General features: G+C 38.7%; 3 protein-coding genes across 3 annotated transcripts; 1 reads left to right on the top strand and 2 right to left on the bottom strand.

Annotated features, from left to right (window-relative positions):
• Nucleotides 1–26,226: 26,226 nt before the first annotated feature.
• Nucleotides 26,227–26,601, bottom strand: LOC140821410 (uncharacterized). Its single transcript, XM_073181897.1, has one exon. The coding sequence runs from the start codon at nucleotides 26,599–26,601 to the stop codon at nucleotides 26,227–26,229; it is 375 nt and encodes a 124-aa protein (XP_073037998.1).
• A 4,763-nt stretch (nucleotides 26,602–31,364) lies between these two features.
• On the bottom strand, nucleotides 31,365–32,254 carry LOC140821416 (uncharacterized). Its single transcript, XM_073181903.1, has 2 exons — nucleotides 31,563–32,254; nucleotides 31,365–31,530 (listed from the first exon to the last, which is right to left on the bottom strand). The coding sequence occupies exon 1, from the start codon at nucleotides 32,167–32,169 to the stop codon at nucleotides 31,627–31,629; it is 543 nt and encodes a 180-aa protein (XP_073038004.1). The 5' UTR covers nucleotides 32,170–32,254; the 3' UTR covers nucleotides 31,365–31,530; nucleotides 31,563–31,626.
• A 17,223-nt stretch (nucleotides 32,255–49,477) lies between these two features.
• LOC140821409 (uncharacterized) lies at nucleotides 49,478–49,930 on the top strand. The gene has a single exon (XM_073181896.1). The coding sequence runs from the start codon at nucleotides 49,478–49,480 to the stop codon at nucleotides 49,928–49,930; it is 453 nt and encodes a 150-aa protein (XP_073037997.1).
• Nucleotides 49,931–72,089: the final 22,159 nt, after the last annotated feature.

Below are 72,089 nucleotides of genomic sequence, written 5' to 3'. Positions count from 1 at the left end.
ATTCTTGGACCTTACAACTCTTCCCCCCTTAACAAAATTTCGTCCTCGAAATTAGAACGTACCAAGTAACTCCGGGTAGCGACTCCTCATCTCGGTCTCTGTCTCCCACGTGGCCTCCTCCTCGGGGTGATTCAGCCACTTGACTTTGACCATCTGGATCACCTTATTCCGGAGTCTCTTTTCCTGTCTGTCCAGAATCTGCGTAGGTCTCTCCTCAAATGATAAGTGCGGTGTCAGCTGAAGTGGCTCATAATTAAGCACATGTGAAGGATTCGACATGTACTTTCGCAGCATGGAGACGTGGAACACGTTATGAACTCCCGCTAGATTCGGCGGTAATACAACTCTGTATGCGAGTGTCCCAACTCTCTCTAGGATCTCAAATGGTCCGATGAATCTAGTGCTGAGCTTGCCCTTCTTCCCGAACCTCATCACACCCTTCATAGGTGCGACCTTCACAAAAACATGATCCCCTACTGCGAACTCCAGATCCCGTCGTCTCTGATCAGCATAACTCTTCTGACGGCTCTGAGCAGTCCTCATCCTGTCCTTAATCCTGACCACTAGGTCTGCTGTCTGTCTGACAATATCTGGACCCAACTCTGCTCGCTCTCCTACCTCATCCCAGTATACTGGTGACCTACACTTCCTCCCGTAGAGTGCCTCGTATGGAGCCATACCTATCGATGCCTGATAACTGTTGTTATATGTGAACTCCACAAGAGGGATCTTCGGCTCCCAACTGCCCTGGAAATTTATCATACATGCTCGGAGTAGGTCCTCTAGAATCTGAATCACCCTCTCTGACTGACCGTCTGTCTGAGGGTGGAAAGCGGTACTAAACAGTAGCTTCGTACCCAAAGCCTGGTGAAGACTCTTCCAGAAAGCAGACGTGAACCTCGGATCCCTTTCTGACACTATGGACACTGGAATCCCGTGCAGTCTGACTATCTCCCTGATGTACAGCTCTGCGTACTGAGTCATGGTGAATGTCTTCCTGATCGGTAAGAAATGAGCTGACTTAGTGAGTCGATCAACAATCACCCAAATGGCATTGTATCCTCCAGTAGTCCTCGGAAGCCCTGTCACGAAATCCATAGTAATATTCTCCCACTTCCACTCGGGAATGGGGAGTGGTCTCAGCTTCCCTGCAGGTCTCTGATGCTCTGCCTTGACCTGCTGACATGTCAAACACTCGGAGACAAACCGCAGAATATCTCTCTTCATGCCCGGCCACCAATATAGAGTCTGCAAATCCTTATACATCTTCGTACTCCCTGGATGGATGGAGTACGGGGTGCTGTGGGCCTCACTCATGATATCTGCTCGAAGGGAATCACTGTCTGGAACCCATAGACGGTCTCTATATCTGACTATGCCGTCCACAACTGCGTACAGTCTATGGTCCTTAGTCTCGTCCCTCTGTCTCCACTTCTGTAGCTGCTCATCGGAAGTCTGCCCTGCTCGAATTCTGTCTCTCAGAGTTGGCTGTACTGTCAGAGTAGCAAGATTCGGGGCCTCGCCCCTGGCATAAACTGCAAGCTCAAATCTCTGAATCTCAACCTGCAACGGTCTCTGTAATGATAGATGAGCTAACACCACGTGCTTCCTACTCAGAGCGTCTGCAACTACATTAGCCTTGCCCGGATGGTAGCCAATGTCACAATCATAGTCTTTCACCAGCTCGAGCCATCTCCTCTGTCTCATGTTCAGTTCCTTCTGTGTGAAGAAGTACTTCAGGCTCTTATGATCTGTGAAAATCCTGCACTTCTCCCCATACAGATAGTGTCTCCAGATCTTCAGGGCAAATACCACTGCTGCTAGCTCAAGGTCATGAGTCGGATAATTCTTCTCATGAACCTTCAGCTGTCTGGACGCATATGCTATCACTCTGTCCTGCTGCATCAGAACTGCGCCCAAACCAAGCTTAGATGCATCTGTATAAACTACAAACTCTCCCTGCCCCGATGGCATCGCTAGCACTGGCGCTGTGGTCAAGGCCTGCTTCAGTCTGTCAAAACTCTCCTGACACTCAGATCCCCATATAAACTTGGCGTTCTTCTTTGTCAAAGCGGTCATAGGTACCGCAATAGAAGAGAAGCCCTGGATGAACTTCCTGTAATAACCTGCCAATCCCAAGAAACTGCGGATCTCTGTCACGCTATGTAGTAGCCCGAGTTCCAAATTGGGTAATTAACGGATTAATGGTGATTAAGAAGGTTTAATGTGTAATTTTGACCGTGGTCATGATCGGACGGACCGAAGATGGTTCGGTAGCACCGAAGAGTTCGGACGATCCGGAGTGGGTTCGGTGGATCCGATCATGAGGTGTCAAGAGCCGATGGACACGTGGGAGTTCGGACGATCCGAAGTGAGTTCGGTGGATCCGATCATGAGGTGTCAAGAGCCGATGGACACGTGGGAGTTCGGACGTTCCGAAGTGTAGGTTCGGTGGATCCGATCGTGAGGTGTCAAGAGCTGATGGACACGTAGGAGTTCGGACGTTCCGAAGTGGGTTCGTTGGATCCGAACATAGCCTATAAATAGTGCTCGGATTTCCTCATTTTGTATTGACAATCCTTGAGTTGTGTCTCATATTTGAGAGATTTGGAAGGTTTCTAGGGTTAGTTGCCGGTCGAGCGATAGCCAAGAGCTGCCAGGATTGGTAGTGTAGCGACGCCTGAGTTACGAGGCAATCGACATCAAAGGGCTGTCGACGGACGAAGGTAAACCCTAAACCTTTGGTAGTACTGGTTTTGCTAGTATAGCATGGTAGTATTGTTCATTGGGTGCTTTTGATGCATAGGCTTGTTCTAGACCTGATTAGCGGTGTTGCGTAAGGCTAGGCTTGCTGTGATAGAGGTACGAAAGTACTATCCGAGATATCCTGGTTGAGTATACATTCATATATGTGTTGCATGATTATTTGCTGCATTGTTATATGTCATATGATGCATGTTATTATGTCACGTTGTATGATGCATGTTGCATTTCATGTTGAGCCGTATCTCCTTCGAGATAGCCTTTACTGTTGAGCTGTATCTCTTTCGAGATAAGCTATATATCTTGTGGGGCCGCTCAGCCCTGTCTTGTCTTGTGGACGCATGGACACCGAGAGTACACAGTGGCCGACGGGTCGGGAGGGCTTCGGTGATCCGGGACATTTTAGGTCCACGTCTGTTCTTGCAGTGGATGCAGTGACCCAGAGGTAGGACCGCGCGGCACTATCCACTTGGCGCCTCTAGACTGAGCATTTTGAGATCCTTTGTTACTCCTGTTCCTTGACTACCCTGGTATCATATCATAGCATGTGCATTTCATATAGGTTTGTATACTCATGCTTTTGTACTGGGCGTTCTTATCGCTCACGTCCTCGGTTTTTGTTTATCTTGGACACCCCATTTCCACGGGGCAGGCCTCAGGTTGGACAGCTCGGGAAGAGCAGGAGGAGGACAGTGAGTATCTGGTTGGTTTAGTTTTCAGTACTATTCTATTTCGATTGGGTTGTATAACTATCATTTGTTGGTATTTTCCGCTGTTAACTCTGATTGTTATTAATTAAGTTAGTTGCATGCTTCGTTCTTGACTAGTAGGTGATTCTGGAACGGGTCACTACATTTATGGTATCAGAGCATGCTTACGATTTTGGGATATAGATTTCTGTTTTGGGATTTTCGTTGACCATTTTCCCTATTCTATCTTGTAGCGATGGCTGACCACTTTGGTGATGAGAGTAGTCAGGGGAGTGTAGGTCGTTGGGGTAATCAGGACGATCGTAGGCGTTACCGTGAACATCGTCATCGTCGGGATGGTCCTAGGCGTTTTGATTTGCATCGTTTTATTCAGATGGGGCCTAAGCCTTTAGTTGGTGGTGAGACTCCCGATGATGCTGAGGATTGGTTAGAGCGCATGGAGAGTTGTTTCCGTGCATTCCAGTGCACCGAGGAGCAGAAGATAGAGACCCTTAGCTTTCTTCTCGAGGGCCGTGCGCGCAAGTGGTGGCGATCGACTTCTGCGCCGATAGTCCAGTCCCAGGGTAGGGTGACTTGGGCCGATTTCCGTGCAGCTTTCATGCAGCTGTATTTTCCTCCAGCCCTTCGTCAGGCGAAGACGATTGAGCTCTTGAACCTTAAGCAGGGGAGTATGTCTGTTGATGAGTATCAGCAGAAATTCTTCGAGTTGTTACCCTTCGCTCCTCATATCAGTGGCAGTTCTGAGGCCAAGTATGACCATTTCCTCCAGGGTCTTAACCAGGAGATCTTTGATCGAGTCACTGTCTGTGATAATCCTACTTCTTACGATGGGTTAGTGAACCGGTGTCGCCAGGCAGAGATCAGTCTCCAGCGTGGTAGGGCTATTTTTTCTTCTAGACCTCCGAGTACTTTGAGCCCTAGGTCTCAGTCGTTCAAGAAATCTGGTTCTTCTTCTTCTGGATCTGGATCACGGTCTAGCGGTGTTTTCCGCTTTGGTGATAAGAAGGATGCTTGTGTGCATTGTGGAAAGAACCATCTCTCGGAGCAATGCCGATCAGTCGCGGGAGCTTGTTTTCAGTGCGGAGAGATGGGGCATATTAAGAAGTATTGTCCTCAGTTGCGAGGTGGAGCAGGATCTGGTTCCGGATCACAGACGACTGTTCAGCAGAGGAGGCAGGGTCAGGCAGTGGGTAGTTCGAATCTTCGACCTCGTGCCCAAGGTCAGGTATTTGCGCTGAACCAGGATCAGGCTGCAGATGACTGAGAGAGTCATAGCAGGTACTTTTCGTTTATGCGGTATTCCTGCTTTTATTCTTATTGATACCGGAGCATCGCATTCATTTATTTCTGCACGATTTGTTAAGCGTCATAAGTTACTGTATGTTTCTCTTGATGTCATTCTTTCCGTTTCTACTCCGATGGGTCATTCGGTTTTAGCCAAGCGTCTAGTGATGGGTTGTCCCTTAGATTTTGAGGGTAACGATGTTGTTATTTCGTTTTGTTCATCCTCTAAACTTGATTTCGAGGACGAAATCTTTTTAAGGGGGGGAGAATGTAGTAGCCCGAGTTCTAAATTGGGTAATTAACGGATTAATGGTGATTAAGAAGGTTTAATGTGTAATTTTGACCGTGGTCATGATCGGACGGCCCGAAGATGGTTCGGTAGCACCGAAGAGTTCGGACGATCCGGAGTGGGTTCGGTGGATCCGATCATGAGGTGTCAAGAGCCGATGGACACGTGGGAGTTCGGACGATCCGAAGTGAGTTCGGTGGATCCGATCATGAGGTGTCAAGAGCCGATGGACACGTGGGAGTTCGGACGTTCCGAAGTGTAGGTTCGGTGGATCCGATCGTGAGGTGTCAAGAGCTGATGGACACGTAGGAGTTCGGACGTTCCGAAGTGGGTTCGTTGGATCCGAACATAGCCTATAAATAGTGCTCGGATTTCCTCATTTTGTATTGACAATCCTTGAGTTGTGTCTCATATTTGAGAGATTTGGAAGGTTTCTAGGGTTAGTTGCCGGTCGAGCGATAGCCAAGAGCTGCCAGGATTGGTAGTGTAGCGACGCCTGAGTTACGAGGCAATCGACATCAAAGGGCTGTCGACGGACGAAGGTAAACCCTAAACCTTTGGTAGTACTGGTTTTGCTAGTATAGCATGGTAGTATTGTTCATTGGGTGCTTTTGATGCATAGGCTTGTTCTAGACCTGATTAGCGGTGTTGCGTAAGGCTAGGCTTGCTGTGATAGAGGTACGAAAGTACTATCCGAGATATCCTGGTTGAGTATACATTCATATATGTGTTGCATGATTATTTGCTGCATTGTTATATGTCATATGATGCATGTTATTATGTCACGTTGTATGATGCATGTTGCATTTCATGTTGAGCCGTATCTCCTTCGAGATAGCCTTTACTGTTGAGCTGTATCTCTTTCGAGATAAGCTATATATCTTGTGGGGCCGCTCAGCCCTGTCTTGTCTTGTGGACGCATGGACACCGAGAGTACACAGTGGCCGACGGGTCGGGAGGGCTTCGGTGATCCGGGACATTTTAGGTCCACGTCTGTTCTTGCAGTGGATGCAGTGACCCAGAGGTAGGACCGCGCGGCACTATCCACTTGGCGCCTCTAGACTGAGCATTTTGAGATCCTTTGTTACTCCTGTTCCTTGACTACCCTGGTATCATATCATAGCATGTGCATTTCATATAGGTTTGTATACTCATGCTTTTGTACTGGGCGTTCTTATCGCTCACGTCCTCGGTTTTTGTTTATCTTGGACACCCCATTTCCACGGGGCAGGCCTCAGGTTGGACAGCTCGGGAAGAGCAGGAGGAGGACAGTGAGTATCTGGTTGGTTTAGTTTTCAGTACTATTCTATTTCGATTGGGTTGTATAACTATCATTTGTTGGTATTTTCCGCTGTTATCTCTGATTGTTATTAATTAAGTTAGTTGCATGCTTCGTTCTTGACTAGTAGGTGATTCTGGAACGGGTCACTACACGCTATTCGGAGCTGGCCAATCTCTGACTGCCTCTACCTTGCTGGGGTCGACCTCTATGCCATCCTGAGATACAATGTGGCCCAAAAATGCCACCCTATCTAGCCAGAACTCACACTTGCTGAACTTGGCATACAGTCGTCTATCTTGTAGAGTCTGCAATACTATCCTCAAATGATGACTGTGCTCCTCCCTGCTCTTCGAATAGATCAGAATATCGTCAATGAAGACTATGACGAACTTATCCAAGAATGGCTGGAATACGCGATTCATGAGATCCATGAAGATCGCTGGCGCGTTCGTCAAACCGAAGGGCATCACCAAGAACTCGTAGTGCCCATAACGCGTCCGGAAGGCTGTCTTATGCACATCTGACTCTCTCACCTTCAGCTGATGGTATCCGGATCGAAGGTCTATCTTGGAGAACACGGAGGCTCCATGAAGCTGATCGAACAAGTCTTCGATCCTAGGCAATGGATACTTATTCTTCACTGTGACTCTATTCAGCTCTCTGTAGTCAATGCACAGTCGCATGCTGCCATCTTTCTTCTTAACAAATAGCACTGGCGCGCCCCACGGGGAGAAACTAGGGCGAATGAAACCCTTATCCAGAAGATCCTGAATCTGATCTTTGAGCTCCTTCATCTCAGCAGGTGCTAATCGGTAGGGCGCCTTAGATATCGGTACTGTTCCTGGCATGAGCTCAATAGAGAATTCTACCTCCCTGTCTGGTGGGATGCCTGAAACATCGTCAGGAAATACACTGGAGAACTCGCTGACCACATCTACATCCTCTAGCCTCTGACTGACTGGTACCGACACTGATACAACACTAGCTAAGAATGCCTGACAGCCTCTCTTAATAAGCTTTCTCGCACACATGCAAGAAATGACGAACGGGAACTGCTGATGTCTAGCTGCCTCAAAAACAAATGGTTTCCCACTGGGAGGTCGAACAGATACTGACCTCTGGCGGAAATCTATGACTGCTCCGTGAGAAAAGAGCCAGTCCATGCCAAAGATGATATCAAATTCTGGAAGCGGTAGTACTATTAGATCTGCCCATACTGCCTTTTGCTGCAATGTGAGCTCCAACCCTCTCACTATTCGGGAAGTGAACATCTGATCCCCGGATGGGATCGATACTCTGAAACCCAAATCCATCGCTACTGGTATGATACCTAGTCGCTTCACAAAAGATTCAGATATAAATGAGTGTGTAGCCCCTGAATCCAGCAATGCATGCGTGGCTACACCTGCAATATATATCCTCCCTGCGACAAAACATACCATCAAATCTAATATTGTTGAACTTAAAGAGTTCCTTATCCGCAGTTAACCCAAAATCCTCGAAAAACTACTGACATAACCCAAATATCGTTCCTCAAAATTTGAAATTCAATTTCAGAAAAGTTGAAAAGTTGCAGTTTAATCCCTTAACGTTTCGAAAATTACATTTTGGTCCTTATCTTATCTGTTGCTGCAATTGGGTCCCTAAAATTCTCCGATCAAATGCTTAGTTTCTTAATCCAAATAGGTAGAGCATGCATCCTAATTCTTTCTATGTTATCAATCCCAATAAGTAAATCGTCAAGAAAGCATTAAACCCAAGCAATCATGCGAAAATTAAAACCTTAAGCAAAATAGTTACCGGTAATCAGTATCGAGTCTGGTGCTGCCTCAGCCTCCTCGGCATGCATCACATATGCCCTGCCTGTAGTGGGGCCTTTGTTCTTAGGGCAGTCCGCTGCTTTGTGGCCCTCCTGTCCGCATACAAAGCACTTGAAGGTTCCCCACCTGCACTCACCGAAATGGAACCTGCTACACCGAGGGCACGGCTGTCCATCAACTGGCTGAGGCGCCCCTGGCGCCTGAGGAGGTCTCTGCTGTTGCTGCTGCGGCCTCCTACCCTGTCCCTGGGGCCTCTGCTGCCCCTGCTGCCTCGGCGGCCCCGAAAACTGCCTCTTCTGTGGCTGAGAACTGGACTGTGATTGCTGTCTCTTTCGGTGCATCTCGTAGTCAATGTCTCGCAACGCCTGCTCTGCCTGAAAAGCGCAGGCAGTGGCCTCATCATAACTCGCCGGCCTCATCAACATGACGTCCCGACGGAGAGTGGGTCTCAGTCCATCAAGAAAATGCCTCAGCTTCTGGGCGGCATCCCCTGCTATCATGGGCACAAAGTGGCAGCCCCTGTCAAACTTGCGGATGAAATCCGCCACTGATAAATCCCCTTGTCGGAGGCCCATGAACTCTCTCGTCAGGCGGCCCCTGACGTCAGCTGGGAAATATTTCCCGAAGAACAACTCCCGAAATTTGGCCCACGTGAGAGTAGCCACATCCACAGCATGTGCGGCTCCCTCCCACCACAGGGACGCATCATCCCTCAGCATATAAATGGCACACCTAGCCCGGTCGCCATCTCTCATCTGGAGATAATCAAAATGTAGCTCCAGTGATCTAATCCATCCCTCTGCGACGAATGGATCAGTGGTACCTCCGAACTCCTTCGGGTTGAGCCTACGGAACTGCTCAAAGATATCAGTCTGCTGTCTAGGAGCGTGCTGGACCTGCTCCAACAATCTAGCCATACCCTCAAGAACTCGGGTAGCTGGGTCCCCTGGCGGTGGTGGTGGAGGCCCTCTACCACCCTCAGGGATATCATCCACTCTAACCATCCTGGGCCCACGTCTGGGAGGCATATCTGAATACAGTCCAATTAAAACGTAACCCATCATGCAATTAATCTAGTTTTGAAATTAATGGACATTACATTGTAACAACAGTTAAACATAAGAAGTAAATCATCATAATGCGTAAATCATGAAATCATGCAGGTGATAACGATCAATCAATTAAAACATTTATATCGTAAAAGCTTACAGACTTGAGGCTTTGAAGACTGAGCGGCAGAAGCTGGCGGCGGCACAACCCTATACAGGACCCAGGCTCTGATACCAACTGTAACGTCTACTCGCTTTAAAAAGTGCGGAAATATTTTTTTTTTTTTTTTGAAAGTAACATTTAAAAGTTATCATAATTAATTACCAATAAAATATACGTGGTAAAAGAAGTGAGTAAAATCCTACATCCAACAGAAAAATATAAACAGCAGATAAAATCGTCGTATCCTCTCCAAAACATAAAACCATAATGTGCGGAAAAACCATAGGTCCTCGGGTCGTGTCGCCCACCAGGTCCGCTGACTCAGAGTCCAGCACCTCCAGTCTCCTCAACATCGAACTCACCTGCATCACACACGCCTAGTGAGTCTAAAGACTCAACACGCCTGCACCAGTAATAACAAGTACATATACGTAGCACACAGCAGTGAAAAATATCATACTCAACATAACTTTCATGAACTTAAAAGTGTAACGTAAACGTGTCGTATGAAATCATGTCATGTCGTATCATCATATACATGTCAAAAAGCTCATCGTGTCACCATGAACTCAAACATTTTATTTTTATTGAATTCAGTTCATTAGTTGTGACTTTCGTATCAGCTCTATCGTATCAGCTCTATCGATGGATCCATCTATAAAACCGTGGTACCCGGCGGCAGGGGACATCAGCGACAGCATTACCCGCCCACTGAGCCCGGGCCTCAGCTCATCATATCTCATGTCATCGTATACATATACATCGTCAGTCACAACCAAATCTCATCCTTCAAAATTAACATCATAATCATCACTTAATAAAATTGTGCATAAACGTAACTTTTTCCTTAAAACCAGGCATGCAACGTTTTTATCATAATTGCGTAAAAATCATAAACATGATGCATGAATATTTAAAATATCATGAATTTGTGCTCAGGGCGCTGCCAGGACAAATTCTCACCCCGGGTGCAAAATTTCCATTTTGCCCCTGGAAACCCAAAAATTATCATTTCACCCCTGGACCTCTAAAATTTACCCGAAGCTTACCAAAATCCTTAAAATATCTCAAAACATTTTTAAAAGTATTCCTAGACATAAACTCGAACCAAATATCACAACTTATCTAATTCGTGTTAAAACTCGGATCGAAGTTCCGATTTTTAATCCGAATCAATCCAAAATTTACTCAAATCTTCTACAACTATAACCATATTTTAAAACACTAACTAGGTCATAAAACAACATCATTAGGCTCCCCAAATACATGGCTAAAAAATTCTAGAACATGCCAAACTCTCGGTCCCCTCATAACCCACCACCTCATGCACACATTCTCCTCAAAAACTCACGCCTCAAGCCATGATTTTCGTTCCAGCCTTGAACCAGCCCATCTTAGACCACACTAAGACCCTATTGTACACGTTGAAACCACGGCTAACTCCCATGCAAACTTACACTAACAGAACCGCTAGCTAGCACTTGCCAAGACTCTACCCGAGCTTTCATCTCGATGGTGTGCGGCTGGGCTTCAGTTGGTTCCAGCGGTGGTTGGGCTTCCCTGAGTCGTGTCTCAGACCCACCGAGGTCTGGTCCAAGCCCCGGTTCAGCCCCTGCACCGATCGTTCCAACCCAACAAGCCACAGCCCCAACGAGCAACTTCCAAAAACTCTCGATGTAGCCTCTTCCAGCGTCTGTAATGCTCCCAAAAACTCTAAGTGAAACCCATATCAGAACCTTAATAGCTCGTACCAGCAACCCCTTGCACATATCATCAAACCGTGAATGGTTAAACAATAATAGAATAAATGACGAGTAAAAAAAGAAGGAAGAAACCGAACGAATTCCATGTTGTACGAACTAAAACACATAACAGTAATATTTAACATGCGGGATGCAGAAATAATGGAAACAAACGTGCCTGATGTTTGCTTAAGGAAAAAAACGATCGAGGATCCAACAACCAAATGAAGAAAATCTTTGTTTCAAGAGAAAATACTTCACCGAATTGTTGTAGCAGCAAATCAGGAGGATGAATGTGAGTGGAGGGGGTGGGCGGCTGTTGAAGAGTGGTTAGGTTAGTGGGGAGTTTAGAGAATTACTTAGGCGTTAATTATATAGATATAAATAGAGATTAAGTAAATGGGTTTTATTAATTGGTATATAAAAGTTTAAATATATATATATATATATGTATATATATGTATATATATATATAGACACACGTTAATTATATAGATATAAATAAAGATTAAGTAAATGAGATTAAGTAAATGGGATACGTTAATTATATAGATATAAATAAAGATTAAGTAAATGGGTCTTATTAATTGGTATATAAAAGTTTATATATATATATATATATATATATATATATATATATATATATATATATATATATATCCAAACACACTCCCGAAAAATATTTCGTGTTTGAAATACTTTGAAAATATTAGCCGAACCCACAAAAAGTCCCCCGATTCGATAAAATTTTCGTACCGTTAAAAATAAAATCATGCGTGTAAAAATACTCAATAAAATCTCATATTTGAAAAATACCCTTAAAACACCTTATATTAATTAATAAAAATAATTATTTTCCCGACAATTCCCCGGTATTCGTTCCTCGATCGAACGTAATACTATCATGCATGAATTATGCATAGAATGCATAAAAATAATTAAACACATAAATAAAAATAAGATCCTATATTGCATGCAGTCAGGTTACGTGAATCAAATTCTTGGACCTTACAGACACTCTCATGGATTTCTTTAATTCGGCCAATTTCCTCCTGGAGTTTGCCGTGCGTCTCCCGAACGGCCTTGGTTTGGGCATGAGCTCCCTTAGCCACCTTAGCCACCCGTTCATACCCATGTATTAACATCTGTAAGACCTGGAAATAAAAGAAGTCAGGAAAGTTTGTACCAAGGGAAAAGCCAAAATAATAAGACTTACAGAGAAAGTCTGGGATGCTCCTTCACTCGGAAGCGTGTTGGGTTGAACTCCCTGGAGGTGCGCTACCTCATCAGGGCGAAGGAGGCCTCGAATCATCCTTATTAAATCTGAACTGATAATATCCCCAAAAATATTGGGGAGAACCAAAAGCCTCTCAATAGAAGCACCTGTAGAAGAACCGGCGAAGGAAGGAGAATGAGTCATCTCCTCGGGCTCATCTTCCACCACTATTGTTTCCACTCCTGGCCCTGTCGTGGCTTTTCTCTTGCGATGATTCAGAGGGGTCGGATCTTCCTCCATACCCGAAGAAAGATGTCCCTCGCGGGAAGGAACAGCCTCCTCTTGGACCTTAAGCTCTGCTTCCCGAGCCTCAGCTGCCTCCCTGGCTCTGCGCTCTTCTGCTTCCTGGGCCTCAGCTGCCTCCCTGGCTCGACGTTCTTCCGCTTCCCCAGCCTCGGCTGCTTCCCTGGCTCGGCGTTTCTCCTGTTCTTGGGCCTCCCTAGCCTTTTTCTCCGCCCTAAGCCTCTTTTGCTCCGCCTTCCTCTTAGCGGCAGCCTCTTGGAAGCTCGCTCTGATCATATCTTCTTTGGCTACAACAGAGACAGAGTGAATCAAAAAAAAAAAATTAAATAGATTTATGGGAAAAATAAGAAGACCGAGAAAAGCAGTTTACCCGCCTGTGACCCGGATTGATCAAACTCATCAATAATCTGATCTACAGGGTCTTCAGGCCGGGACCCGATCCCATAATAAGCCAAATTATTCGACCCAATCAACACTGAGGATAAGAAGGACTGCTTTCCCAAAGCGTCCCAAGCATGGGTGAAAGGAGGGAGAAGCTTGAAATCTCGGGGAAATTCAGGTTGTCTTGGCATGGAAGGAAGAAATCCCAAAGCACAGGTTGGGAGAGTCGGAAATTGAAGGAAGAAAAATTTTGTTTTCCATCCCTTCAAAGAGGAAGGGATGTCGGTTAAAAACCGATAATGCATCCGGGCCATGAAAGAGAAAACCCCATCATTGAATCGGCAAGAATAGAAAGAATGGAAGATGGAGGAGTTAATGGGAATAAGCTTCATACGGAACAAGACGAAGGTAGATGCCATAATACGAAAGGCATTGGGATGAATATGATTAAGAGGGAGATTAAAAAATCGAGCAACTGCTTCAAAGAAGTGATGCACCGGGAAGCGGAGACCACTCTTAAGCTGCTCAATGAAGAAAGCCTGGTATCCAGGGGGAGGGGTGTCGGGGTGGTCGTTCGGTCCGGGAATTCTGATGTCATAAGAAGAGGGAATAGCTCCCAGAGACCGGATTTCTCCTAAACTACCCGGGCGAAGAGTAGAGGTCACCGTGGAAAACCAAAAGGGCCCTGTTATTTTATCTTTCCCCTTACTCGGAGAGCCTAGGGGTCGGGAGGAAGACGCTTTAGCAACCTTCTGGGGAAGGGGTCGAGAAGAAACAGTAGGAACACCCCTTGGAATTTGAACAGATTGCTCGGAAGGGGTAGGGGAATTATCCTCCGATCGACCTCTAACATTCTTACCGGAAGTAGAAGAGGTAGAGTTGGACATGATGGAAAAAAGTGTAAATAAAATGCGAGAAAAGAATAACTTACTGAAAAGAAGCAAAAATGGTGGTGGGTAGCCGGAGAGGTTGCCGGAAAGATCTACGTAACGAAGAGGCTTGAAAGAAGAATTCGACAGAGCTTCGCTGCGAAGTGAATTTGCAAATGATTTTTGGGAAACTGACGAACTGCTATATATAGGGGAAAATGAGATCTATACCGTCGATCCAAGATTGATTGGACGGGTTAGATTAGCTTTGGGAATCGAGCGGCATGATTAAGCGAGAAATTTGAAAAGACAGATGCGGGAATCGAGGCGTCATGATTATTTAAATAGCAGGGAATGTGTACAGGTTCTGACAGCATGTCAGTAGAGGATTGATCCTTACGACTGCACATCGATTACCCGGGGGGTACAAATCAGAAAAGAATCTCCAAGACCGGGGGATATGACGACCCGGCCTGAGAAAAATAGCTCTTGCCACCTTATCCGACGACTTGAGAAGATAAGGCCCCGGCATTCTACGGCAGGTTTTAAGCTAATGTGTCCAATTTTTTCGACTATTAATTATTATTAGATCCATTCGTGTTGATCCACTTGCAGAAAATCAAAAAGACACGAGAAGCAATAATTGAATATTTTATTAAGGAAATGGCCGACGTCGTGTTACAGATATTTCAGAAGCCACTCGGCCTTTCCATTCATCCATCCAGTCGGTAACCTCTTGGATGTGAAGATTGGCGAAGGAGTCGGTGTTCGAAATCTTATTTAGGTGACGCCATTCTTTCCACAACATGGCATGTAGCAGGTTCTGGTCAGTCAACAACTCTTCAATACGAGCTACCCCCAGCTCCCGTTTGTATTTCCTCATTACCAGCCTCTGAGAGCGGGTGAGGACCGTACCGTTCATGTGTAGAAGGCCGATGAACTGAAGTTTATGCCAAGTACATATGACCTTGGCTAGGATGTACTCGTCGACAGTCCTTTTAAAGTTCTCCACATATGGGCGCAACCCGGCTGGTATCTGATTTTGTGCACCAACGGAGGAGATGGCACTGCTACAGGTACTGGAATCGCTTGAGCTCAACATTGTCCTGCTAGTGACGATGCATCTTGTCCACATTCTTATTTATAGAAGAAAGAGGGGGAAGTCATTTAATACGAAAGAATTCAAAAGGCCTAGAGTTAATCAAAGCATATTGTCATTTATTTGGAGAGAGAATTTCTCAAATCCACTAAAATACATACACGCGGATGATCAATAAATGCCTCGGAAGTCGCATCGGGAAGGTAAAGGGGTGTGTGCAGTTATCGAAGCGTCTCAGAATATGAAAAGTTTTCAGCTAAGGATTAATGACCATTCGTGCATAACTATGACTGCCGTGACTCGAAAGATTAAAAGTCTGGACGTCTCGGAAGTGCGAAGACCCGGCGTGATGTTCTGGACCCGGGGTATTAGAGCTGGTCGTCAATCATTTCAGTTATTAATTAGGCATTTTACTCAATTTAGTAGTGTGCATGCCATAATGGACATTAGACCCGGGCTCCAAAAGTAAAGAATGGAGACGAAAAGTATAAATTTTATTTAAGAGTATTTCTGCGGATTACATTAAAGTATTCTTCCTCTACAAAGAGTGTCCACATGGTCCTCCATTTTCTTAACTCTCTGGTGGACATCTTGAGAAAGCTATCGGAGCCCGTGATGGTCGATAGGATCTTCCTCTCCTTGAACAGCATCAGTTGGTATACATAGTCGCCTTTGAAAATGTTCACCCTCTCGGTCACATTCAAGCGATCCCGGTACTTCTCCATCTTTACCACCAGTCTCGAAGCAGTAGCTTCCCCGGCTTCGTAAAGAAGTTGTAATTTCTGGAGTTTTTCCCAGTAGCAAATAATCTTCTGGAACACTTCGTCTTCTATCTCAGCTTTTCTCTTCTCAGAATATTCGTGCGAAACTTCCTCCGTGACAAGAGCCTTCGGGATGCTTGAACTCGCCATATTGATTCTTCTAGTAGTAGGCTAATTGATGGAATATAGTGGAAAGATGCTGTTATATACAGGAGTGGGGGGTTAGTCGCAACCGTTGATCTCTTAATACGTGGACGGTTAAAAGGAGTGTTGGAAGTTGTGCCCTACAGTTGAAAAGACGTGCACAGATATTGGAATATTACGATAAATCATCCTCGAGAACATAAAACGCTTTGGATAAGGTTGCAGTATAAGACATGTCTCAGCAGCGTACAAGTGTCAGTACAAGTACAGTCAGTATGATAAAATGACTTTCCTGACCAGGCGTATGGGACTAATCGGGACAGCGAGTAGACTCTAGCCCGACTATTTAAGGGGGGAGTGGTGATACCCCGATATTTCCCGAAACGTTGATAGGACCCGGGATCTCTCGGGTCATGTGGCAGGCCCATGAGCGGCGCCCGGGTCAGGGCAGAACATTGCCAAAGTTGAATGCAGGAGCAAACACTCGTATCCTGGGTCATGGGTCGCTCAGGGCGTAACGCCAGAGTTCTGACAAGACTACCCGGGAAGTTTTCTCCTCTGTCACCTCGATGCGGGGGGAGCATTTAATGGCGTTGACTTAATAAATTGCATATCCAGCCGACCTATCCCTGGTTAATATTAATGGTTGACAGGACAGACGAGATAGAACTAGCATGTGATTTGACATGTCAGAATAATAGGGTACAATCAGCCACCCTACTACATTTAATGCCCACACACAAAAAACGAGGTCATCATTACTTCTTCTACTATAAATACCAGGTTTTTATCCGCATTTAATACACTCACACTCATTGACATTTAATACTCCCATTTATTACACCAATCAACACAGCCCCCACTGGGCTACATTGGTTTTCTTGCTTAAGTACTCTGCTGACTTAAGCATCGGAGTGGTCACGCCGGACACCCCTCCGACGCCCATTCACGAGTTCCTTTCCTTGTCTACAGGTCACAGCGGAAGCCATATTGCAGAGATATATCTTCATCACAGATATAGTTCTCGCTCAGTTTCCTTCATTATAAATTTTTGATAGTTTACCCGGCAGAGTTCTCGACCCGACTCGACCATTTCGCCCGGGTGGCATCATCCACTGTTATGATCAAAGCGTCGTGCACCTCTCAAAACATCCAATATTGTTAGAAGTAGTAGCGCTTTTGTATGGAGTAGTAGCGCTTTTGTATTGGGATAGAGTTAATACATTGACCAACATAAATAGTAGGAGTTAGTTAGTCAAATGCAATTCAATTAATTTTCTGTTCTTGTACAGATACACAGCAGCTTTGAGTTCTGATTTATCAATCGATGAGCTTCCATTCTCTAATATGGTATCAGAGCATTATTTTGAGCTCCTTTCGATCTTCTATTTCTTAATCGATCTTCAATTCGTTGATCGATCTTCAATTCGCTTTGAATCATTCACTCCACATCTCGATCTGTTCATTTTTCTTTCGACGATGGTGAAAGGAGGTGGTCAAGCGATTAACAACAATACAAATTATGCTTCCGCGAATCGCATTCTTGCTGAGGATTCGAGCAATCCATATTTTCTGCAAAATGGAGATCATCCAGGTCTTGTGCTTGTATCTCATCCTTTATCAGGTTCGAATTACAACACCTAGAGCAGAGCTATGGCCATGGCCTTAACCGCTAAAAATAAACTTGGATTTGTGGATAATGTTGTGCTTCGCCCTTCGCCTGACGATCTCTTGTATGGTGCTTGGGTTCGTTGTAACAGCATGGTAACCTCGTGGATTTTGAATGTTGTTACTCGTGAAATCGCCGATAGTCTCATATACATGTCAACTTGTAATGAAGTTTGGCTTGATCTGCGTGATCGGTTCCAACAAAGTAATGCGCCGAGAATTTATCAGATTAAGAAATTGCTTAGTGCTCTTAGTCAAGGATCTCTGAGTGTTGGTTCCTATTATACAAAGTTGCGAACACTTTGGGATGAGTTAATGATTACTAGCCTATTTCAGTTTGCAGTTGTGGCTCAATGAAAGAATGGGTGAATTATCACAGCCAAGAATGTGTTATGCAATTTCTGATGGGGCTAAATGATTCTTATGCACAAGTACGAGCACAGATCTTATTAGTCGACCCTCTCCCTGGTATTGCCAAGGTGTTTTCTCTAGTGGCTCAGGAGGAGAGACAACGGTCTATAACATCTGGTAATGTCAAATTAGACATCGATGCTTCACCTATGTCCAATGCGTCCACTGCCGTAGGAACCGTGAAAAAGTTCATGAATTCCAAAGTATAAAATGATAAAGTTTGCACTTATTGCAACTACACCAATCACACAGTGGATAAGTGTTACAAGCTACATGGCTTTCCTCCTGGACATCCCAAAGAAAATCATCTTTCGGGAAAGCACAAGCATATACAAATTATGCTTCTTCTGCTTCCTCAGAGGTTGCTCCGACTGTATCTGTGGACTCTCTCACTCATGGTCAATGTAATCAGCTTATAGAGTTTTTAAGCTCCAAAATTCAAACAATGAGTAACCCCACAATGGAACACCAACAGCAAGAGTCATCAGTGTCCTGCTTCAATGGTATTTTCTCTTTATTCGATTCTTTCCCTGCCTTTCAACCCTTGGATTGGGTAAGAGACACAGGAGCCACACATCATATATGTTGTTCCATGTCTCTTTTTACTACATTTAGGCCAATCAATTCCAAAGTGATTCTTCCAAATAATTTTTCAATAAATGTTGCCTGCATTGGTTCGGTTCAGTTGACCAGTGACCTCACTCTTCATGATGTTTTATATGTGCCACAATTTAAATTCAATTTACTCTCAATTACTTCCCTCACTAAATCTCTTTCATGTTCAGTTAGTTTCTTCTCTGATGTTTGTAAAATCCAGGATATCAACCGAGTCAAGATGATTGGGAGGGTAAGCGTGTTGGAAATCTATATGTGCTGAGCAAGTTGGGAAATACTTCTTCTCCAGTTGTTTGTACTGCCTCTGTTGATCTTACACATATATGGCACTTTTGTATGGGACACCCTTCTTTTGTCAAACTTTCTAGCTTAAGTACACACTTGGGTTCTTCTTTTGTAAAGCAATCACATGCACCTTGTTCCATTTGCCATCTATCAAAGCAAAAACGTTTGCCTTTTGTTTCTCAGAATAACTTGTGTGATGTTCCTTTCAAGCTTTTACATATAGATGTTTGGGGCCCTTTTAGTCCTATTTCGGTTGAAGGTCATAAGTATTTCTTGACCATAGTGGATGAGCACACTTGTTTCACTTGGACATACATGTTGAAAGCAAAGTGTGACGTCCAAACGATATTTCCAATTTTTTATCAAATGATATATACTCAATTTGGTATCAAAATTAAAGGGGTCCGAAGTGATAATGCCCCAGAACTCAACTTCACAGATTTCTTTCATCAAAAGGGCATTGTTCGTTCCACTCTTGTGTTGAAAGACCACAACAAAATTCTGTGGTTGAGCGCAAACACCAACATATCTTGAATGTGGCTCGTGCCCTTCTTTTCCAATCTCATGTTCCAAAAGCTTATTGGCCAGATTGTGTCCTTACCGCTGTCTACTTGATTAATCGTACTCCATCGACTTTACTTGCCAATAAGTCACCATTCGAGCTGTTGCATCATAAATCTCCTTCTTATTCCCACCTGAAAGTTTTTGGATGTTTATGCTTTGCCTCCACTCTTCCATCCTCTCGAGATAAGTTTTCTTCTCGAGCTATCAAGTCTGTATTCCTGGGTTATCCACCGGGTTACAAAGGCTATAAACTCTTAAACATGGAGACTAATGAATTGTTTGTCTCACGGGATGTCATCTTTCATGAACTTTCCTTTCCTTTCAAAGACATTTCATCCTTTGCTGATCATTCTTTTATTTTTTCTGATGGTGTCATACCAGTTCATGATTCTATCACACCCATTCCTAATGACTTGCTCAAGCACACTAGGTCCAATCGTCCTATTCATCCTCCAAATCATCTTCGTGATTATCATTGTTTCACTATTGCATCCCAACCTTCTTCCACGACAGCACACCCTTTGGCTTCATATCTCAGTTCCAGCAGACTTTCATCTTCTTTTTCTGTTCTTGTCAACAATATATCCTCCATCATTGAACCAGAACACTACTCTCAAGCTGTTGCTATTCCTGCATGGAGACAAGCCATGGCAGATGAAATCAGTGCTTTAGAAGCCAACAACACCTGGTGAGTCATCACTTTACCCCCGAGCAAATCTGTTATTGGCTGCCGTTGTGTATATAAAGCCAAATTCTCTGCCGATGGTTCTCTGCAGCGATACAAGGCATGCTTAGTTGCCAAAGGATATACGCAACAAGAGGGTATTGACTACCTTGAAACATTCTCTCCGGTAGCTAAGCTTGTAACTGTTAAGATCTTGTTAGCTTTGGCTGCTGCCCAAGGTTGGTATTTAATCCAACTCGACGTTAACAATGCTTTCCTTCATGGCGATCTCTCGGAAGAGGTCTACATGTCTCTGCCCCAAGGGTATTGCAGAGAGGGGGAGACTCTACCACCAAATGCTCTGTGTAAACTCCACAAGTCGCTATATGGCTTGAAACAAGCATCGCGCCAATGGTTTGCTAAATTTTCTACTGCACTGTTAGATATTGGTTTCATACAGTCCCATGCTGATAATTCATTATTTCTTCAGACACGAGGAAATATCTTTGTTGCTTTATTAGTTTACGTTGACGATATTGTTGTTGCCACCAATTGCGAGAAAGAAGCAAATGAATTGAAAACATACCTTGACAGCAAGTTTCGGCTGAAAGACTTGGGAGAATTGAAATATTTTTTAGGAATAGAAGTGGCTAGATCAAAATGCGGCATTTCCATTTGCCAAAGAAACTATGCAGTGAAATTACTTACAGAAGCTGGTCTTCTTGTATGTAAGCCGAGGTCCACACCCATGGATGCTAACACCAAACTTTCTATTGATGATGGGAAGTTGCTTTCTGATCCTCTTGCATATAGGAGACTAATTGGACGTTTAATATATCTCACGATTACTTGTCCTGACTTGACTTATGTTGTGAACAAACTAAGTCAATACGTTTCTAAACCACGCTCCTCGCATATGGAAGCAGCATTGAATGTCTTGAGGTATATAAAAGGAACAATTGGGTAGGACCTGCTCTACAAGAATGTATCTGATCTGAAACTCAAGTTCTGTTCAGATACTGATTGGGGCTCATGCTTGGACACACGAAGATCAGTTACAGGTTTTTGTGTATTCCTTGGTGAGTCTATGATATCTTGGCGATCAAAGAAACAACCAACAGTCTCAAGATCATCTGCTGAAGCAGAATATAGAGCTATGGCAGCGGCTACTTGTGAGGTTATGTGGATCAGAACATTACTTAAAGATCTAGCAGTTGAAACCAATGAGCCATCAGTGTTGTTTTGTGATAGCCAAGCTGCTATACATATTGGATCAAATGCTGTCTTTCACGAGAGGACTAAGCACATCGACATTGATTGTCATATCGTACGTGAGCAAGTGCAAGCAAGGGTTATTAAACTGATGCACGTTTCTTCAGAATTGCAGCTGGCAGATTTGTTTACAAAGCCATTGCTCCCCTCGCGTTTTAAAGATCTCCTAGTCAAGATGGGAGTGCATAACATCCACTCACATCTTGAGGGGGAGTGTTAGAAGTAGTAGCGCTTTTGTATGGAGTAGTAGCGCTTTTGTATTGGGATAGAGTTAATACATTGACCAATATAAATAGTAGGAGTTAGTTAGTCAAATGCAATTCAATTCATTTTCTGTTCTTGTACAGATACACAGCAGCTTTGAGTTCTGCTTTATCAATCGATGAGCTTCCATTCTCTAATAAATATTTCATGAAAGATCCAAACAAAGACGCGAGAGTGCACTTTGTAAGAGATGTGGTACGTTAAATCTGAAGATGTGGCCATGGTACCAATTATCCATCTGACGTTTACAAAGGTGGTGTCAAGTTACAAGTTTTAACATTGTCTCGAGCTGGTAAATGTCACCAGTATAGAGAGAAATGACCGACGATTTCGATTGGAAATAAATTTAATAAGCGGAATAGGTCAAGTTATAGTGAATGGATGATGAGTTCAAGTATCGATCTATAAAGACTAATATTTAATTATTAGAATTTTTATTACTTAATTTAAGGCAACACAAAATAAATACAAAGATGATGTGTGAATTATTAATATAAGCAATTAAATAAAATAATTGTAATTAAAAACGACGAATTCAACGATCAATGATAGATTCAACTTCAAATAAAAAACTAAGATACTCAACGGTATCAAACTCTACTATGTTGACACGTGTTAAAATTCAATTAATTATTTAATTCTTGGCAATCACGGTGAAATCCTCAATTTTATTTATTAGACGATTCCTAGATTTAATAAAACTATTTAAATCTACAGTCTAATTATTTCTAATTGAATTTAATTAGATCTAAACGCATTAAATTTTCGTGGAATTTCAGTTTTCACCTAAAACCCCACACTGAAACCGAATCCTATTTCTATTCAGTTTAACCATGTGTTGATGACGTTTTTGTTGTTATATTTAATCAATCATCTTCCGATTCGTGATTAATGTAAATAGTTGATCAGTCTATTAACAAGAAATATTAAACTAACATCAATCAATAACTAAAATCAAGAAAAATAATATATTGAAAATAAACCAAATATCAAATAAAGTATTATTAGGTCCTATCGTGGTTCTAGTCTAAATAAAATTATTCAATGAATTCAAAGCAAAAGTGAAACTCAGATTTAATTTCATAGAAGAAAACAAAATAAGTGTGTTGAGAAATTCCTTATGTTTCTGCCTTTTGTTTTCCTCTCTTCAATTATGCTCTTCCGTCTTCTCTTCCTTCCTCTATTTTCACTTCTCCTCTCCTCTTTTCTTTATGTGACTAACCTCGCCTCCTCCTTTCCTTTCTCTGTACTCTCTAAGATGCCTCTCTCTTCCGCCCTTCTCCTTACGTCTATGCCTTCTTCTCTCCTCCTTCCCCCTTTATGTCCTATTTTTTTTTTCTCTTTTTGGCGCCTCTTTTGTAAGTTTCTTTCACGTCTCTTTTTATCTCCACTTCATGGGCCTAATCCTCCAACTCCTTGAAGCCTATGTCAAGTTCAAAAATTATAGATAAAATTGTAGATATTTTATTTATCAAGATCTACACATAATTTCTTTCAAAACTTCAATATTTTCAAGTTAATAAAATATAAAATATTTTATTTCCTTTTTTTGGTATTTTGTTTCCTTTGAAATTTTGTGCAATCATCTTACCTCCCAAATTAGGTTTTTTTTCCTCTTTTATTCAAATATACAAATATTATAACATTAATTCAGATAAACACATAACTAGATATAATAATTACAGATAATCACAAATATTATAAAATAAAATTCTTAAAATCTCTATAAGATTTGTGCTTATAAACCAGCCGTCAATGATAGCTGAACAACTAGAGATTGTGCTATGAGGAGGGGATTGATTTGTGGATTATGTGACATCTAGTCAAAGGTTGCAATTTCGGGATATCAAAGTATGACTGTAATCTTCTAGAAATGCATCGGAAAGGATGGTCAGGGCTTGAAGAATGAAGAGTTGGTCTCAGGAGTGGTCATCATTTTAATATTGTTGACTAGTCTTAGTTTATTCTAAATGTCTTTGTTTAATTATAAATTGGTTTTCATGTACGTAAATTTAAGAAGAACAACAACAAAATATAAAAGTGTGTTGTAGCTACTCTCAATTTCCGCCAATAAAGTTCATATTTTCTCATATTTTATACGCTTCCGCACCAACAAATTTGGTGCCAGAGACATGTTATAAGAATTCCAAGTTTCATATAAAATTATAGGCCGTTTTTTTGAGAGATCCCAGAAACATTTATGAAGGTTACGTGCAAGATTCTCCTCTTTCACAAAGGTAGAATGACTTCCAATTTATTTGCCTACTCTCCAAGTCAAGTTCTTATTTTTGAATGTGATAGATTATGAAGAACTCGAAGAACCAAGCAACGATGATAGAGGACACACAAAATTTCAAAAAGAAGCTTGGGAGATATTGAAGCAAGAATTGCAAAGCACAGAGAAGACAATTGCATTGAAGCTCCAATACTTGTGGAAGATTTTGATAATTTAAAAATGGAAGAACGAGAGACGGTGCAAGATTTTTCTTCATGAGTCTCGAATATTCAACCAAATAAAAAGTAGAGGAGGCAAGATTAAAGAAAATGGTTGTTGAAAAAATTCTTCGAAGTCTTCCTCCTAAATTCGATCATACCGCTGTCGCGATTGAAGAATCTAAAGTCTTGCCAAAAGTGACCATTTATGAATTGACAAGTTCATTTCTTTCACACGAGCAAAGAATTAACTGTTTGAATAATCCATCAATGGATCAAGCCTTCCAATTATTGTTTAAAATCAAAGTAACATCTCCAATAGCAGTTGCAGCAACCCTTGCTCTATTCCCTAATCTTATAAATATCTCGCCATCTCTAAATATCATGCTCCTTGTCATCACCTGTAAATCATTGCATAGATGAGAACCACATCCGGTGTCCAATACCTAAGAAGAGAAATTAATTGAGACATTTACTCCAATGTAAAACATATCATGGCCAGAACGCTTCTGGGCAAGAAACTTTGTGCAGTTACGCCTCCAATATCAAGGCTTATTTTAGTAGAAACAAATATGTTTTAACTTTTCGGGCTTTGTGGACCCCGGAATATGCTTCTTCCCTCTATTTTGAGCTCCCTTTTTCGTACCGGACAACGAGCTCACTAGAACAACATGCTTTTCCTTTTTTATTATGGCCTCATTGGTAGTAAGCATGTTGACCAACTCTTCAAGATTGGCCTCCAGCTTGTTCATATTAAAATTGACCACGAATCCATCGAACGAGGAGGGCAGTGGCAGCGAGAGAATATCAATCGAGAGCGCACTAGGAATAACCACGTCGATTCCCACCAACTTCTCAATGAGCCCAATCATCCTAACATCCATGCTCATGGACCGAGATCCTATCTCACAGACGAGTAGTCATGAGTTCTTTAACAGTAACATGTCTTTCTGAGCGAGTTTGTACACTATAGATTTCTTTCTGATTAATGTGAATGTCAGGAGCATTCACCGCCTCCTCGAACCTTTTCTGAAGTTCATTTGACATAGAGGATAACATGTAGCTTTTAGCTTGAAGATCATGGTCGTACCATTTCTCTAGCTTAGCCAATTCAGTCTCACTGACGTTCGAAAGTGCTTCTTTCGGTGGCTTCTTATCAAGCACATACACAATCCTTTCCGAGTTCATAACAATCCATCGAACGAGGAGGGCAGTGGCAGCGAGAGAATATCAATCGAGAGCGCACTAGGAATAACCACGTCGATTCCCACCAACTTCTTAATGAGCCCAATCATCCTAACATCCATGCTCATGGACCGAGATCCTATCTCACAGACGAGTAGTCATGAGTTCTTTAATAGTAACATGTCTTTCTGAGCGAGTTTGTACACTATAGATTTCTTTCTGATTAATGTGAATGTCAGGAGCATTCACCGCCTCCTCGAACCTTTTCTGAAGTTCATTTGACATAGAGGATAACATGTAGCTTTTAGCTTGAAGATCATGGTCATACCATTTCTCTAGCTTAGCCAATTCAGTCTCACTGACGTTCGAAAGTGCTTCTTTCGGTGGCTTCTTATCAAGCACATACACAATCCTTTCCGAGTTCATAACAATCCATCGAACGAGGAGGGCAGTGGCAGCGAGAGAATATCAATCGAGAGCGCACTAGGAATAACCACGTCGATTCCCACCAACTTCTTAATGAGCCCAATCATCCTAACATCCATGCTCATGGACCGAGATCCTATCTCACAGACGAGTAGTCATGAGTTCTTTAATAGTAACATGTCTTTCTGAGCGAGTTTGTACACTATAGATTTCTTTCTGATTAATGTGAATGTCAGGAGCATTCACCGCCTCCTCGAACCTTTTCTGAAGTTCATTTGACATAGAGGATAACATGTAGCTTTTAGCTTGAAGATCATGGTCATACCATTTCTCTAGCTTAGCCAATTCAGTCTCACTGACGTTCGAAAGTGCTTCTTTCGGTGGCTTCTTATCAAGCACATACACAATCCTTTCCGAGTTCATAACAATCCATCGAACGAGGAGGGCAGTGGCAGCGAGAGAATATCAATCGAGAGCGCACTAGGAATAACCACGTCGATTCCCACCAACTTCTTAATGAGCCCAATCATCCTAACATCCATGCTCATGGACCGAGATCCTATCTCACAGACGAGTAGTCATGAGTTCTTTAATAGTAACATGTCTTTCTGAGCGAGTTTGTACACTATAGATTTCTTTCTGATTAATGTGAATGTCAGGAGCATTCACCGCCTCCTCGAACCTTTTCTGAAGTTCATTTGACATAGAGGATAACATGTAGCTTTTAGCTTGAAGATCATGGTCATACCATTTCTCTAGCTTAGCCAATTCAATCTCACTGACGTTCGAAAGTGCTTCTTTCGGTGGCTTCTTATCAAGCACATACACAATCCTTTCCGAGTTCATAACAATCTTAAAATTTTGAAACCAGTCATTATAGTTAGGGCCAGTCAACTTGTTTTGATCAATAATTATTGAAAGCGGGTTACGAAACGTCATCGTAAATATACTAAAATCGATAACAGATAATGGTTATTGATTATTTTAAAATAATTTTAAGATATAAAATATGGACTTTTATTTTATAAATTTTCCTCCAACTATTTTGACATTTCCACAATCATCTGATAAAAAAAAGGGAATCGTACTTTCTTAGTGGACACATAGAGCCCAATAAGACAATATGATTCCGAATAATATCAGTCAATTATAATTTCTAAAAGTATAATCCAATTCCATCCCTATGCAACTTCTCCGTGTTTCGCCTCATATTTAATAAGCACCCAATAATATGACGACGTTTATTTTTATGTGTCAAACCAACCCATCAGTATCCAATTTTAGTGAATGGTCTCGATGAATTCCCTCAATAATATGAGCCGAAGTCATGTGAGTTTCACTCAATTCACATCACATGTCCGGTGGAAGTCACAGCTTTCACGCGTCCAACTCTCCCCAATAATATGAGCCACATACTGACCATGTGTAGCGTATATCATTCAACAATGGTTGACGGAAGGCAAGAATAAATTAATCTATTTAAATTTTTACTTTTGCGGTTTGATATAAATTTTGAATCTTATTCAAAACAAGAGATTTTAATTTTAAAATTGTCTCATCATTTTAATTTAAAATCGCATGCTGCGAGATCGTATATTTTCCAGATTCATGTAACTAGTTATTTAATAATATACATACATGTATACTACTGTATATCTCATGTATATCATAATATGACATAAAAATTAATAAGGATGATTAGTCACCAACACTATTAGATCCATGTGAGCCAGACATGGATCCAGGCTCATAACCTAGGTGAATGCATGGATGCAAATGGAATTTATTACAAGAGTTTTAAATATTTTACATGTCTTCATCTTGTGCATCAGGCCGACCATCTTCCTCTTGATCTCCCAATATTCTAATAATTACATTTGAATAGCCATAAAACATAAGAGATACATCTCATGGGATGGAACATGCCATAAACCAGGCTCACTTTAATAATATCAAATATTAACAAAATGAATAAAACAATAAATTATTCTAACATACACCTATCACATTGATCAACGATATCAATCATCTTTCATGCATTTAATATCAACTATTAACATCAATTAATTAAATAAATTTAATTAACCAATTAAATCATGCATCTAGTAATTTTATTACTAACCAACAAATAACTTAAATAAACACATTTTATTTAATTTTCAATTTATTCAACAGTAATTTATTTCTTATAAAACTTTTTTTTAGCATAAATAATTAAAATCATAATCTTACAAGAAAATTATTGATTTACCAAAATTTGATTTTTAAGGAAAAATTTAACAAATTTTCAAAAAATATCAATTTTATCCAAAATTTATAAATCGGAAAATCGCACCATTGCCTGGAAAATTCAAGCCAATGACATAGCACAGTGCCTGAGGTGATCCTGGGGGTGCCCGTGTTACCCGATCTTATCAGGAACTGGTGGGCACAATGTGCGCGCAGGTGGCAGCACGATCGCTGCGTCGCGCTGCACATCGCAATGTGCACGCACGGTGACTTCCCGAGCTGTTCCGGGAAGTTCAACTATTTTTTTTGTTTTAGGATTAAAATCAAAATTTAATGGTGTATCAATTTTCTGAGAAAATTTTTTCGTGTTGTTAGAAATAAAAAATCAACATGAAACTTAAACCATAAAATATAGAGAACTCGGCTCTGATAACACTGTTGGGAATCGGTTTTTTGGTGTCCAAAACACAACGAAAATTTTAAAACTTTTAATCTGACGTTCAAATAACGTCTTTGGATACTCATATGATTTGGAAAAAAAAAAACATTCATAGGGCATTTATAAATATACATTTAGTAAATAATCACTTGGCACCAAATATTCCGAAATTGGCGGAGATGGCTCTTGTAGTATTCTCTACGGACGATCTTCTTGATGCTTTTCTTCTATTCTCCAACCAAGTCCACGACTGGAATATTTTTTCCTCTTCTAAATTGTACTAGAAAATTTAGAAGAGATTTAACGATGAGATCAAAAATTAAGTTGAAGCTCGAACCCTAAACTTTTTTTAAGGTGTCCAAAATTTGAGAGTTTTTTTTTTGGGAGGGGGGGCTGTGTTTTCCGAAAATCTTAATCACTGGAGGCTAGGGTTTTGTGGTTATATCAAAATCTATTAAGAACTTTAATTATTTAGCATGTTGGAGTTATACTCTTACATGTCCATTATACATACTTCCGTTACATTTAATATTTCATAAACTCAACATTTGATTTTAATAATTTAAACACTTAATTTTTTATAAATTCAACTCCTTAATTTATTCTCTCTAAATTTTAATTATCATAAATTCAACTTCTTGAATTTACTATCTCATAATTTTATATAAATTCAACTCTTCGAATTTATTTTCTCAACGGGAACAAATGATCTAATACTTGTGTGACCCACAATAGCTCAGGGATACAGCTGGGTGTGAGTTCACAAATCTTTGTGATTAGGACATTGTCTTTTATTTGAGCTTACTCTTATTTGCTGCATTCTAATTATCAACATTTGATCATTAGAATGTTAGAAATAATTTTCTGGTTAAATCCATCGAATCATAGTAAGAACGTCTAGTATCATCGTCCCATGATTCCCTAGGTATCAATGATAATGCCTGTAAGAACCAATCGCTTATAATTAACGTACAGTACGATCTCTTCATTTCACATATCTCGTTTGAATCTGCAACCATTGGTTCATCGAAGGTTGCATATTAAATTTGATGGCTATGTGATAGATTCATGAAATATTCATAGTGTCATCGCATGTACAACTGGAGAACCCTTGTCCTTAAAGTACATCTTACAGTCTCGCCAAAGATTTCATGCATTACTATTTCGTTATATCACATAAGATATCCACACAGTAGGTGAGCGGTGAATTCCTGACTACAATACATTGGTTCCTACACATGTCGCAATTACACCCAACATGGCAACCTTGTGACCCTCGCGGAGTCGTTAACGAGTCAAAGACACAATTCTAGTATGTAGAACCTCAGTGTTGTCCCGAGTCGTAAGGACTAAGGATGTACAATCATAACCACAGACTTTTTCTCTCGATTAAGAATAACCAATTGAAAAGTTCGAGGGAAGATTGTTTGGTACAATCATGATATAATTACTTATCGGCATGATTGGATATCTCTATACCCTTACCATGAAACACGGTACACAACATCACAGATGCTAGTCTCAAGCTCAATCGGCTTTTATCCTTGTTTTTAGGCGGCTGAATTGACTAGAAACAAATTTATATAGTGTTGACAAATGAGTTTCAAGATTGAAGTACGATTCATTTGCATTAAAGTATAATCAAGGTTTTTATCTATGTCGATTGCATATGTATACAAATAAAGTAAACTGAAACCATGTAATGTAAATTATTAAAATAAATATTGTTAACTACAACCGAGTCAATAAATTTTTTAGTCAATCGTTGAATTACAAAACATCTACTATAACATGGTAATGGAATGTTATCTTTAGGCTACGTTTGGTTGGAAGGATAGGATAAACTAATGATTAGTATGTAAATGATAAAGAAAATGATTGTGGTAGGATTGTAATATATGGTGTAAAATAATATTATTTTTGGTACGATTTTTAAGTGTAGGATAATTTTGAATTTTTTGATTAAAAGACAAAATTGCCCTTTCCCTTCGCGGCGGCGGTCGGCCGGAAACAGCTGACGGGGGCAGCGGCCTGAAACGGCCGGCTGGAAAAATCGGCTGGCGCCGGCGCCCGCTGTCGGCCGGTGGTCGGACGGCGGCGGTCGTGGCGGCACGGCGGCGGTCAGTGACGGGAAGTGGTGGTGAGTTTGAATATAAGAGAAGGGTAAAATTAAAAAACTAGGAGGTATTAAGAGTGAGATAAATAATCCTACGAGTTATGAGGTATTATTTTAACCTACCTAATATAACCTAATCATTCATAGGAGGGATTGACTTGGTTTAATAAAAATCGAACCAAACGAGTGATTAGGTGAGTTTAAAAAAAATAAACCCACCTAATCAAGCAAACCAAACACTCCCTATCATGATTAAATTCGGGATTCGCTACCATGCCTATATATATTGCAATTAGCAATCCATTTTTAAATTTTCATTACCCCAAAACGATATTTATTTATTGGCAATTCGAGACAGTACTGCAAGATTGAGGTTGGCACGATTTCATGGAAAATTAATTTGGCCCTGGCCACCCCAGAATTAGAATACAAAATATATGTAAATGTATATATATATATATAAAGTCTTGGAGGAATCCTTGGAGGAATCCTCTGAGATCATAACATGAAGAACAGAGGCTCCTGGGAGAGGGAGGCTATGTCTACATCTAAGGCATGGGGATTCAGTGATCCAGATGTCAAACGCCAGAAACGAATAGCTTCGTACAAAGTGTACAGTATCCAAGGTAAATTTAAGGCTTCTGTCGGAAATGGGATTCGTTGGATGAAGAAAAAGTGCTCTTTAATCATCCATGGCTACTAGGATTCATCAGAGATTCTTTAATTTCACATGCATATATTATTTGATCGTTTGTATGATCAGATTCTAGTCTACTCGTACGCTTGTCTCTTTTTTAAACAATGAAATTTCGATATATAAATGTTGGTTGATTTGTCGGTGCAATCCCTACCTACCTACATACAGAATAACAGAAAAATGGAAATTTAATTTGGCTGCAGAAAACTAATTGCCATTAACAGTCATTAGTATTACATGAATCCCAACAAACGAAAAATGAATTACATGTATTGAAAGAACAAAACTAAAGGCAAGTCTGGGAATCTCGATAGATGTTTCTCCAATAGAAATTTTGAACCGTTGAATCACCTTTAATCAGCTATGATCAATCGATAATAAAACCACCTCAGAATCTGTGGATGATTATCGAAAACCACCTCAGAATCTGTGGATGAAGAAAGCAACCTCAAACTCGCCAAACATTTCTTTCACCTTCCCATGTTAATTCTTTCTCGCGGGATTGGTGGTGTTTTGAATTCGAATTTGCTCGTAAAACTTTGCAATAAACTCCTCAGCTTTGGCATCAATCATCTCGTCCCCACAGACGGCATCGAACACTTCATCGGGATCCTCTTCCTCCTCACCGTCGCTAGAGTCCATCAGATCCCGGAGGCTCACGGCGGAAGCATATTGGCTCATACTGGCTGAGGAAAACGGCGTGGCTGGAGACGCCGGAACAATCGTTTCCTCGTACATCTCTGGCCTCGTGGGTGTCCGATCCGACGCGACGGACGACGGTGGCGAAGGGACGCTTTCCTGCATATGCAAAGGGCGTATGGAACCCACAAGCTTCGTCCAATTGGCATTTGAGTCCTCATCGGGGATGGAATAATTTTTCGCCGCCTTCTCTTTCGGCCCTTTTCGTATCATGAACATGGCCGCTTTGAAGAGCCCAAACGCGCCGCTCTTTTTGTTGCCTTTTCCTGCATATGGCTCATCCGCGATGCTGACGATGACGTCATTTTCCGGTACACGATCCGTCATAGTTTTCCCCGCAAGAATCAAAATGCGGAGAAAGAGAAGGTGGCGCGAAACTGTTGGTGTCACCTCCTTTAATTATCACGAATTTATATTTTATTTGATATAACACCAATCAAAGAATATTCTTAATTTTATTTGTCTGTCATTTAAAACACACATTATTTTATTTTATTTTTTATTTTTCACAAAATTTTCATCAATTTCTTATGATATTATGACAACTAAATAAAAATTATTAGAATGATTTTTTTAAAGTGGTATATTGGTATTTCCATCTTTATTTTTTCAATTTATGATTTCATTGATATTTGTTATATTTTAAAGACAAAAACTTGTGTGAGACGGTCTTACGGGTCATATTTTGTGAGACAGATCTATATTTGGGTAATCCATGAAAAAGTATTACTTTTTATGCTAAGGGTATTATTTTTTATGGTGAATATGGGTAGGGTTGATCCGTCTCACAGATTGAGATCCGTGAGACGGTCTCACATGAGACCTACTCTATTTTAAAACAATCTCACTTATATATTTATAAAACTTATATTATTAGTATGTTAATTTCTTGATATCATAGTTGCGTTCGTCACAATACTAATTTTAAGAATGTTTAAAAAACTTGAAAAGTGTTATGGTCAATTTTTAAGCAGTGGGTTTAAAATAAGATTATATGTTTAGAATCGATTTTTAGTTTTTTAATCATAAATTTAATTTTATCAACTTAATCAATAGATTGTGTTTGTCACGAAATTTGCGAGCGTGCCAGGCACGTGTTCATACCAAATGTGAATTAATCTGACTTCGTTTACCAAGCGTTGCGAATCTCGATTCGGCCGTTTGTTCTAATTCACTCGAAATGGCTCCAAAAATAAAAACGTGAAATGAGAAATATAATGAAATTAAAGGAGTAATTCATAAGCAACATCGATATTTATTATGCCGTTATAAATTCGAACAAAGCTTTCACATGAGACTTGGATGGACATTGTTAAAATCTATAAAAACGCTTGCTGGAAATGGCAATAAACAACAGAGCAAATAAGAGAAATTTTGCATAAAATTGATAAGGAATTCTGCAGAGTTTTTGCTGTAGATTTGTTGGATTGATTTGTCGGTCACTTTCTGATTCCTCCATCTGCTTTTGTCACACTCCACAGGGAAGTTTCCACCATATTCCACGATCACTCACGTTGGGTCGTGGCTCAACTCCTGGCATCGTGGTCCTCAATTGATCCCTTCCTGGGCTTGTCTATTGGGCTCTTCTCATATTCTACAGGCATTTATAATTGGTGGGTTTTCAATATTTGGGCCAAACAACTGCCCTCCTAGCCAATTTGGGCCAATGACAAATTTGGCCCATTTTGGCTATTTGGCTAATTTGGTCCAGTGGGCCATTTGACTACTTTGTTTGGTCTTCTAGCTATTAAAGCTCAGCGTACAGTCATATGGTTTTGAAAAGATTGGTTCTATGGATCTGAAGAAGAATTGACAGTTATAATGCATGTTCTTCCTCCAACATGTTAGATCCGAGTGTGATTTCCCTGAACCTCATCCTTATCTCTTTCTTCCTCATTCCCTTCCCCCAAATCTCCATCGACTCTCATCGATCTTCCAACAGAAATCGCCGATTACATCGCCTTTGTTATACCATTCAAGTTTCTGAAAATTGTCATCATCAATCTCCTTTACATCAAGCCACATCTTCTCAAGGTATGTATATTCACCATTTTTTTCAATCCTCCATCACAAAAACATTGTAGAATTTGCCATATTTCATACTGCACTCAAGGTGTTTGTGTCTATGTTTGAATGAGTTTTTTGATGAGCAACACCTTGCAACACTTGTGGCAAGGGATTCACATAGATGTGTCTGAACTCCTTGTAGTGCTTCCTCACATATTCCTCCAATTTTGAGACATCTTGCCTTATAAAAATATCTCAGAGAGCATCACCGTCAACGTCTTCAATATTTTCCAACATGTTTCTTGAAATCGGCATTTCTTAATTTGCACATTCTTCCTCTTGGGACTTTTCCACTATTTCAGAAGCTTCCAACAATTTCTCCGGACCATCATTAATTATGTCACTCGAGCTCACTGCTTGCACCTCAACAGAGCAACTTCCTTGTTGTGCATATTCAGAGCTTGGTTTATAACTTGTGCAACTTATATAATCTTCCATGTACTTACAAGAAATGCACCAGCACAAGGAATTGTAATGCTCCACCAAATTCACGGAGGATGAGATCCCATTTTTTGGATTTTTGGCAAGCCATAAACTCAAAAATGGCAAGATTCATTCAATCTCACAAAGAAATGACAAGTGCCACATCAATGACAACATATAGCGCACACAAAGCATAGTTTTGTTGATCAACACTCCATTATATCTCATGTGGTTCTCATTTATTTTTCAGGAAACGTGGTTGGAGGAATCGAATATTTGAGCAAGGAAGTACCTTAAAGATAAATGGAGATGAAAAATCCTCATGGTAGTGCCGCTGGCCAATCCAAAAGAAAATTGCCAAGCTTTAATGAATATCTCTGTCAGCGGTTGAACATATATGTATAGAGTGTCAAACATATTGAAAGGAAAAAAAATATGTAGGCTAGGGACAGTAGGTGTACTTTTTGCACTTGTTTGCCATTGTTTGGCAAGTGTCTTTTATGATGTGTAGAGTTGGGAAAGTGGTTTGAAAGCCAAACTTTGTTGTTGGAAACATGTTGTTTACCTTATACATGCTGCTTGGAATTTGTTTTCATGTATTTGTATTTCTGGGATGTCACGTTACAGGGGAAACTCTGCCCAGATTTCTATAAAATAAATTAAGAACAACTGCTAAATAGCCTGTTTTCTTCAATATTATCACAACATGTTATTACCAATACTTTCCAAACACTATCAAAGTATCGAAATATGTAATAAACGTGCTCTATACGTCATCAATTCGGCTATCAAGACAACACATTATTCTATTAAAATCACATCAGCTGCAAGGATTCCATGAGCAAATTTTCTTTTTATTTATTCACATGGTCCATCACTATTTGCAAACAAGTTCAGCGGGGAATGGCTTAAAAGCTTATTCCTCGCATATTACAGAAACATTCTACGAGTCAATATCTCAAAATTAGCCAAAGTGGCTATCCAGCCTACTTTGTACAATACTTCTCATCTATTCCATCTTTATAAAACATCAGTCTCCGGCTGTCGATCTTTCATCTGAGCCGGAGCTAAGATTAAATCCTCCATTTGTAACTCTTTCTCCTTGCTACCTCCATATTCCTCCTCAAATATTTTCTTTTCTTTGAATGATTCCTCCACCTTAGATCTGCGCTCAACAGCTTTTTTTCTCAACAAACGTCGTTTTTGGGTCCGAGAAATCAGTTTTGGGAACTTTGGATGCTCCACCCGTTTCCATACACCATTGGGGATTGCTCTGGGAGGAATAACAAAACGAGATTTTCTTTCATATCTATTATCGGTGTCGAGATGGTGGCCTCTGTATTAGCTTCTCGAATGACTGTTGGTCACTCCTCCCCTCGCCATTTATTGACCCATGAAATGAAACCTTTCCGAGGTGCTAGTTCTCCGGCCTTTTGGCCATGGATCCCCTACTGTACCTCATATTCCTCCCACTATAATACATATCATCTCCACTGTGACAGCGGTCTTTTCCATGAAAAGTATCTGTCTTGTTCTCCTTTACCTCAAACATCATTTTCCGAGGCAGTGTGGCATACCAAATAAAAGCAGTACTAGTCAATGAATTAGGAAAAAAATGTAACTTGTAGTTGGAAAAATTATCCAAATTTGCTAGTTCCCCACACTGTATTGTAAACCTCGCCACATGTTCCACGTTAGATTGACGGTCTTCCCCCGAGTATAAAGTAAAGTCTGAAATGTGATATCCTCGTGGATAAGGATTTTCACGATCAACAACATCGGGATATGGATTATGAAACTCTGGTCTATTGAATGGCCTCACTCCCGGGCCATACAACTCTTGAATAATATCATGTACAGTCTCGGAGTCCAAGACTGGAGTTTTTCGCAATGGGTGCGGGAAATAATTTGCCCCCCGAGTGTTATTCCCCGAACCTGGAACTGAACACCCATGCATTCCCCCATCACCATACATCCCTGGATGTGAGTTAGGAGATGTCACAGAGAACATATTAGCAGCCATTTGTTTACTGTTATTGCAATTCTGGAATTTCAACCCCAACTCCTCGTCCCTTTTGTGCAGAGGAGTATATCTTCCTTCCTTGGCAGATTGAGGAATCAATGCCTCCCCCAAGCGGCGACTTTCACCTGCTTGAGAAACCCCTGATCCTTGGCCTTGATCTTTTAGCCATTTAACGTCAGTTTCTTGAAGTTCAACATTTTCTGTTGTAACAGCCTCTCTTTTTGCAGACTTCCTCCATTCCTTCACTTCCGCCACAAATTCCATCATAACAGTAGCGAAAGTTTGGGTCATTTCTCTGAGATCACTGCGGATGTTTTTCTCCATGGCCAACATAAAGTTCAGTGAAGGTCCATCACCACCAGAAATAGCAATTCATTCCTTCATAGTCTCCTCCTCGAACTGGTGAACAAGTCTTTCAACAGTTCTTCCATCTGCATCAGTTTCTTCTTCCAGTGAGCGATGAACTTTCCCCTGTGATGGAGGAATTCCTGTTAGAGTAGGTGCCCGTCGAGCCAAGTGTTGGCCGAGTGTTCACAATGAAACTCTATGTATAAGCAGTCTTTATTTTAGTAATATTTGAAATTATTATTTTGGCACATCTTTATCTGTATACCCATGCTAGTTGCATAGATAAAGCCCTTGAATATACAAATAGTAGAAAGAATATGAGATGCTCATATGATGAGTATCATGAAACTCATATTTGTAATACTGTATATTCTAAACGGTTCCTAGTCGATTCAGCCGCCACTAAGAAGGATATAGGCCGCTCGAGTTAGAGACTAGTATCTGCGATGTGAGTACCATGTTTCATTGGTAGGGGACATTGTGATGTCCAAACATGCAGATAGGTGCTCCTGGTAGAGTGCATTGAACAACCCTCCATTAAAGGACTTTCCAAGTGGTTCTCACTTATCGAGTGGAAACGTCCTAATTTATGGTTGTACACCATTAGTCCTTATGACCCGGGACAACATTAAGACTCTATGTGCTAGAATTACACTTTGACTTGTTTACCGACTCTCATGGGGTCATCAGGTGGCAAGGTTGGGTGTTCTGTCGAAACACATAGGAGTCGATGCATTGTAGTCGGAGATTCACCGCTTACCTTCGGGTATGAATATCCTATGTGTTATCATGTGTATGTAGGTTGAAATCTCTGGCCAGAGTATGGTTGTAATTATGAAAGGGGTTTCATAGATTACACCATTGATGCAACTACGACATGACACATAGTATCGATTCATTGACAACTCTCGATAAACCAATGGTTGTCGAATCGATCGGGATATATGAGTTGAAGGGACCGTACTGTACGCTAACCATAATTGAATGGTTCTTGCAGGCACTATCATTTGATACCTAGGGAATCATGTAAGCGATGTTGCTAGGCGTTTAACATGGTTGGTTGGGTAATGTCAGACTTGAGTTCTGACGTTCTTGTTATCAAAGGGTTGATAAGTAAGAATGGAGCAATTGGGGTATGCTCATATAAGGACATGTTTAGTCCTGAATCACATGGAGATGTGAACCCACGGCTAGTTGTATCAATGAACCATTGAGGGCCACACAAGTGCTGGCTTTCTAGATCCCGTTGAGAAGTAAAAATAGTTCAATGTGTTGAACGGCTTATAAAGGAGTTTATAAGCGTAAGGAAAATTGGAAGTATAACTTCTATAAAGGAGAAACTAGTTCAATGTGTTGAACGACTTATAAATGAGTTTATAAGTGTAAAGAAAAATAGAAGTATGACTTCTATGAGAGAAATGTAAATTTTGATTTATGGAAGTGTTCCTAAATTAAAATTTGGCCAAGTGAATAATGTATTTGAAAATTGTGATTTTCATAGACATTATTATGGACTAAATTAAATTAATTCAAGTGTTGAATTAATTAAACACTAGTGGACCTAGTAGAGTCCAAATAATTAAATTAATTCAAGTGTTGAATTAATTAAATTATATTGAGTCTTGTAGAGCTCAATTTAAATTAATTATTTAAGTAGTGGGACTTGGGTAAATTCAAGTAATGTTTAATTAGTCTCAAATATGTTTGAGATAATTAAATTTAGTCCATGGTTTTTATTTTGATAAAAATCATATAGTATGCATGCATGGGAGGTGAAGGGTTGGAGACAACTTTTTCAAATATCAAGGCTTGGCATGCTACTTTTGTCTCTACTTTTTGCAAGACCAAGACAAGTCTCCCTCCCCCCTATTCTTACATAGCAATGGCCGAAATCCTCTCTAATTCTCTCAAGTTTTTCTCTCATTTTTCTTCTTCAAGTGTTGAGGAATGAAAAATACTTCTCTTTGAAAAATGATCTAATTTTTCTAGTGCAAAATTAGAGTGGTTCTAGCTAGTTGGTGGTGGGCTTAATATTTGAGCAAGGTGGGCTCAAAGGAAGCTTGAAGATTGTCTTGTCATTGAAGAGCTTAGTTGTATATCAACTAAGTTGGAGCCATCATCAATCTTTTAAGATTGATAGGTAACGATTTTCTTACACCCTATGTATGACATAGTTGTGTTTTTGTATTTGCTACATGAAATTTGAGGGGTGGCCGAAATTTTCTATAAAAATTTGTTTTTTTTTAAACTTCCGTTGCGCTTCCGGTCACCGTAACCGATCCTCTTTCAAGTGGTATCCGAGCTATGGTTACGATTTTGTGTAGCAAATACAAGATATTATATTGAGATTGATTTCTAAACGCATGAGAATGAAATTTGCAACAAAAATCAAGGCATGACAATGGGGAATTCGGGCAGCATGTTGCTGCCCGTGTCGGGCAGCCCGGGGCTGCCCATTTTGGGCAGCTAGGGCAGCCCGAGGGGCTTCCCGAACAGCCCCTTTCGAAAATAAAAAAAAAAAATTTGGCATGTTGGCCGGAATCCGGCGACAGAGCTCCGGCGACGGCGATGAAGACTAGGGTTTCCAAAAGTGTTTTGGAATATCAAATGTGTCATGGGCCTTGAGTTGTTGGGTCCATTGGATGGCTAACATGTTTGTGAATTTTAAATTGGCCAAAAATGTTTTTGGTGAAAAATAAGTTTTTGGGCCCTTAAGTTTAAAATTACAAAAGTTGCAAATTTTTCTCATAAAATAAATATTTTAAGTTGGACTTTAAATATTTATAGTAAATGGTGATTTACAAGAAATTCGGTTCTAAATAAATTAATTTGAAAGTAGACAAAGGTGTTTGTATACTTTGTTAATTTAGTTTATAATCGTGGCGGTTAGTGATTGGATCAAGATATATAATATTTGATCAATTAATTATTGTGATAATTAATTGATGGTGTATGATATGTGATATTATGCATGAAGGATGATCAAAAGCCCAAGCCCAATTTGCTAGGTGTATGCTATGGATATTTGTGTTGAATGATTGTAATAATTATCAATTTATAAAGTGGGCTTGGTTTATGGCCCGTTCCCACCCCCATGAGATGTATCCCTATTTGCCATGGATATTTATTTGTAAATATTAGTATAGTAGATGATCAAGATTGGAAGATGGTGGCCATGATGATTATGAAGATCGAAGACATGTAAATATTGGAAGCTTATGTAATAGTTGCATTTGCATCCCGTGCATTTCCCTAGGATTGGACCTAGGCCCGTGTTTAGCTCACACGGTCCGTTAGTATTGGGGCGATTGATCATCCTTGTTTTGTTTACTGTTTATACTATATGCATGATATGTTATAAATAATGAGTATGTGCGTTATTATTATGATAGTAACAAAGTTGCATGAATCCGGCAAACATACGATCAAACATGGCGAGCTTTTAAAATAAAATTAATGATGAGACCTTTCAAAATTAAAAACCCTCATTTTGAATAAGATTCAAAATTAATATCAAGCCCGAAAAGGGGAGTTATAAATTTGTTTATAATTTCCATGTCTTCCATCGACAAATGGGTGCATGACTGAATCGCTACCCGTAGCTCGGGGCTCGGCTCATATTATTGGGGGGGCCCTTAGTACCGGAAAGCTGTGACATCCTATTTGACATGGTGATGTGAACTACGTGGAACTCCCATGACTTCGGCTCATATTATTGAGGGAACTCTTGGCGACCGTCCATTAAGGTTCAACATCGATGGGTAAGGCTTGACACGTGAAGATGAACGACGTCATATTATTGGGTCCTAATCAAACGTGAGACAAAAGTTTACGTAGAGGGTTGCATTGTGATGCAATTGGAAACTATCTTTTAGGAATTGTGGTTGGCTGATATTATTCGGGATCATTATTCGCTAATTGGACCTTACGTACCTACTGAGGAAAGGAGTTTCCCGTTTTCACTAGAGGGTAGTGAAATATGTCAAAACAGTGGGAGCAAATATTTATGAAGTAAAAGTCCAAACTTAATATCTTACTAAATATTTTAAAATAGTCATCAACATTTATCTGTTTTTACTTTTCAGTACAAATTGACAATGTCATCGATTCGCAATCCGATATCCGTAATACTCGACAAACACATATTAACTGGACCTAATTACCTCACTTGGCTAAGAAACCTGAAAATCGTCTTGAATTCGGAAAAGGTAGCATATACACTGACTGAGTCGCCCCCTGTTGAGGCTCCGACTGACTGAAATCCTTGAGGAATTGCAGGCTTACAAGGAATGGTGTGACCATGACTTGATAGCCAGGTGTTATATGCTGACTTCTATGAATGATGAGCTGCAGAGGCGTTTTGAGGATGCAAAGAATGCTGCTGACATTCATAAGCACCTCAAAGAGCTCTTTGGTGAGTAGACTCGGCCTCTTAGGCATGCTACCGTCAAGGAGCTGATCACTATGCGCATGCGAGATGGGGCCTCGGTCATGAGCATGGCCTGAAGTTGATTGGGCTCGTGGATAAGCTCGTTGGCATGGATATGATCTTGCCTTCGGAGTTGACCACCGACGTGTTGCTGTTATCATTGCCTAGCTCATTTGATCCTTTTGTGGTTAACTTCAACATGAACAAGATGGAGCAGACCCTTGAGGAGTTGGTGAATATGCTTGTTACGTTTGAATCAACCATCAAGAAAGAGAAGTTGGTTCTTTATGTGGGTTCTTCATCTGGTACGAAGATTGATCCACATGGGAAGGGAAAGAAGAGTTCTTTCCAACGTCCCAAGAAGAACGTGCCCTTGTTGAGGCAATCTCTGAATCCCGTTGTGGTAGCCACACCAGTTAAGGCTGACAAAACTAGTGATGTTTGTCATCACTGCAAGAAGCCTGGACATTGGAGGCGAAATTGCAAAGAATATCTTGCCCAGAAAAGTTCTGGAAATGGTATGTTCTACATTGAAGTAAACATTTCAGTTAACTCTACTTCTTGGGTATTGGATACCAAATGTTGATCACATCTCTGTAATGTGTTGCAGATGATGGGAAGAAGTAGGAAGCTTAGGGAAGGTGTGACCTTCTTGAGGATGGGCAATGGAGCAAGAGTTGCTGCCCAGACCTTAAGAAATGTTTACTTATTGTTGAACAATGATTTTAAGTTAATTTTTAAGAGATGTTTTGTTTGTACCCTTTTGGTGAAGAACATTATTTTCATTTCTATTGTGATAAAGATGGATATTCTTGTCTATTTAGCAAAGGTGTTTGCAACATTTACAAGAATGAATGTTTAATTAGTACTTGAGAACTTGAAAAACGATCTCTATAACTTAAAATTAAAAGATATTCCACTAAATATCCATTCAAAGGCATACACCATATGAGATATGGATGGGTAAGACCTTTAAGTATTCTTATCTTAGAATATGGGGGTTCCCTGCTTATGAAGCAGGTAGTGGGAGATAAATTGGATAGTCGATCCATTTTTATGCTAATTTGTGGGATATCCAATGAATTCGATTGGATACTACTTCTATCATCCCCAAGAAACAAAAGTGTTTGTTTCTAGGAATGCAACCTTTTTGGAAAAAAATTTCTATTAGATAGAAAAGGCGAGATGATAGAACTCGAAGAGGTTCGAGAGACACCCACAATTATAGAAACCCACACCCGAAGAGCCAAGTGAAAAGATACAAGCTCCAAGAAGATCCGAGAGAGTCTCGAGACCACCTATGAGGTATGGTCTGCTTCTTGAAGAGGGCCATGATGAGCCTATCCATGGATGTGATCCAAGGACCTTCAAGGAAGCATTATCTGATGTCGATTCATCAAAAATGGCTTAAAGCAATGGAATCTGAGATGAATTCCATACATTCGAACCAAGTGTGGAATCTCGTGGATCCACCTGAGGGAATTGTTCCATAGGGTGTAAATGGATTTACAAGAGGAAACTTGGGGCGGATGGGAAGGTATTGACCTTCAAGGCGCGATTGGTGGCAAAATGATATACTCAAAGACAAGGAGTTGACTTTGAGGAAACCTTTTCTCCAGTTGCAATGTTCAAGTCCATAAGGATATTGCTAGCCATAGATGCATGGTATGACTATGAGATATGACAGATGGATGTTAAGACAGCCTTTCTTAATGGGGATATTAAGGAAGAGATTTACATGTCTCAACCCGAAGGGTTTACATCTATCGGAAGTGAGCATATGGTATGCAAACTTCAAAGATCTATTTATGGTCTAAAGCAGGCATCTAGGAGTTGGAACCTCAGATTCGACAGAACATTCAAAGAGTTTGGTTTTGCTAAGAATCATGAGGAACCCTGTATGTATAAGAAGGTCAGTGGGAGTGCTGTGACATTCCTGGTGTTGTATGTTGATGACATTCTACTCATTGGGAATGATGTAGGAATGTTGCAATCAACTAAGATATGGTTAGCGAGTAAGTTCTCGATGCAGGACTTGGGTGAAGCATCTTTTGTATTGGGATACAGATCTATAGAGATAGATCGAAAAGATTGCTTGATCTCACCCAGTCCACATACATTGATACCATCTGAAGCGGTTCTCGATGGGTGAGTCCAAGAGAGGACATCTACCAATGTGGCATGGCGTGTCCCTATCCAAGTCTGTCTACCAAGACTGATGCAGAGATAGTGGCGATGACACGCATTCCGTATGCTTCGGCAATTGGTAGCATCATGTATGAGATGATATCTACACGTCCTGACGTGGTTTTCGCACTAAGTGTAGTGAGTAGATATCAATCGAACCCTGGTCTTCCACACCTGAAAGCTGTGAAAGACATCATCAAGTAGTTGAGAAGGACCAATAAATTGTTCTTGGTCTATGGGGGTGAAGAACTGAAATTAGAAGGCTATACCGACTCTAGCTTCCAAAGCGATATCGATGACTCGAAGTCAACCTCTGGGTTTGTATTCATGCTCAATGGTGCTGCTGTCTCTTGGAAGAGTTCCAAGCAAGACAATACTGCGGATTACAGCACAGAGGCCGAATACATTGTTGCATCAGATGCAACAAGGGAGGCTGTTTGGATAAGGAATTTCGTCTAAGAGTTGGACGTCATTCCTAATGGAGTTGCTCCTGTCCCGGTGTTGTGTGACAACACGGGAGCTTTAGCTCAAGCAAAGGAGCCAAGGTCTCATCAGAAGTCCAAACATGTATTGAGTAAGTACCACATCCTCGAAGAGATTGTGGAAAGAGGAAGAAGTGTCTATTGACATAGTCGGCTCCGCAGACAATGTTGTTGATCCACTAGCTAAGCCTTTACCTGGACCATTATTCGAGATGCATCGCGAATCAATGGGTTTAAAGCATACGGGTAGTTGGCTCTAGTGCAAGTGGGAGATTGTTAGAGTAGGTGCCCGTCGAGCCAAGTGTTGGCCGAGTGTTCACAATGAAACTCTATGTATAAGCAGTCTTTATTTTAGTAATATTTGAAATTATTATTTTGGCACATCTTTATCTGTATACCCATGCTAGTTGCATAGATAAAGCCCTTGAATATACAAATAGTAGAAAGAATATGAGATGCTCATATGATGAGTATCATGAAACTCATATTTGTAATACTGTATATTCTAAACGGTTCCTAGTCGATTCAGCCGCCACTAAGAAGGATATAGGCCGCTCGAGTTAGAGACTAGTATCTGCGATGTGAGTACCATGTTTCATTGGTAGGGGACATTGTGATGTCTAAGCATGCAGATAGGTGCTCCTGGTAGAGTGCATTGAACAACCCTCCATTAAAGGACTTTCCAAGTGGTTCTCACTTATCGAGTGGAAACGTCCTAGTTTATGGTTGTACACCATTAGTCCTTATGACCCGGGACAACATTGAGACTCTATGTGCTAGAATTACACTTTGACTTGTTTACCGACTCTCATGGGGTCATCAGGTGGCAAGGTTGGGTGTTCTGTCGAAACATATAGGAGTCGATGCATTGTAGTCGGAGATTCACTGCTTACCTTCGGGTATGAATATCCTATGTGTTATCATGTGTATGTAGGTTGAAATCTCTTGCCAGAGTATGGTTGTAATTATGAAAGGGGTTTCATAGATTACACCATTGATGCAACTACGACATGACACATAGTATCGATTCATTGACAACTCTCGATAAACCAATGGTTGTCTAATCGATCGGGATATATGAGTTGAAGGGACCGTACTGTACGCTAACCATAATTGAATGGTTCTTGCAGGCACTATCATTTGATACCTAGGGAATCATGTAAGCGATGTTGCTAGGCGTTTAACATGGTTGGTTGGGTAATGTCAGACTTGAGTTCTGACGTTCTTGTTATCAAAGGGTTGATAAGTAAGAATGGAGCAATTGGGGTATGCTCATATAAGGACATGTTTAGTCCGAATCACATGGAGATGTGAACCCACGGCTAGTTGTATCAATGAACCATTGAGGGCCACACAAGTGCTGGCTTTCTAGATCCCGTTGAGAAGTAAAAATAGTTCAATGTGTTGAACGGCTTATAAAGGAGTTTACAAGCGTAAGGAAAATTGGAAGTATGACTTCTATAAAGGAGAAACTAGTTCAATGTGTTGAACGACTTATAAATGAGTTTATAAGTGTAAAGAAAAATAGAAGTATGACTTCTATGAGAGAAATGTAAATTTTGATTTATGGAAGTGTTCCTAAATTAAAATTTGGCCAAGTGAATAATGTATTTGAAAATTGTGATTTTCATAGATATTATTATGGACTAAATTAAATTAATTCAAGTGTTGAATTAATTAAACACTAGTGGACCTAGTAGAGTCCAAATAATTAAATTAATTCAAGTGTTGAATTAATTAAATTATATTGAGTCTTGTAGAGCTCAATTTAAATTAATTATTTAACTAGTGGGACTTGCGTAAATTCAAGTAATGTTTAATTAGTCTCAAATATGTTTGAGATAATTAAATTTAGTCCATGATTTTTATTTTGATAAAAATCATATAATATGCATGCATGGGAGGTGAAGGGTTGGAGACAACTTTTTCAAATATCAAGGCTTGGCATGCTACTTTTGTCTCTACTTTTTGCAAGACCAAGACAAGTCTCCCTCCCCCCATTCTTACATAGTAATGGCCGAAATCCTCTCTAATTCTCTCAAGTTTTTCTCTCATTTTTCTTCTTCAAGTGTTGAGGAATGAAAAATACTTCTCTTTGAAAAATGCTCTAATTTTTCTAGTGCAAAATTAGAGTGGTTCTAGCTAGTTGGTGGTGGGCTTAATATTTGAGCAAGGTGGGCTCAAAGGAAGCTTGAAGATTGTCTTGCCATTGAAGAGCTTAGTTGTATATCAACTAAGTTGGAGCCATCATCAATCTTTTAAGATTGATAGGTAACGATTTTCTTACACCCTATGTATGACATAGTTGTGTTTTTGTATTTGCTACATGAAATTTGAGGGGTGGCCGAAATTTTCTATAAAAATTTGTTTTTTTTTTAAACTTTCGTTGCGCTTCCGGTCACCGTAACCGATCCCCTTTCAATTCCCTCATTCTTCTCAGTACGCTTTAGAGGCATTTGGTCCCACCGGGCGTGCCAACTTGTTTGTCACGAAATTTGCGGGCGTGCCAGGCACGTGTTCGTGCCAAATGTGAATTAATCTGACTTCGTTTACCAAGCGTTGCGAATATCGGTTCGACCGTTTGTTCTAATTCCTTCGAAATGGCTCCAAAAATAAAAACGTGAAATGAGAATTATAATGAAATTAAAGGAGGAATTCATAAGCAACATCAATATTTATTATGCCGTTATAAATTCGAACAAAGCTTTCACATAAGACTTGGATGGACATTGTTAAAATCTATAGAAACGCTTGCTGGAAATGGCAATAAACAACAGAGAAAATAAAAGAAATTTTGCATAAATTTGATAAGGAATTCTGCAGAGTTTTTGCTGTAGATTTGTTGGATTGATTTGTCGTTCACTTTCTGATTCCTCCATCTGCTTTTGTCACACTCCACAGGAAAGTTTCCACCATATTCCACGATCACTCACGTTGGGTCGTGGCTCAACTCCTCGCATCGTGGTCCTCAATTGATCCCTTCCTGGGCTTGTCTATGGGGCTCTTCTCATATTCTACAGGCATTTATAGTTGGTGGGTTTTCAATATTTGGGCCAAACAAATTGAATAAAATTTAAGAATAGAGCAGATATATTGTGAGACGGTCGTACAAATCTTTATCTGTGAGACGGATCAATCATACCTATATTCACAATAAAAAGTAATATTCTTAGCATAAAAAGTAATATTTTTTCATGGAATACCAAATAAAAGATTTGTCTCTCAAAACACGACATGTGAGACCGTCTTACAAAAGTTTTTACGTTAAAAGTAAATGCAAAACTTTTCAAATTCTCAACCACAAATATTAGTGTTTTTTTTTTTCCAAATTATAATTCAATATCATCTTCGCTAGTTTTTCATTTCAAACATGACAGAATTAATACTATCCTAAAGATATTTATGGACCTCATATCTCCAAATCAATTTTAATGTTAGTATCTCATCTGCCCACAAACATATAATTCATTTTTGTGTCTTTATGTTTTTTTTTTTTTTAAGCTTTGTAGTATACAAGACTAATCACTTAAAATTAAAAAGTTAATTTTATAGTAGATTGAAATTTTATGTAAAAAAATCTCTTTCCTTTTTCTCTTTGTCTTGTTTATTTTATTCGATCGACATAGGTTTGGGTGTTTTATTCTTGTTTTTACTGAGAGTCAACTCAATTAATTAATACCATATCAAATTTAATTAATATAAAGTAATATATATATTTTAAAAGTGACCCGCTGGTTCAACCAATGAAATGGTTGTGTAAACGAGGCTTTTCCATTAACCAGTGTTTTTGTGTTAACCGATGCCAGGTGCTAAGAGATTGATTCCATCTTATATGTAGATGTATTATCCCACGATAGAATCAAGGGTTTAAATTTAGCCACATATATACGATGTCCACTAATTTTTTTAAAACACACATGTGTGTGAATCTTGTTCATTCAAACCATGTAGAAACAGTGCTCTCACATGTAACATCGACCTTACTGTGCTAAAGTCACTTTTTGTTTTTGCGATTAACTTGGATTTAATAAATTGGATTGAATTGAGTTTTTACTGGCAATTATTATAGTTTTTTTTCTTCACAATAATTAGGAATGTCAAAATCAGACACGACCTATCAACTTGACACGATTCAACCCGAAAAAAATAAGGTTTTGATTTGGGTTTTCGGGTTCGGGTCAGATCGAGTTGGACCCGAGAGCTGACCCGAAAAAATGACCGGGTTGGGTTGAGTTGAGTTGGGTTCGGATCACCTCGGGTTGACCCGAAAATTTAATTTTTTTTTAAAAAAATATATTTAAAAAATATTGTTTATATTTTTATATATATTTTATGTCTGAAAAAATATTTATTGTATATTTATATCATAAATTTTCATAATTTAATATTTATTTTGAACATTTTTTATTTTTAAAATTATTGTTTATTTGATTTAGTAAATATACTTTATTTTTCTACAATTTAACTTTCAAATTTAAATCATATATACGAGAGATATTTTGTTCTTATGTGTTTAAATTAAATATTATTATTATTATTTGAATATTATTTAATTTTCTTTAATAAATTCAAAATCGGGTTACAGATTGATGGGTTGATCGGGTTTAGATTCAAGTTGAGAGTTTTCGGGTTGGGTTCGCATTGAGAAATTTTTGAATATTGCTCCAAAAGGTGAAATCGTTCACCTTAGGCGCCCCTCATCCCCGGCCCGACAGGAATGTGAGAGGAGGTAGAAATTTTTGAATATTACTATTACTCAACTCGACCCAACCCACTCGACCCATCCAAATTGACACCCCAATAATTGCCCCAACGGCTAAATACTTTGACATAGTCAATGTCCGGATAACAATTACTTTCCAGATTTAATTTGCACCGTGTCTCACAAGTCTCGTTTAGTGTTTATAAGATCATGTGACCAAATTTAGATTAAAAAAAATTAGCAACAAATTTAGGCAATAAATAGTTGTTAATAATTTATTTTACAAGTTGTTTGAATAAATTTAGATTAAAAAAAAGTAGCAACAAATTTAGGCAATAAATAGTTGTAATAATTTATTTTACAAGTTGTTTGAATAAGTATTATGTTTCATGTGCGTGAAAATTGAACCAATAATAATCATTGGATTGGATTGAAGTTATAACGGGATTGCTTAGCTTGCTAAACAATGACCAAAATGTCAAACTCATCAATATTAAATTGGCAAAAACTTGTTTAAAACGATCTCACGTGTCGTATTTTGTGAGAAAGATATCTTATTTAGGTCATTCATAAAAAAATATTACTTTTTATTGTGAATATCGGTAGGGTTGATCCGTCTCACAGATAAAGATTCGTGAGACCGTCTCACAAGAGAGTTACTCTATTAAATTTTGATTTTTAAGACTTGGAAGGTGAGAAACGACCTAGGTCGTTCCTTGCTCCAGAAATAATTTGTTGGATTCATTTAATTATTAATGTTTTGGAAGTTTTACCATATTTTCTGCCAAATTCCCCGTCGATACAGTTGTTTTCCGTGTGTGGGACTGCTAATGTAAGAGTGTACATATGGTTGATTAAAGAATTGGGCATGCAGGGGTAGTTCGGTAAACAGAAACACGCACACCCTCCGCGTACGCATGAATCTATAAATACTCTGCTTCCCTACTTTGAAATTTCCATCTTCTTCTATGATCATGCACACTCAACGGAACCGTTCCAAAAAGCTCAAAAAGAGCTTCCTGGTTGCCCACAGATTAGCTTTATTATGGGCACGAAAAGGGGGCGTGTTCAGGGACAAACTCTCTATTGGTTTGACCATCTTCTACCAAAGAATCATCTCAAGAATCCATCATTCACAGCAGCAGCAGCAGCAGCAGGGAGGAGCACTCATTTATGGTGATCGTCAATTCTCCTTCGATGAATCTCCCATGATCTACATCAAAATGCATCGCCCCGCTTCGTCCTTTCGCTTCAAGTTGCCCAATATCTCGTGTGTCAGATTTGATTTCGAGTCGGAGGAAGAACATGATGATGATGATGATGAAGAAGAAGAAGGAATTGATTTGAAAGCGGAGGAGTTTATAGCCAAGTTTCGTGAGCAAATGAGGCTGCAGAGACAAATGTCGTGTTTGCACTACTTACAGTGAATGTTCAGCAACTGCATACTAATCATATATAAATAGATTCCATCTCATATGCTTTTTGTGTTCAGCTATACAATATTGAATAACAAGTTCATTTCTGTTGCTTAATTATTGCATAAACAATTTTTTTTTAATCTTCGTCAAACGAAACTACTTGATATAAGTTGAATGGAGAGACTCTTTGAAATATTGGAGAGGAGATGAGATACAATATGGCTTCAAGTTCAAATTGAACTTACTTCACTCGTGTGTTAGTTGTATACATGAACTTGAACGATCTTCCTTCTTTGAACTAGTTTTTGGCGTGAAGTTATGCTCAAGTCCACGATCTTAACATAATATCAGGGCTCATGTTTCACCAGCATGTGTTGGACTATCATGTAATCTTCATGCTCTAGATTTTTTTGAACATGAGAGTGGTATGTTAGATGTCACATATCTTATGTGTTGTGTAAGGATTATTTTGTCTGACAGATCCCAAAATTAAAAAAAATATCAGTATGCGATGTGAAATAATAAATTTGTGTTTTGTTAGAATTAGGTGTTGTTCCAGATGTTACAACATCTGAGACAACATGCAGCGGAACATTAAAGTTCGTAACACAAATTGACTTTAAAATAAATAGATGAACAAGATTAAATATGGACAAGTATAAATACTTGTGCGGTGCCTTATGACAAAAATTAATAACTAGAAAATCAAACCGATTACAAAAACCTATCACTAGTGATTATTACAAAAATCAATTTCCTCAACAAGTTGAGAAAATAAAGCTTTCTAAAACAACCAACAATATTAAAATGTGAACAAGAAAGCAAAACTTGATCCAGAAAAACACGATCAATTATATGTAATCTTCAGTCAACATCGTTACGGATGTTGTCTGTAGATGTTGACAACATTCAGAGCAACACGGGATCAACACTCTTCAAAACACAGCAACGTCTTTATAGAATTATTTGTCTCTGAAATCTCGACGTGCAAAAGTGTATCAGTTATGCATTCATGAAAACCTCCAAGCGAAGAGTGAAAAACAAAACGGACGACTCCTCTTCAAAACAGCAACGCCTTTGTAGGATGTTTTTCTATGAGAACCATGACGTGCACAGTGCGTGTATATTGATTGAGAAGAGAGAGCAGCCGCATCGATGTCCTGATATCTTATATATAGACATATACTTTATCTTCACAAGGAAACCTATTTTACAAGGATATCTACAAAATCAAGAGTTAAACTAATAATATCATATCTTCAATATCTTTATCATATCTACAAAAGGCAAACCCAATATTCCACACAATCTTATCAAGAATGAAATTAGATATAAGGAAAATATTATATCACAATAAAATCTTAACATAATTATCTAGAAAGACAAAACCACAATTAAATATTATTCTCAATCAAATCAACAAGGAAAGATAATATTAGAGAAATTTTTTAAGATAAGAAATTATATCAATTAAATAAAGAAAATATATTTCTCTTCATGTTGGACCGAGCCGTTATGTGTTGGATGTGACGTATCTTTTGTGTCGGACTGAACCCGAGTTCCACCGTTATGTGTTGGATTGTCCTGTAAGTTCCTGAACGTGAGAAGAGTGTTCTAGATGTGACATATAGATGGACATCACGATCCGGATGTTTCTGGGCGTGAAGATGGTGTGCTATGAAGCTGGAATAAATGAAATATTCTTTAGTATAACTGAGAACTTGAGTAATGCGTATAACTTTTTATTTTTGGATTTTCTAGAATTTGAAAGTGAGAACTTGTTAATTTATTTGGTGTATCCATTTGTGCCCGATGAAAAGAAACTTTCACATTCGATTTTGACGGAATCATATCTCAATATTTTTTTTGCTCAGCATGCCTTTTTTCTTTTTTTTTTCTATCCAAGGCTTCGATACATTCCAAAATCGAGAAATCCCCAATGGTGCAAGTGCTCTTCGAGAACAATTAGTCGATCTAGATTTACGAATTATTCTAGATAATTCTTCGGTACAACGAGAAGAGTTGGGGGAAGAAAGATTCGCAGGAAATGAATAGGGCGTGAAAATGGTATGTTAAATATTTCACATCGGATGAATTATGTTCATGTGCTTGAGATAGGATGTTTGATGTACCACATCGACTTGAGAATTGTATATATAAATTTGGACAATCATATTCTTTTGAGTTTGGAATCTTAGTTTCAAAGCCAAGTCCATGATCTTTAACACACAAGCCCAAAGATTTTGTGCAAACACACTAGCTAGGTTTTGACACAGCTTTGCTAGGTTACAATCTTGCAACCTCTGGTGTAAGAAAGTGGATGTGGGAGGAAACATTGATTCATAGATGTTCTCTTCTGTGGCCAATTTATTATCTATTTCTAGAACATACGAGATAAAGGTACAGAGTAGTGCTCCAACAGACCTCATTCTATATTTGTGTGTGAGCTCTTGGTATAGCTGTGAAATTTATTCGTTAGAGCAGGTAATAGTTTTCTTTTCCTTGATCAGTAAATTAAATTTATACATATACAGCAGAGACCAGGCATCCCAGGACAGTTACAATAGCAGGATGATAAACAATCGTATGGTTGTATCTGTATTTATCAGGAAATTCGTTCATCACCCTCAAAGGGAATTTCTTTATTATATTCCAGGAATGAAATTTCTACAGATTATTCTGATCATGACTCGAGATATAATTACGAGATCATTTATACGCAGGCAGAGAATGTCCCGTATACAAGTGCCAAAAGGTAGCTGGATTTGCTTCTAGCCCTTTCATTAGTTCACAGATGCAGAGGGTCGATTACCTTCATCACAATTGCCACTTGGCTGCGCTTCTACGATCCATACAAATGAAGGCACAGCCTGTGGTTGATGAAAGACGAGTAGGATACCGGGTATGGCAGTACCTGAGAAGCAGAAATCGATCATGAATTAGAAAGGGAGCCAGGTGAATGATTCTTTAGGGGGTACTCTGTAAAAGTTATTGGAATTCCCACCTCGTTTTGTGTTTATATATGATATGTTATGTGCAATCGTAATCAAGAGATTGGATTTCCGACACAAAGCAGTAGCTCTTCGGAAGGAAAACTTACGTATCAGTCCCTATTTCTATTCAACTTTTACTGCTACTCCCCATCACCCAAAAAACCCTCAACTTCACTTGTGAAATAAAACTCTCTCACTAGGGAGTCAAGAACAAAATTTGTTTGATTTGGGGACTGACTGCAAATTTACCGTCGGAAATAAAGCCGTATAATAATGAAAGTCTTTTCAGACTGACGACGTGACAAATATATGTACGAGAGTAATTTTGTATGTCAATTATGTTCTTGCATGAAAAATAAAGAATCAAAGATGCATAACAATAATGCTATAATCTTGAAAGAGGGGAAAAAGACGTGGTATCTATCATCTTCTATATTTTAAAAAAGAAGTGATTCCAGCCTGAGAACCTATACAAAGACCCTTTCTTTAGCAGCAAGAAAATAGAAGATGCTTTCTGTAATAAGACCCTTTCTTTGACGGTACTTGTAATGTTTGGATCGTAGAAGACCTTGTGGTATCTATCATCTTCTATTTTCTTGCTGCTAAAGAAAGGACATTTCTCATACTCGATATGCAGCGAAAATTTTAATTTTTTTTTTGTTTTGACGTTCAAATATTCTTGGACATCATATGATTAATAATTCATTCACATGATGTTTAATTTAATTTAGCTTTGTGTTTAAGAATGTTGGATAACAAGTAAGTCCGAGATCAACATAGTTAATATTTCTTGTAAATTATCTACAAACTTATTCAATGTCCTCATCAAATTTATTATCAGAAATTTTGTTCCTCGTTAGAAATCCACATGAAATTTTCTTCGTGATTTAGATTGCCGGAATAACAGAAATCCGATGGCGATGGCGTACGGTGGTGGAGGGGAAGAGCTCGGTCATGAGCTTCCTAGAAAGATGGTGGTCGATTGTAGGACCAAGTGCTTACCACTTTACCAATAGCTATAACTAGTGGTAATGGTGCAACTCAAATCTTTTAAACCGCACAACAACTCAAAGCACCACGGTTCGATCGCTCTACCAAGCAGGGACAATTATTGCATCCAACAATCTCTCTCCCAATAATTGCACTCTTTGCAATCAATGGGAATCGAACCCATGACCTTGGCTCTGATACCAATTGTAGGACCGAGTGCTTACCGCTTTACCAATAGCTATAACTAGTGGTAATGGTGCAACTCAAATCTTTTAAACCGCACAACAACTCAAAGCACCACGGTTCGATCGCTCTACCAAGCAGGGACAATTATATATATATATATATATATATATATATATATATATATATATATATATATATATATATATATTACTCCCTACCCCACTAAAACTTTGTTTCAATTCCCTATTTCTTTTAAATTTCCAAATTTACCCTTATATCTTTATTTTGAATAATTGATTTTTCTTTTGTAAACAATGACCCATCATGCTTCCGAAAAATAAATTAAATCTTTTATCTCTTTGACCGGAGTACCACCGGGTTATATCCACCGTATTTTATGAACTGCTCCTCACAGTCCAACCACGCGATCGTAACCGATGGTTACTAAGCAGATTCCTTCAGCAGCACTTGGCACAACTCTAATTTGTTTCCTACCTTAGAGTGAACAGTAAAAGATAAAATTTTGAAAATAATACATGAGAGGGGCTAAGAGCAAAGATCTCTTTATTCAAACACAAAAAATTTATTAATACATAGTAACCTCCTGTAGAGGAGGTGAAACTTGTTTAGCTACTAATAGTAGCTGAACTCACTATACACATAAACTTGAAAATATTACAAATGATTTAGAAGAAAAACGAAGAGGTTGATCGATGCCTTCATCTTCCTTCTGCTTCCTTATTTATAGAAGGCTTCTTCAGATTTGAAACTCGGACTTCAAATCTTGATAAGCCTTTACAGCTTGCATATGGACCATGTAGTGGTTGAGTGGTCCCTTATTGACCTATTTTTTTCTAGATTATTAATCTAGAAATTAATTTCTCATCTTCTTTTATTTCCCTGAGATATCATTGACGATGAGTATATAAGAGATCTGCGGTAATTTCATCTTCTTTTTCCTGGAAACATTGGACTAGCCATTTTAGAGCATCCGCCTCTTTTCTCTTATAATTGATTCTTCTTTTCAAGACTTTTAGATATACACGGTACATATTTATGTTTTGATTTCGGTGTGTTTAACTGGTTCCATTTTCCTTTATTTATAGGGTAAAGTTTAGGTCCAGTTTTCTTGTTATTCTCATTGGATTCCTTTTTTAAATAAAGTATCCAATGTTCCATTGTCTTTTACCACTCATTATTAGTGGTTCTTGTGTCTTTTTCCACCGATTATTGGTGGCCCTGTCCTTCCACTCACATGATAGTGGTCCTGCTTTTCTTATTGGGATAGTCACATGTTTCCTTTAACTTTGTCGAGGAATCTTTGTCTTTCGGTGTACTCGAGGAAATCGTGAATGTGGTTCATCCCCACTTGTACTTGTGTCAGTAAAGTGTTTCCGATCAGATCTCGGTTTGAATCCTTTACCGAATTCAGGTTCCTTCTGGTTTTGGCATTCAAGGTAGATGTTTTCTGACCATCTTCCTATATGTGCCATGTTACAGAATTTTCGGCGAGTCTCTTTACTGGCCGGCAGCTTGCTGTTCCACAAAAGATTTCTCTTTTTCTCGAATAAATCTTCTGCAAAACTAGTGGTTTTTCCTGTCATGGTGTTTAACAGGAAAGATCCGTTCACTGAGTTATTATAGAATTTGAACGAGAACTTGACTTTGTCCATCTCAATGAGACAGACCCATAAACTCCATGCTCTACGTGTAGATATATCATCTTCAGAAATTGAAGCAACCAGGGGTGTTTTTTCTGTCGGAGGGTCCTTGATAAATTTTTGAACATTTGTATCTGGCCTCCTTAGCTTAATGAAATGAAAGGCTTCATGTGAGCCTTTTTCTGCTGGTTCTGGTGCTGCACTAAAGAAGTATAGCTCCAAAACATCTCCTCTGGACAAATAATCATTATTCGCCCAAGTCTCGTGAACAGCTTCCTGGATCCACTTTGGTAGACCTGAGATTTCCGGAAAGCTGGGTGATGTAGTATAAACTGAGGCAAGAGCCCCGAATTCATACCATGCTTTAACCTCCTTTGGATATGAATTTGGTTTCATCCATACCCTTTGATATTTTCCTGAAACATCAACCCTGTTAGTAGCTGGGTTGATTCCAATTCTTGTTTTCAATTTCTCCCAATTCTGCTGATAAACCTGAAATGGAGATATTGTTGCTTCGTTAGTATCAACCTTAGATTTGCCTTTGTCAATACGAGGCCTAAGGTTGATCTCTCCCTCTTCAATCCCCGAGGTGAAGGGTTTACTTGAAGACTCAAGATAAGGAATTAACCTGTGTATTATCAACTTTCAAAGTTAATTTCTTTGCAAGTAAGAATAATGGCCATTTTTCAAAACTCCTTTTTACTGCATAAAATTCTTTCTCGTTGATATGCCATCTGATGGCTTCTGCATCTGAGAATAACCCACTACAATATCTACATGGTTGTTCTCCATCTGGTGTGAGTTTAGTAAGAACTGCTGTCCACCAATGATCACTAGCATCGGTATATAATACCATATCGTCTTCTTCTTGAGGAATAGCCATTTTTGGAAGATTTTTACAAACCTTCTTTAAATATATAAGTCCTTCTGTGTGTTCTTTTGTCCATATAAATCTTGCATCTTTTTTCAATAATGGATTGAACACTTTCCTATGTTTTGCTAGATTTTTAATAAACATTCCAACAAAATTAACAACTCCTAGAAAACTTTGAAGTTGTTTCTTGTCTTTGAGATTTTCTGGATAATTCTGCAAGACCACACAGTCATTGGGATAGGCAAAGACTATGAATTTGTCAGTTGCAAGCCTATCGATGAGTCAGGAATAATTCTGCAAGACCGCACAGTCATTGGGATAGGCTTGCAACGAACAAATTTATAATATTTGCCTTCCTTAATCTTAAGGCAAGCTTTGAGTTGATTTCTGTCCTACTATGGCATGGGATCTTCATTGTAGTTTTCTTTGATCTTTTCTTGGCATCTTCCAATGATACATTATATTCGAACTCTACTTCATTCGTTTGTAGAGTTATCTTAAGGCATTCTATATCTTCTGGTTGGAGTACTTGATCTGCTCTTAACTGGAGCATCGTTTTTCCAAACCGTCTAGAATCCTTCATTTTTGGGTTCAGAAGTTGTCCTGAATCACCACGCTTGCTGCGAAACTGGATTGACAATTTTCTGTAAAATGCCTCTCATAGTCTCTGGACTATGATTTTGTGATCACAGGGTGTTGTGAACATTAATCTTCTAGTCTCATTTTCTTGAGTATAGGACTTGAACATTTGTAGGAAATTACTTGAGTATAGGACTTGAACATTTTCAAATGCTAGCTAGCGAATGTTCTAGGTCATGGACAAAAATATTTTATTAAAATATTTTTCAAGGACCGAAAAAAAAAAAATTTAGTATATTTTAATTCAAAAGAACATGGGACGTTTCAGTTGGTATCAGAGCCAGGTTCCTGTAAAGGGTTGTGCCACCATCAGCGCCGAGAAGATCAGTCGTCAAGCCTCAAACTTGTAAGTTTACATGCTTTATATGATTTCATGATATTACCTGCATAAGTCCATGAATTATATGTTTACGTCACATGTTTATTAGCTCTATGAGGATACATGATTTATATGCTTTAGAATTTTTATTTGTGTTACGTTATGAAATGAAAAATTATTTTATTTTAACGCATGTTGGTTTGTTGTGGAATTGGACGACTTTGATTTTTGGGTTTTAGTATCGACGTTCTATTTTTGGGCTATAAGTTAATCGTGAATATTATGAATGCCTTTGGGAATCTTAGATTTTCTAAGAAAATATTTAGGATTCATGGTTATTAGTTGAATTAATTTTTGGGAATTAGACATAAGGAATAATTACTCGAGAATTACAACGACTTTGGGAATAAGAAAATAGATAAATTGAGATTTTAAGTTGATGAAAAGTAAGGTTGGTTATGGAAATTTATTTTGGACAATTAAGTTTAAAATTATCGAAAACTATGTTATGGAAAATTGTAGAAGAAAATTAATAACGCCTAAAATTTATGGGTTAATCGTAAGATTTTCGAAATTAAGGACCAATTAGGATAATTTTTGGGAAAATTAAGAATTAATTTTGAGATTTTTAAGGAATTTGGGAACTAGTTTAGCAATAAGTGATAAATTAATGGGTTATATGGTAAGAATTTCGAGGATTTAGACTTTTACGAATATTCAGAAACTTGGGTTTTCTTGGTTTTAGTATTATAAGAAATTTTTCAAGGATTTTTAAGGGTGGAACAATATTAGGCTTGAAAGTTTAAGCGTTATCGGATGCGTTTGGGATTTTAAGATGAAAATTTGATAAGTTGATAATTATTTTGGGTATAAAATAAGAAAATAGTATACGATAAATATGGTCATCCATATTTAAATATTGGGGATTTTAAGAAAAATTAAAATTCGAGGTTATATTAATAACAGAACTAAGTCATTATGGGTCTTTTTAAGTTACGATGTGAAAATAAGGATTTAGAAGGTAAAAATTTATTTGGGATCTAGAGACGTAAGGATATTCTAGAACTTAAGTTTTGCGGAGTAGCGCGGCGGAAGCGTGGATTTTTGGGATACTAGAACTAAGTCTAAACTTTGGGTTATTAAGGATAAGCGAATTTCGAGGACGAAATTCAATTTAAGGGGGGAAGATTGTAACGTCCCGAAAATTTAAAGTCCACGCGAACCATATGCATGCAAGTATTAAATTCTTTTGTATTTTGTAATTAAATGTTTTAATTGCATGAATTATTTATGTGGTGCATTTTGACATGTTTAAAATATATTTTCTGCATGGTTGCATTAAACTGTATTTTTTAAAAGGTTATTCGAGTTGCGATCGAGGAACGGAGACCGATGGATGAAAAATATGGAAAATGTTTTTATTAAATATTTGTTTTTAATTATTTAATATAAGGGTGATGGTTTTCTCATATTTTTGAAAACAAAGATTTTGAGGTGATTTTATACGCCGGGACTAATTTTATCGGTGTTGGATTTTCAACCAAAATGCGAGCTCCTGAGCAGTTCGGCTATTTAATTCACTAACTATTTTTATGAAAACCATTTTTATAAGTTTATTTAAATCCTATTTAACACTAGTGGGCTTAATTAGGAGCTTAATAGGCCTTAAGTCTATTTAATAAATTAAGTTATTAGTATTTAAAACAAGATTAAAACCTAGACTAAGAGGAATTTCACGCCGCTAAATATTTACCAAAAGCAAAAACCCTCCCTCGGCTGCTGCATCTCTCGGCCATGGGGAATTAGCTTTGTTCTTCAAGAGTTAAGGGAAACTAGCCTCGGTTCTCTCCGTTTTTCGTCGCCGTCGGTATATCGTGCGTTTACGACGCAAAGGCACGCCAATATCTTCCTTTTCTCGTCCATTACATCATAGTATTGATTTAATTTATGTATGTGCGAAGAACATGAAGTTTATTCCAGAAAATTCGGTCTTTACGTATACGTGCTACGAACTAACGTTTTCATTTTCATGTCTTACATGTTTTAGGGGGCTGCCATGACATTAAGGGATGATCAAGTTAAGTCATTATGTGAATTAAAGTCACATACACACACATCAAACTCACGGAAATCACATAAGAAGCAAGCAAACAAAGCTGTAAATCTATTTTACTGTAATGAGTTTGGGGTGATCGGGTTTCATGGGTAAGGGGCTGGATTGGTCTTGGCTTGGAGTCACGGCTAGCCAGGGTCATGGTCTGGGTCAGGGAAGAGTCCTAGCCACGCTAGGACTCGAGACATGAGGCTGGGGAGGAGTCCTAGCTTGCTAGGACTCCACCCGAGAGATTAAGGGTGCGCAGGTTGACAGTTGGGTTAGGGAAGAAGTGGCTCGGCCAGGGGCTTGGGGGCTGGGTTAGGCTAGGTCCTTAGGGTCCTAAGAGAGTGCACAAGGGCTGGGCTAGGGGCTGGTGCGGCTTGGGTGGCTGCTGGCTCTTGCAAAACATGAGGAAGCACAAGGCAGCAAGGTGCACGCGAGGCTGCTGTCTCGCTCAGGAAGATTGCTGCTCGCGTCCAGGGCTTGGGTCGGTCTGGGCATGGTCCAGGGAAGGTTAGGGATAGGTGGGCTCGGTGGTGGCTCGGCTGGAAAGGGGCTAGACTAGATAAGAGTCCATGTTCAACCAAACACTCCACACGCACAGCACAGGCAGGTTTGGGGTACTTTCCAGCAGAGTTTAAGCGACTTAGGTTCAAGTTCTTTGGGCTGGGCTTGGTCAGTAGGGTCCCTAGGTGGGTTGGATAGGTTTTGGCTCAAGGCGGCTCGGGCTAGCTCGGGTAAATTAGGAGATGGCTCGGTGCGTTCGATAAGGTGTCAAAACAAAAATTAAAAAGCTAAATTTGATTCCATGGGTCCACGGGTGGGGCTAATGACTTGAAAGGGTAGATTAAATACTAAAAATATTATTTTTAAAATTTGGGATCAAAATAATGAGTTTTGGTATTTTTTCGGAATTTAATCGCCGCACGAAACGCTAATTAACGAGTTAATTGAAACGCCTAGTTTTAAGCTTTATAAAATTATGAAAAATTATATTTAAGCTTAAATAATTATTATAAGTCTAAAGTTCTAATTTGGGAATTTTATGCTAAGGTTTGGTTTAATTCGAGATTTAAACGCATTAATGCGTCACGTTTCAAGATTAAATTAAAAAGTCCTCGATTTAAGCTAAATAAAAATATGAGAAAATTCATGGAAGCTTAAATAATTATTTGGGACATGTTAGAATCAAGAAATCAAGGAAAAAGTCAGAAACGTAAAATGTCACGATTAGGGGTAAAACGGTCATTTTACACCTAAAAATTAGTAAAGGTCATGGCAGTGCCTTAAATGCTGTTTCTATGATATTATGTGCATTTTTAAATGCTTATGAATTGTTCATGATTTATTTATGATTTATTTTAAATGTCCATGAAATTTTATGATTAAAATTGACATTTAAAATACGTGGTGAACGCTTGGTTTCAAAAGAAAATATATTCATGCATAATTTTATAAGGTGATGAAAACATGAAAATATTGATGAAAGTGAAGTAATTGTGACTATGAGGAATTCAGGATTTGAGGTTATGATCAAGAATAGGCCAAGGCTCAGTTGACGATCTTGTGTCGCTGATGTCCCCGCCGCCCAGTACTGTGGTTTCATGTAGATGGTACCATCGTCACGTCATGTCATGTCATGTCACGTCATGTCATGTCATGTCACGTCAGGAAAGTCACAATTAACGATCTGAATTCAATCAAGAAAAAGATAATGTTACGATCATGAAAGAAATCACGTCATGTTATCACGTCATGTTATTATATCATGTTATCATGTCATGTTGTGATCAAGGAAAAAGGTAAAGGTTCAGGTTCATGTTATGCATTTCATGAAAATATTTACGAAAATGTTCATGCTCAAGTTTATGCATTTTCATGAAATGATATTTTAAGTACAAGTATTTTCACTGTTGCATGTGATTTTATATCTATTACTCGTTACAGAGATTTGGTGTGTTGAGTCTTTAGACTCACTAGGTGTGATGGATGCATGTGAGGTTGAGGGAGGGCTTGACGCATGAGATGACTGGACTGAAGGTGCACACAACCCGAGGACCAGCGCTTCTACTGTTTTTCCGCACTCATGATTATGGATTATGATTTCACGTTAAAAGATTTTTAAAACCATTTATTTATGCTTTAGAGTGGTTTTGGAGAGGAAAATACATTTCACGATTATTGCGTTTTAGGTTTGGTAACTCATGCGATTATTTTATTTTATGACGATTGCAATTGATTTTCAAATGCTAGCTAGCGAATGTTCTAGGTCATGGACAAAAATATTTTATTAAAATATTTTTCAAGGACCGAAAAAAAAAAAAAAAATCTAGTATATTTTAATTCAAAAGAACATGGGACGTTTCAGTTGGTATCAGAGCCAGGTTCCTGTAAAGGGTTGTGCCACCATCAGCGCCGGGAAGATCAGTCGTCAAGCCTCAAACTTGTAAGTTTACATGCTTTATATGATTTCATGATATTACCTGCATAAGTCCATGAATTATATGTTTACGTCACATGTTTATTAGCTCTATGAGGATACATGATTTATATGCTTTAGAATTTTTATTTGTGTTACGTTATGAAATGAAAAATTATTTTATTTTAACGTATGTTGGTTTGTTGTGGAATTGGACGACTTTGATTTTTGGGTTTTAGTATCGACGTTCTATTTTTGGGCTATAAGTTAATCGTGAATATTATGAATGCCTTTGGGAATCTTAGATTTTCTAAGAAAATATTTAGGATTCATGGTTATTAGTTGAATTAATTTTTGGGAATTAGACATAAGGAATAATTACTCGAGGATTACAACGACTTTGGGAATAAGAAAATAGATAAATTGAGATTTTAAGTTGATGAAAAGTAAGGTTGGTTATGGAAATTTATTTTTGGACAATTAAGTTTAAAATTATCGAAAACTATGTTATGGAAAATTGTAGAAGAAAATTAATAACGCCTAAAATTTATGGGTTAATCGTAAGATTTTCGAAATTAAGGACCAATTAGGATAATTTTTGGGAAAATTAAGAATTAATTTTGAGATTTTTAAGGAATTTGGGAACTAGTTTAGCAATAAGTGATAAATTAATGGGTTATATGGTAAGAATTTCGAGGATTTAGACTTTTACGAATATTCAGAAACTTGGGTTTTCTTGGTTTTAGTATAATAAGAAATTTTTCAAGGATTTTTAAGGGTGGAACAATATTAGGCTTGAAAGTTTAAGCGTTATCGGATGCGTTTGGGATTTTAAGATGAAAATTTGATAAGTTGATAATTATTTTGGGTATAAAATAAGAAAATAGTATACGATAAATATGGTCATCCATATTTAAATATTGGGGATTTTAAGAAAAATTAAAATTCGAGGTTATATTAATAACAGAACTAAGTCATTATGGGTCTTTTTAAGTTACGATGTGAAAATAAGGATTTAGAAGGTAAAAATTTATTTGGGATCTAGAGACGTAAGGATATTCTAGAACTTAAGTTTTGCGGAGTAGCGCGGCGGAAGCGTGGATTTTTGAGATACTAGAACTAAGTCTAAACTTTGGGTTATTAAGGATAAGCGAATTTCGAGGACGAAATTCAATTTAAGGGGGGAAGATTGTAACGTCCCGAAAATTTAAAGTCTACGCGAACCATATGCATGCAAGTATTAAATTCTTTTGTATTTTGTAATTAAATGTTTTAATTGCATGAATTATTTATGTGGTGCATTTTGACATGTTTAAAATATATTTTCTGCATGGTTGCATTAAACTGTATTTTTTAAAAGGTTATTCGAGTTGCGATCGAGGAACGGAGACCGATGGATGAAAAATATGGAAAATGTTTTTATTAAATATTTGTTTTTAATTATTTAATATAAGGGTGATGGTTTTCTCATATTTTTGAAAACAAAGAATTTTGAGGTGATTTTATACGCCGGGACTAATTTTATCGGTGTTGGATTTTCAACCAAAATGCGAGCTCCTGAGCAGTCCGGCTATTTAATTCACTAACTATTTTTATGAAAACCATTTTTATAAGTTTATTTAAATCCTATTTAACACTAGTGGGCTTAATTAGGAGCTTAATAGGCCTTAAGTCTATTTAATAAATTAAGTTATTAGTATTTAAAACAAGATTAAAACCTAGACTAAGAGGAATTTCACGCCGCTAAATATTTACCAAAAGCAAAAACCCTCCCTCGGCTGCTGCATCTCTCGGCCATGGGGAATTAGCTTTGTTCTTCAAGAGTTTTAAGGGAAACTAGCCTCGGTTCTCTCCGTTTTTCGTCGCCGTCGGTATATCGTGCGTTTACGACGCAAAGGCACGCCAATATCTTCCTTTTCTCGTCCATTACATCATAGTATTGATTTAATTTATGTATGTGCGAAGAACATGAAGTTTATTCCAGAAAATTCGGTCTTTACGTATACGTGCTACGAACTAACGTTTTCATTTTCATGTCTTACGTGTTTTAGGGGGCTGCCATGACATTAAGGGATGATCAAGTTAAGTCATTATGTGAATTAAAGTCACATACACACACATCAAACTCACGGAAATCACATAAGAAGCAAGCAAACAAAGCTGTAAATCTATTTTACTGTAATGAGTTTGGGGTGATCGGGTTTCATGGGTAAGGGGCTGGATTGGTCTTGGCTTGGAGTCACGGCTAGCCAGGGTCATGGTCTGGGTCAGGGAAGAGTCCTAGCCACGCTAGGACTCGAGACATGAGGCTGGGGAGGAGTCCTAGCTTGCTAGGACTCCACCCGAGAGATTAAGGGAGCGCAGGTTGACAGTTGGGTTAGGGAAGAAGTGGCTCGGCCAGGGGCTTGGGGGCTGGGTTAGGCTAGGTCCTTAGGGTCCTAAGAGAGTGCACAAGGGCTGGGCTAGGGGCTGGTGCGGCTTGGGTGGCTGCTGGCTCTTGCAAAACATGAGGAAGCACAAGGCAGCAAGGTGCACGCGAGGCTGCTGTCTCGCTCAGGAAGATTGCTGCTCGCGTCCAGGGCTTGGGTTGGTCTGGGCATGGTCCAGGGAAGGTTAGGGATAGGTGGGCTCGGTGGTGGCTCGGCTGGAAAGGGGCTAGACTAGATAAGAGTCCATGTTCAACCAAACACTCCACACGCACAGCACAGGCAGGTTTGGGGTCACTTTCCAGCAGAGTTTAAGCGACTTAGGTTCAAGTTCTTTGGGCTGGGCTTGGTCAGTAGGGTCCCTAGGTGGGTTGGCTAGGTTTTGGCTCAAGGCGGCTCGGGCTAGCTCGGGTAAATTAGGAGATGGCTCGGTGCGTTCGATAAGGTGTCAAAACAAAAATTAAAAAGCTAAATTTGATTCCATGGGTCCACGGGTGGGGCTAATGACTTGAAAGGGTAGATTAAATACTAAAAATATTATGTTTAAAATTTGGGATCAAAATAATGAGTTTTGGTATTTTTTCGGAATTTAATCGCCGCACGAAACGCTAATTAACGAGTTAATTGAAACGCCTAGTTTTAAGCTTTATAAAATTATGAAAAATTATATTTAAGCTTAAATAATTATTATAAGTCTAAAGTTCTAATTTGGGAATTTTGTGCTAAGGTTTGGTTTAATTCGAGATTTAAACGCATTAATGCGTCACGTTTCAAGATTAAATTAAAAAGTCCTCGATTTAAGCTAAATAAAAATATGAGAAAATTCATGGAAGCTTAAATAATTATTTGGGACATGTTAGAATCAAGAAATCAAGGAAAAAGTCAGAAACGTAAAATGTCACGATTAGGGGTAAAACGGTCATTTTACACCAAAAAATTAGTAAAGGTCATGGCAGTGCCCTAAATGCTGTTTCTATGATATTATGTGCATTTTTAAATGCTTATGAATTGTTCATGATTTATTTATGATTTATTTTAAATGTCCATGAAATTTTATGATTAAAATTGACATTTAAAATACGTGGTGAACGCTTGGTTTCAAAAGAAAATATATTCATGCATAATTTTATAAGGTGATGAAAACATGAAAATATTGATGAAAGTGAAGTAATTGTGACTATGAGGAATTCAGGATTTGAGGTTATGATCAAGAATAGGCCAAGGCTCAGTTGACGATCTTGTGTCGCTGATGTCCCCGCCGCCCAGTACTGTGGTTTCATGTAGATGGTACCATCGTCACGTCATGTCATGTCATGTCACGTCAGGAAAGTCACAATTAACGATCTGAATTCAATCAAGAAAAAGATAATGTTACGATCATGAAAGAAATCACGTCATGTTATCACGTCATGTTATTATATCATGTTATCATGTCATGTTGTGATCAAGGAAAAAGGTAAAGGTTCAGGTTCATGTTATGCATTTCATGAAAATATTTACGAAAATGTTCATGCTCAAGTTTATGCATTTTCATGAAATGATATTTTAAGTACAAGTATTTTCACTGTTGCATGTGATTTTATATCTATTACTCGTTACAGAGATTTGGTGTGTTGAGTCTTTAGACTCACTAGGTGTGATGGATGCAGGTGAGGTTGAGGGAGGGCTTGACGCATGAGATGACTGGACTGAAGGTGCACACAACCCGAGGACCAGCGCTTCTACTGTTTTTCCGCACTCAAGATTATGGATTATGATTTCACGTTAAAAGATTTTTAAAACCATTTATTTATGCTTTAGAGTGGTTTTGGAGAGGAAAATACATTTCACGATTATTGCGTTTTAGGTTTGGTAACTCATGCGATTATTTTATTTTATGACGATTGCAATTGATTTTCAAATGCTAGCTAGCGAATGTTCTAGGTCATGGACAAAAATATTTTATTAAAATATTTTTCAAGGACCGAAAAAAAAAAAAAAATCTAGTATATTTTAATTCAAAAGAACATGGGACGTTTCAATAAAATTGTGTAAGAGATAAAAATTTTAAGTGTTATTAAGTTGTAAAATCGTGTAAATGAGAAAAATTTTAAGTTTGGTGAAGTGAAGTGGAAGAAAATGGAGGGAATTTGTATGTATTTATAGAGAGTGGTGGAAGAAAATGGAGGGAGGAAGAGGCGGGACCGAATTTTTGAAATTTACGACGGTTTGTTGTTGAACGATCGCTAATTTTAGCGACGGGAGTTTTAATACTGTCGCTATATTCAATATAGCGACGGTTGTACATGCTACTGTCGCAAATAGTAGCCACGGTTCTAGTTTAAACCGTCGCTAATATGAATTTAGCGACGCTATATATATAACTGTCGCTAATATTAGCGACGGTTTTTGCAACCGTCGCTAATTAACATTGTGTTTTGTCCTAAAACCGTCGCTAATATACATATATACGTTTGTTTCTGAAGAAAGAAAAGAAAAGAATCGAGAAAAGGGTTCTGTGAAAGAGTGAAAAATCCTTACGCCTTTTGTGAGAAATCCGTCCGTCCGAATTGTAATCTGACTTCAGTATTGTGTTCCTATCAACGTAGGCTACAACTGGACGTAAGTTTTGCTACGTTTTGACATGCTTTGAAATTATGCTATTGTCAGAATTGAATAGGATTCATATATGATGTTCTTGATATGTTAGACATCGTAGAATCGAAGTCAGATTGAGAAACGGACTGATTATGGAATTTTTATGAATTTTTAGGGTATATTGATTTATACCAGATAGATTTGAATTGTGATTGGATTACGTATTGTATTGAATATGGATTATGGATTGTAACTGCGATTTGAGAATATTGGATTGACGGAGATATTGAAATTGTACCGTTATGCCGTTGATTTTGAATTAAATCAAGATTGATCAGATTGTTATTGATTTGAAAGGTATATTGACATGAGATTATTGATATCCTACTTCTTGATGGTCCGCTTCTTTGTCCAGATTTATAAGATCTGGCTTTCTGTCTAGACCATACAGTTCTTGGCTTCCAAGAACTTCTTTCACTTCTAGCATAAGGATGTGTCCTAAAACTTTTCTTCTTATGCTTCTACGGTTTACTTCAAATAATTGTTGGAAGATCATTTTCTGTACAACACAAATGAGTTCTTTTGTTGATACCCCTTAAGAGTTTGTAATTCTTTTGTAATGATGCCATGTGACACCATTCTGCCAACTTTTCTTTAAGGAAAGAGGCTCTTCGTGCCAACGTATCTGGATTTCTAGGTACGTATTCCCTGATGAGCATTTCTCTCCAAGGACTCGGCATTTTTGCGAAGAAAAGCTGCAAAGCTATATCTTCTTCGACTCTTGAATTCCATCTATATTTGGTAAATAACATAATGTATTCATCCACCAAACATATATCATGTAATTCCAGACTATACAAAGCTTGAGTATATTTCTTCTTCTTCTCTGTATATTGATTGTTAAAATAGTCTACACCTATAAAGTGTGCTTTAAATAGGGTAGCCATTTTTCCAGCGATCTCACTAAGATATTTACCAGCTAGGACTGACTCCTTCATGTCTAATGAAGTCATGTCCCAAGCAATTTTCACTGATCCCATAAGACTCATTTCTAAAATTTTAATGAATCCTTCTTTGTTGAGATCAAGTGTTCCTGCTGCAATTCTCATAGCAGATGTCCAATAGTCTATGAGATCTTCTCTGTTTTTGAAGTCTAATACATCAAGGTTAAGCATAAAGGATGTATAGGATCCAAAACAGTTTTTCCATAGGATGTTTGGTGCAAAGGAATTTGATTTCTCCTTGCCCTTATTCCTGTTGGGTGTGATCCTCCACCAGTATGGAAATCAGTTTGAGATTCTCTCATGTTTACATTCTGAGATCCCACACTTTCTCTTGGTAGTTCTTGAGAAGATGACCAGGTTATAGCAGGTGGTGTTTCACCTACTGCTGTGTTCATCTTTAGATCTACTACTTTGAGATTTGCGAAAGATTTCGCAAGCTCTTGTAGATCCTCCAGAACAATCCTTTCTAAAGTTGTCATCAGATTAATTTTTTTTCTGAGACAGACTTAATTAGATTGATCATCTTTCTTCTTCAGTCAAAGGTTTTGACACCACTCTGTTCTTTACTTGTTGATGTAACAAGGGTTCAGTACCAAACGATGGTGATAACCAACCTCCTGAAGTTCTTCTACTAGAACTTGATTGTTGTTCTAGTTTATGAATTCTTGTTTGAATATACTTTAGTATTCCAAGAATTTCCTCTTGGTTTTTAAGGATTTCTTCAACTCGTTGAGAGAGCTTAGAGGAGTCTGGTACTATCTCCAGAAACTTATTTGCTTGAATCATAAGTTTACCTGAGAGTTTATCTGAGGGTGCAGTTGCTTCCTTTTCTGCTTCTGATATCTAACAACAGTTAGATCAACTTGTGTATATTCCAAAATATTGGAATAAATCTTGTAAATTATCTTTCTCGAACCTAAGTTCGGATTCATAATTTTTTCAAAATTCTCCTTCTCATACAATTAGTTACTAGTAATAATAAAATTTGTGTTTGAAATAAATTAACCTTTCGCTCTGATACCATTTTGAAAGCGTGATGATCAATTAAACTTAAAATAGGAATAAGCGTATTTTTGTCCATTTTAAGGTATTAGGGAGTTAAAAAAAAGGTTTTGAGGTGTAGGCAGTTTGGGTAAAGTTGAGTTTGGGTTTGGGGATTTATGAGCAATTTACCCATCAGAATTCTATTTTTTCATTATTTAAAATTTTTATCTAGTATTTTTCACTTTTGAAATATAATATACTTAATTAAATAATTATCAACTTTTGATAATGCATAATACACATGTAATTTTTCTTTTTTGCCCACCAAACATGACAATTTTTGTGTCTACAAATGAGGTGACACTCACTTATTATATATATAATTAATAACCATTATTTAGTTACTTAGTCAATTAACTAATTAATTCTGGACACCACTAGAATATTATATGAGAATTTTTTTACTTAGTAGTCACTATTGCTAAGTGTAATGCCCGAAAATTTAATCCTAGTAATCGGTAATTGTTGATTTATAATTGATATGATTATGAAAGGATTAATCGGGACACGAAATAAGATTAAATATGAAGGGTGCAATCTTTGGACAGAACTAGTGGCGCCTGAGCGGTAAGAAATGACCGCCCGAGCGCCAAAGTTCCATAGAAGCACGTCTTGGACAGAAGATGTGGCGCCCGGGCGGTAGTTTGTGACCGCCCGAGCGCCAAAGTGCATTAGGAAAATGCTTGGACAGAGAGTGCCGCGCTCGAGCGGTATTTTCTTACCGCCCGAGCGCCGGCCGAAATCCATAAAAGATGACTCGTATCAAGTGCATGCAACTTAGGATATATATATATATACATATATACGTTTGTTTCTGAAGAAAGAAAAGAAAAGAATCGAGAAAAGAGTTCTGTGAAAGAGTGAAAAATCCTTACGCCTTTTGTGAGAAATCCGTCCGTCCGAATTGTAATCTGACTTCAGTATTGTGTTCCTATCAACGTAGGCTACAACTGGACGTAAGTTTTGCTACGTTTTGACATGCTTTGAAATTATGCTATTGTCAGAATTGAATAGGATTCATATATGATGTTCTTGATATGTTAGAAATCGTAGAATCGATGTCAGATTGAGAAACGGACTAATTATGGAATTTTTATGAATTTTTAGGGTATATTGATTTATACCAGATAGATTTGAATTGTGATTGGATTACGGATTGTATTGGATATGGATTATGGATTGTAACTGCGATTTGAGAATATTGGATTGACGGAGATATTGAAATTGTACCGTTATGCCGTTGATTTTGAATTAAATCAAGATTGATCAGATTGTTATTGATTTGAAAGGTATATTGACATGAGATTATTGATATTGTCATTGCCAGACAGACTGTGAATTCAGGATTTCGACTGAGCCAGAAACCGACGAAGGAAAGGTATAAGTCAATGTGGTACTGGGAGATCGACTTGAGTCAGCCTAGACTTGAGTTTCCCTAAATCACATACTCTACTTTATTGCATTGATATTGCATTGATTTGATTGATATACTTGTTCTCTTGATTTATAGATAGCAGGTATCAGACGAGAAATCTTGTGACAGAAGTGCCTGATAGTGGTGGGATCGCCACGGGCACATTGCACGATGTCACAGGATAGTGTAGACATCTTGGGACGGAAGTGCCTGATAGTGGTGGGATCACCACGGGCACATTGCACGATGTCTCAAGATAGGATATTAGCAATAGAGCTACAGTCCAGGACAGTTAGGTCAGGACACCGGATGTTGGTTATATCGAGTAAATAGGATTGGAATTCTTCTATTACGGAATTCGATATAGGAACACCATATTTGGTTATATCGAGTAATAGGATCAGAGTTCCTTCTATTACGGAATTCGATATAGGAACACCATATTTGGAAACCGGGATCCCTAGACTAGGATTGAGTCTAGTCTGAGACGTGGAGTCACATATATGTTAGACAGTTTTATGATTGACTATGTTTCAGATTTTGATACATATTACTGTTACCTGATTACATGTTTTATATTTGTTTATATGATTGCATGTTCGTTGATTTATACTGGGATTATATTCTCACCGGAGTTATCCGACTGTTGTCTTGTCTGTATGTGTACATGACAACAGGTGGGGCAGGATCAGGGTCCAGGAGATGAGGAGAGATCGTGATAGAGTGGAGACTTCGGACTTGGATGTATATAGAGTTTCGACACTTGATATTTAGATGTTGAACTTTAGTTTTAATGAATTGTAGACGGTACAGGACTTGTACTTTATTATATACTGAGTTGTATATTAGCTTGATTTCACTACGTTCCGCATTTTAAAAAAAAAATTTAGACCCTGTTTTATAATTGATTAATTAGTCCCAATGATGATTAAGAACTTGATTAGCGTCCGGGTCCCCACAACAGGTGGTATCAGAGCGATAGATCCTTGAGACTGAGATAGGAGCTAGTGAGCGGGGTAGAATGTGTTTTCTTTCCTGCTTTTGATTGCTAGCATGATTTACTGCTTTATAGTACATGTTTATCTGTTATCTGATTTGATTTGAAAACATGTATTATTGAGAACAAATCAGAGCCGATTCTGGATCAGCAGTAAGATGATCGGAGGAGGACTGAAATAGAATTCTGGATCAGGTTCGGTTATTTCGGTTTTGGTATAATTATTTAAATTAATAATATAAATATATTGTAAAATATAATATGTTAACTTTCTATATGTTTTCTTAGTAAAATATTTAAATATAAGGTCTAAATTAGTTAAACAAACAACAATCAACTAAAAAAAATTTCGAAATGATTTTTCATTCACTAAATATCATATCAAAATATATAATATAAATAAAAATATAAAAAAATTATTAATTTAATGAAATTTCGGTTTTTCGGTTTGTTCGGTGTTAACATTATCCGAATTACAAAATTCGGCTTTCTGTTCGGTTCGATATTTGGTTTTTTTCGGTTTCGATTTT

This window comes from Primulina eburnea, unplaced genomic scaffold (genome assembly GCF_022965805.1).
Source record: "Primulina eburnea isolate SZY01 unplaced genomic scaffold, ASM2296580v1 ctg564_ERROPOS167911, whole genome shotgun sequence".
Lineage (NCBI taxonomy): Eukaryota > Viridiplantae > Streptophyta > Magnoliopsida > Lamiales > Gesneriaceae > Primulina > Primulina eburnea.
This window is presented reverse-complemented; position numbering and strand designations above follow the sequence as displayed.

Coding starts and splice junctions, on each gene's coding strand:
- LOC140821410 (XM_073181897.1), bottom strand. CDS start 26,601: ATGACGTTTCGTAACCCGCTTTCAATAATTATTGATCAAAACAAGTTG.
- LOC140821416 (XM_073181903.1), bottom strand. CDS start 32,169: ATGACGGATCGTGTACCGGAAAATGACGTCATCGTCAGCATCGCGGAT.
- LOC140821409 (XM_073181896.1), top strand. CDS start 49,478: ATGCACACTCAACGGAACCGTTCCAAAAAGCTCAAAAAGAGCTTCCTG.